The sequence below is a fragment of the Solanum dulcamara genome, chromosome 8, assembly GCF_947179165.1.
Source record: "Solanum dulcamara chromosome 8, daSolDulc1.2, whole genome shotgun sequence".
Taxonomy (NCBI): Eukaryota; Viridiplantae; Streptophyta; class Magnoliopsida; order Solanales; family Solanaceae; genus Solanum; species Solanum dulcamara.
Window position 1 is genome coordinate 26812145 of NC_077244.1, and position 72089 is coordinate 26884233.

Consider the following 72089-nt stretch of genomic DNA (forward strand, 5'->3'; position numbering starts at 1 on the left):
TATTCATATTACTTTATATTGAATAGGTTCAGAAGACGACGAGGCGAGCAGGATAAAGGGTAACTCCCAAGAGGTATGTAAAGCTTTCTTGTGGCATGTTTTGGTATAAGCACGTACAATTATCTTTCTTTCCTTTTGGCAAGTTTTAGCCTTAAGTGAATTGTATGTGGAATGTGGGAATAGTTCCATTCCCGGAACTCCAGGTATGCCCCATAATCCCTAACTACAGTTAAGTGTTAACGCCCCTACAAGGATTGAGTATTACCTGTTAAGACTTCTACGTGCTAAAAGAATAGTGTATGGGAAACTATCTTTCCCTTCTCTTGATATGTATTTGGTACGAAAGTGAGATTTGAATGCCATAGTGGCTCACCGAGCCCTATAATGGGTCGGGTATGAAATATGTGTATGAAGGTTATCTGAAACAAAGTACAGACTACATAAAGCTTATTCTCTTTCTTCTTTTGGGCATGCCTTTGTCTTAGTTGTAAGTTAAATATGATCTGAGCTCTAGGGTAACTCTATTCTCAAACATCTCTTATTTACTTCTGAATATTGAACTCCTACAGTAGTCGAACTATTTCCCTGGAAACTGTTATATGCTATAGAGATAACAAATATACAAGCTCCAAGTCTTACAGACTATATGTTAACAAATGTTTCTGGTTCCATAAGCAATTTGGCTTTACTTTAGTACGTGTCTAAGGACCCCAAAACACTAGCTAATATAGCCCCTAATGGCATTTAAAGGGCATTTAAGGTGATTACATTACAATCCTGATTCTCAGACAATAGCTTAATTTTCTTCTACGGTTGAGTCTTCGATAATGGTTTAAATTGCATATAGTTGCTCATTACTCTACTCGTGTATACTGTGACCCATCTTTCCCTGAGTCCCGGGCCAGGATATTTTCTCGTGCACAGATCACTGCATTATTCACTGAGTCCCTCAATAGAGGGCCAGGATACGTGTATAAATATATGATGATGTGTTGTAATAAGGTGGTGATGGCACTGGGGCCATGATGGTTTTACAGAGATGATTTACAGAGATGATTCACCGGACCCCCGAAAGGGACGGCTATATCATATGACTCGAACATGCATGTTTTTGTAATTCATAAAGTACAGGTACAGGTTTCTGAATTGATATCTTATCCCCTGATTCTCTATCTCAGATATGTTTCCAGTTGTATTATATTATGTTTTACATACTCAGTACACATATCGTACTGACCCCCTTTCTCGGGGGGCTGCGTTCATGCCCACAGGTACAGATACAAATTTTGGGAGTCCGTCAGCTTAGGATTCCATGCAGCTCAGCTGGAAGAGGCTCCATTGTATCGGAGCCTAGTTTTTGATACTGTCCACGGATGTATAGAAATTGTTTTATCCATTCAGGGGTACGGCGGGGGCCCTGTCCCGCCATATGTTGTCATTTATATGTTTAGAGGTCTGCAGACATGTATATGTGGGTTGTGTATGTCAGTTTGATTAAGCTGGGTCTACATGATATATGATATATGCTATTATGTTATGGCAGCCTTGTCGGCTTGCGTGCCCTGTCATGTTGTGATACAAACGAAAAGGGCTACAGTTTATGATAATGTTATCGCCTAGTGGGGCTCTGTTACATGATATTGTCTTATTCACGATTCAATGTGACCTCAGCTAATAGATATGTGTACGGGGGGTCCAGGTCGGACCCCAGTCGCGGCCTACGGGGTTGGGTCGTGACACCAAATTTCCAATTTGATCCCTAAAAACTACAGCCAACCAACAACAACAACCTTTGGCATATGTTTAAGCAATTCACACCAACAATACACAATATAAACTCCAAACGACTTGCTCAAAAATATGATATCCAAAATAGGGTGTCTAGCCTTTATTTTGTAACACCTTTAATTATACGAAATGAGGGGTCATGTGGTTTCCACTAGAAGCACCTTAACCCTCTTTAGAACATATTTAGGCCCAACAACACACCACACCCCTGCAGAAACAACTCACAAAAACAACACTTTACTTCGACGACAATTCAACTATAACGACTACAATATGGGATGTCTCCAACGCCAAGCATTACTATACAATTTTCACGTTTCCAACCACACAAAAGGTGTATAATACACTTCATAAAAACACCGGAAAGTTCCATTTGAAAGGATAAACCTTACCTTACCCGAATTTGGCCAAAATTGTCAAATCGCAACTCGGAAGTTCTTCAAATGCTCGGAAATTGAGCGGGCTGTTTGTGTTACTTCTCCGCTGCCCCAAATTGGAATTTTATGCCATTAAAAACTATTATGTAGCCTTGGTATACCCTGAATAATTAATTCACAAAAATAAATTGGGCCTTACCTCTTTCATGGAGCAAACCCGTAGCTCCCTCCCTTGCCCCTCTACGTTTTTCTCCTCCTTTCTTCCAAGTTTCCAATTGTAAAGCTGAAGTTTTGGTTCCCTAAACATCGTAAAATACATATATACATATCCACGTGCTTAGGGAACACCTTAGATAATTAATTTACGGAGGAAAATTGGAAAACTTATCTTAAACTTTTCAAACCATGGCTGCCTCTTCCTCGCACGTTTTCTCTCTTATTCTTGGCTGAATTTTGGATGAAAAATGAAGTAATTAGTCACATATTATACATATATATGGTGGATTTGGAGGTGACACATGTCATCCCCCTAGGGTGACACGTGTCCAGCCCCTATTGGGCCACGGATCCACACCTAGCCTCCAAGGCTGCCACATGCCCTTGGTGGGGCCCACCCCCAAGTAGGTGGGTCACCTACTTGACCCCAAGCTGGTGGGTCACCTTCTTCCACGTGGCAATTCCCTAGTCTGCCATGTGGCACCTCCTTTTGCTGCCACGTGTCATCTTCTCCTCTCCCCCGTGGATTCGTAATCTCATCTTATCTTAAGAGCCGATGTAACCCGTACTACATAAGCTTGATATATCCTTAAGTAGATCAAGTGTATAATACTTTAAACTTAGTAGATTACGTAGGTAAATCGAGTCCTACGATTCATTTCTTGACCTCCAATTCATTCCGGATTATCCCAACCCTATTTCCAACCTTCCCTTTCATCGGGTATCGCATTCTTCTTTCCTTAGAGTTGTTTGATATATGTGGATCATAGGGACATGTTTCAAGGTCCAAAAGTGTGGTGTATAACATCCTTCCCCCCTTTAGAACATTCGTCCCCGAATGTTAAACAAAACTTCCATTAGAACTTTATACAGATTGTAGGGAGATTCTCTGCTATTGCCGTAACACGTACTCCCATTTAAGTACTTAATATACAAGTTTCAGGGGTTGGGGTTACCTGTAGATTTTGGGAATAGGTGCAAATACGTATGCTTCATAAGTCTAAGTATACTATGGCAGAGTATAAAATAGGTTCATAATGACATTAATCGGAGTCATATGGCCCCTCTCGACTCTTTTCAGAACTTTAACTGGCACTTTATATTTTGGGGCTTTTGCTTTTGAACCTTAGAGTTGGTTTTCATAGTCTTTCTTTGACCCGTCTATCATTACCTGACATAATTTCGAAGGAACCTGACATAAAAGTTTGCTATCCAGTGATAACTAATTACTTCCATCCCTCCTAGTTAAACCATTTAACGATTTCCTTATCCATTGGCCCGCATGGACATTCCGTGGTTTGCCTATCAGTAACTGGTGTTACGTTAAAGAATTATAGCATATCAGTATGTCATCAATTAGTGATCAGCCAATCTTGCTCATTTTTCTCAAGCTCATTTTATCACTTCCTTAATGTAACTTATAATACTCTAGGTATATAGTCTCATGTCGCTCTTCTGCCGCCAGTTTGGATTCTGGTATCTTGTGCGCTTATAATAACACTAACACTAATTTAGCATGATAAGAGGGTGTCCCTTATCGATGATATGAAGAGTATCTCTTACAACTTTAATTTAGCATCCTATGGGTACTTGATATCAATTTCCAAGATATGCTATAAACTATGTTTTAGTCCCTCTTTCTTGTTTTAGGAGAATTTCGGCAGAGTTTCCTCTATACTCGTTACTTATCCCTAAACCTGTACGCAGAAAATACCAACAGGGCCTCACAGTGCCAACATATATACATATATTCCTGTCATATTGTATCATCGCCATAATGTCTCATAAGGACATATACACATATGTTTATCACCTTTCATGTTACAGCCGCACAGGGCTTCTTACATTATAACAAAACAAAACCGGGAAAATTACCCCATATAGTCAACAAAACTTTACCTATCACTTCCTTGTACCTATAGCCACTTAGTCCTTTGTCCGTCCCAGCGACCTAGGAGGTGAAGTATGCTCTTCCTCCTCATCTGTGTGCTACCTACTTGTCTGTCCCTCATTATCTTTCTCACTTGAGTCTAAAAGTCATGAATAACCAGGCGACCCCTAGTTTACCAACGTCCAAGAGAAGGGGCTCGAGTGCGCAGTAACACTTACCGTATAGCCATCCTGACATAGTGCTCCATCATCAGAGCAACTGCCGTGGCTTTCGGAATCGCTTCCTGGGTCATCAGACATTCTGGGGCTATTGCCGTTGGGCCTTCCAAGGAATCAACCTTACTAGCATACTGGAGTTCTTTTGAAAGATCTGTCTCAATCGAATAAGTGAGGTCCTCTGAAGGATCAATCTCAATAGAATAGCTCGGACTCCTCCTGCTTGGCCTCGGAGCCTGAGATCCTGGTCCCAATGGCACCCTGGGGGCCTTGCCCATACCCCCTCCACTGTCTAGAGCTGGTTTTTTCATCCTTCACCCCGATCTGTACCTATCTACAAGAAAAGAGGTCAAAAACAATTTCCTCGTTAGAAACATCACCATAAACATAATAGTTTATTAAGGAGGGATTGTCCTAATAATACAGCTCTATCGCACGATCTTAGATATGAAAGAAAAGTAACATCTTAAATTCCCTGTACCTTCCTGTTTATGGATGTGGCACGTAACAAATTGATACACAAGATTCTACTAGACACAGTCTGCAGACAATCCAAGGACGAACCGCTCTGATACCACTTATGTCATGACCTAACCCCGTAGACCGCGACTGGGGTCCGACTTAGACCCTCCGTACACCCAACTATCAGCTGTGGTCAAACTGAACCGCAAATAAATCAATATCATGCAACAAATCCCCATTGGGCCATAACATTTTCATAAACTTGTAGCCATTTTCGTTTGTATCACAACATGAAAGGGCATGCGAACCGACAAGGCTTCCATAACTAATAACATGTACCGTACATTAAGTAGACCCAGCTAAATCAAACTGATATACACAACCCACACATACATGTCTATAGACCTCTAAAAATATTAACGACAACATATAGTGGGATAGGGCCCCCGCCATAACTTCAAATGGACAAAGCAATTTTATACATTAGTGGACAGTATCAAAAACTAAGCCTCGATACAATGGAGCCTCTTCCAGATGAGCAGCATGGAATCCTTAGCTAATGGACTCCCAAATCCTATATTTAAACCTGCCGGCATGAACGCAGCCCCTCGAGAAAAGGCGTTCAGCACGACATATGTACCGAGTATGTAAAACATAACATAACACAACTGGAAGTATATCCAAAATAAAGAAGTAGGGGAACAAACCTCTAAGAGTAATAACTGTATCATATGGTGGGACAAGGCCCCCGCCGTACCCCTGAAAAAATAAATATGTATATTAAATGACCGGTATCAAAAATTAGGCTCCAGGACAGTGAAGCACTTTTGACATAGCTGAGAGGAACTCCTAAGCTGACTGATGTCCAAAGTGAACATCTGTACCTGCGAGCATGAAACGCAGCCCTCTTGGAGAACGGGGGGTCAGTATAACATATGTACTGAGTATATAAAGCATAACATTTCATAACTGAAACAACAACTGAAATGGAGATACAGAAAACATGTATAATAGTTAACAGATTCCTGTACCTGTAGCTTAGGACATGCAGTCATATACCTTATCATACCTTGTACCCGACCCTCTAGTGAACTCGGTATCATAATCGTTTCATCATAATCATGTGTCATCATATCATCATGTATATCATTTTATCATGTCGTCATATATGACGTCATATCATTATATAGGGCATCATCTCATATGTCATCACAGTATATCTGGTCCACTCTGGCTCGGGGTCACAAATGTATCCCTATATTTTTATATGCATGCCTACATAAAGTATCCAGCCCTTTAGTGAGGGACTCGGTGAAAGAGTAGTGTACGTCTATAGCGTACCATCATCACACAGTAAAATACGCTGAGGAACGGTCGGCCCAATCTGTGATTTAAAACAATGCCGAAGAACATACGGCTTAATCCACATTTTCCATTATATTATCATATATATATATATTCGGCCCGGGATACAGTGACGAGCATCATCACATAGGGCGTCATCGTATTCTTCACTTCATCATATACGACACCTCATCCTCATATACTTCTACATATATATAGCCGGCCCGGGACTCGGTGAACGAATAGTAAAACTAGGCATGACCACGTTCCTGGCCCTCTTATGGGACTAGGAGGAAGATGGGTTACAGGGTGCTCGAGTAGAGTAGTGAGAAACTATATGCAACTAAGTCATCATTTGAGACTCAATGAAACAGTCAAGTGAATCGTCACCTAAAGATCAGAGTAGTAATCGTCTTAAGTATCTTCTAAACATCATTGCGCAGCATATCAACTGGAGTTTCAGGAATCGTAGACGTGTATCGAGACAAGGTTAAACAGCTTATAGAAGTAGAGACATTTGTCGTCGCAGAGACTTTAGGAATAGGAGTTGACACATTCAAGTATTATTCAGCAGATAGGAGACTCGAGGGTAGTTCAACTATTTTAAGAATTCTAATACCAGGTAGTAAATAAAAGTCACAAGTTATACCTGGAGCTTATAACTGGAACTACCTCCACCTCATATCATATGCTATTACATTTATACCTAATATATTCCAAAAGGAAGAACAAACAGGCTTTACATATACTACTGTTCATGATCTAGTAACCTGGAAAGGCAATAACTCAACTATTACCGAAGTCTTAACATTACAAAGTGAATACAGTTTATGAATTACACTTGGAGTTTCACGAGTGGAATTATCCCCATATTTCGTATACAAACCATTCATAACTTATACCCAAGACATGCCAAAAGAAAAGAAGAATAGCTCTACATACCTGTTATGGGTTAGTCTTTGTCCCGGTCGTCTTGTCGTCCCGTGAACCTAGGTAACATGAAATCAATACGAAAATCAACCTCTTTATACCTTTCAGCATCTTACATTACTTAAGAGTATTCATAAACCCCATTCCCTCGCTCGCCTTCTCGACTAGTTCCTTAATTATTTAAGGCGTTAACCAAAATCGGACAGCACCTCCCCTATAATGTGCCCTATCCAAATTCCCAATCTCGTCCCTAATATATACATCCAACCAAAAACATAACCAGCAGCATATATATATAGAAATCTTTTCAACATTATACATTACAACCTCTGAACGACTCGCTCGAAATTACGATATCCAAAATAGGGTTTCTAGTATCTATTGTGCAAAACCTTTAATCGTACGAAGAATGGAATAATGTGGATGCAACCAGAAACTTCCACACCTATTTTAGAACACATTTAGACCCTGCAAAACACACCACACAACCAGCAGCAGCCTCCAAACACACCACGCCTCACTTCGACTACAATTTAACTACGGCGACTTCAATTTAGATTGTTTCTTTTGCTGAGCATCCCCACGATTTTTCCGTACTTCCAGCTGTATAAAAGGTACATAATACACTACATAACAACCCCATAAAGTCCAAATTTAAAGGAGAAACCTTACCTTATCCGAAATTGGCCAAACTAGCCAAAATCGCGCCTCGGAACCCTTCTTAGCGCGCTGAAACTGTGTGGACTGGTTTCTGTCCATTTTGGATGCACCAAGCCGTGATTTTATACTTCTAATACCTCCATACCATCATGATATATGCTGGATTAGTAATTTACGGAGCGAAATCGGGACTTACCTATTTTTTTCTCCAAGCCGTCGCTACTTTCTCTCTAAGCTAGGGTTTGCTTTCTTTTCATTGATTGCTGCAGATTTTTTGGATAGGGAATGAAATCATGAGTCATTTAACATGTATATAAGGGCTTCCTTGGAGGTGACACGTGTCAGCCCCTTAGGGTGACATGTGTCAAGCTATGATTGGCCACCATATCATGCTACGAACTAGGGGCTTCCACGTGGCAGTGGGGTCCACCCCCCCAAGCAGGTGCATCACCTACTTGACCCTAAGTAGGTGCATCACCTGCTTGCTTGAGGTGCTGCCACGTGTCGCTCCTCCATTGGCTGCCATGTGTTGTCTTTTCTCCTTCTTCGTGGGTTCATAATCTCGTCTTATTTTAGGAGCCTATGTAATCCATGCTACGTAAGCTTTGTATGTCCTTAAGCAACTCAAGTGTATAAGACTTCTAAATTAGTAGCTTACGTCGGTAAATCGAGTCCTACGACTCATTACTTGGCCTCCAATTCCTTTTGGATTCTTATGACTCTATTTCCAACCTTCTCTACTATAGGGTATCACATTCTCCTTCCCTTTGAGTCATTTGATAGTGTCGTAGCTTATCCGGCTCACATGATACTGTCTAAAGAACTTAAGAGACATTCTGAGCTCGAGAGTGTGGGGTGTAATATGGACACTCTACTAAGTTCATCGACAACCACATTGGTTTTACCTGGATGATAATGCACGCTCATGCAGTACTCCTTGAGGAGTTTGATCCACCTACTTTATCTTAGATTGAGGTCCTTTTGAGTGAACACATTTTGGAAACTCTTGTCAACTGTAAATACATCTACATGCACCCCATAGAGGTAATGCTGCCAAATCTTTAAAGAAAAAACAAGGCCCGCTAGCTCAAGTTCATAGGTATGGTAGTTACGTTCATGCACCTTCAATTGCCTTGAAGCATAGGCTTTGACCTTACCATTTTGCAACAATACAAAATCCAAACCAATATTTGAAGCATCACAATAAACGACAAACCCTTTTAATCCTTACGGTAGAGTAAATGGGAGCAGAAATAAGTAGATGTTTTAAAGTTTTGAAACTCTTTTCACACTCATCTGTCCATATGAATTTTGCCAACCTTTGCATCAATTTCGTCATAGGAGATGAGATGGAAGATAACCCTTCATAGAACCTTTTATAATACCTGACTAATCCCAAAAACTTCCTAATGTCCGAAGGAGACAATGGTCTAGGCAAATTCCTCACCACCTCTATTTTCTTAGGATCAACCTTGATCCCACCATCGGACACTATGTGATCAAAGAAAGCCACCTCTTTCAACCAAAATTCAAAATTAATAAGTTTGGCTGAAAGACCTCGGAATTTGGAAAGTCAGAAAAAGAGAATCAAACCATGAATTTTTTTTAAAATTCAATTTTAGCATGATGTGATGACCATGGAGGCCATCACGAGCCTTGCAATGCACCACGCCTCATGGTGAGCCACTATGGTTGTGACGCTAAAGTTTACTATTGTAAGTTGAGATCCATCATAGGGCACCACAAACCATGGTGAGCGCCAAGGGCTATGAAGCCCTCCGTGGTAACCCTTCCCCTGAGACCTTAAAATATGATCCCTAGTCTAGGACCACGGCTGGCCACCACGGGTCGTGCAACTCTTCATGGATAGTAGTGGGCTCTGTGGTGGTCACTTCTGCAATAGTTCCTATGTGGTGAGTCCCAATTATAGTTTAATTAGGGGTAATCCAGTATATTTCCTATTGTTTTATTAATGTATGTGAACTTTTTGGGACTTTATTCATTATAAAAATATCCTAAACATTCCTAAACCTATTCTTTCCTCTCATTAATTCCCAATCAAATCTACGACTTCTGTCTCTAGGTTCATTTAAGGATTCATCTTCGTCATCAAGATTGGCTAGGTTTTCTTCAAGAACAAGTCTTGTTTTTCAATTCTAAGGTCAAATTCAATCAAGCTATGTAGGGATTTATCCATGGGTCCCTTTCACCGATGGAGTCCCAATGTTTCTACTCAAACTTCATTAATTTCAATTGTCTTTGTAACCCTAGTTTTATGAATCTTATTAGACTGGTTAAATTATGTTTTGAATCATTATAGTTAATCCTTATAAGTATGTTCCTACATAAATTTGATGATTTTAAGTTGAATTACGATTGCCCATGAATGAACCTATTTTCAAAGATGATATTATGAAGTATAATTATGAGTTCAATGGTTTCAAGGTATTATCATGGTTTTCATCTAAAGTTGATTATGTATATGTGTTTTACTCTAAATTCAAGTCTGAATTATGATCTTGAATTACAAGTATGTTCAAGATATGAATTTCATGCAAGTTATGAACTGTTACACCCCGTACTTTTGTACCTTGAAAGGTTCTTAAGCTTCTTAAGTATCATGAAAGGTTCTTAAGTTTTTGGAAGGATTCTTAAGTTTCTTAAAGCTTCTAAAGCTTCTTAAAGCTTCTCAAGATTCATAGAAGTTACCATGGGAGTCGGATAACCCATAACGCTATCAAACAACTCTAATGAAGGGATAATGTGAGACCTTATGATAGGGAAGATTGGAAATAGCGTTGTAAGAATCTGGAAGAAGTTGGACACCAAATAATGAGTCGTAGGCTCGACTTACTTACGTAAGCTACAACCTTGGAAATCATACATACTTAATCTACTTGAGTAGGTACCAAAATTACGTAGAAAGAATTATATAGGTTCGTAAAGTAAGACGAGATTATGAACCCACGAGGAGGAAAAGAGAGTGACACATGGAAGCTGAGAGACTGCCATGTGGCAACAAAAGAGCGTGCCATATGGTAGCAGCTAGAGCAAGGGGGTGGACCCCCCACTTTCCATGTGCCATCCTATGTTAGGAGGAAGGGATGTGTTGGCCCAATGAGGGCTTGACATGTGTCACCACTTAGGGCTTGACACGTGTCACCCCTTGGGGGTTGACACGTGTCACCCCTCTAAAGTAGCCTATACATATATATATAAAAATATATATATTTTATGACTCATTTTTATCTACAATAAAGTCATTTATCTTCCATGTTCAAGAGGCTTCTAGAGAAGGAAAGAAGAGAAGAGAAATCTAGAACTAGAGAGAGAGTAGGTTCGGCCAAGGAGAAAAAAAAGGTGAGTCTCCAATTTCGTTATGTGAATTAATTATATAGGGTGAAACACGATGTTATGAATGTGTTAGTAATGAAAATTTATGATTTGGAGCATCCCAAAATGTTATCAAATAGTCACGAAGTTTTAGGCGCGCTAAGGGAACTTCCGAGGCAAGTTTTGATGAGTTTGACGAGTTTCGAGAAAAGTAAGGGTTTCCCTTTTAAATTTGAGTTTATGATGAGGTTATAAGGTATATTACGTGTCTTACATAAGGTTGTAAGTGGAAAATTGCATAAGGATAATTGACGTTAGAAACCAAACTAAATTGAAGTTGTCATAGTTAAATCAAAGTTGTGTAGGGTGTTGTGATTGTGGGCCGCGGTTGTAGATGGTGTGGTTGTTTATTTAAGGGATGTAAAGGGTTCTAAAAAGTGTGTGGTTTCTTCTTGTTTCATCCACATGACCCCCCATTTAGTATGGTTAATGGTTTTATGAAATAAAGGTTAAAAACTCTATTTTGATATCGTAGTTTTGAGCTAATTGTTTGGAGTTGTATTGGGTAATGTTGAAGTGATTTATTTATATATATATGCTTCTGGTTATTGTTGTAGGTATGGTTTTTGACATTTTTTCCAAGTAAAATCTTGGGGATGTTGAAGTTATAGGGGAGATGCTGCCCGATTTTTGGTAATTTTGGAATTAGTAATAAACTAGTAGGGGGTTTTGGATAAAGAAATGATTCCTATGGGTACTTTGTTGTAGAGTTGGAAATCGGAAAGTGAAAGTTCATTAACCTCAGTATTACTCTCATATTATTAGGTCAAGGAGGTAACTAGGCAATCTAGAATACATTTAATCCACAAAATGTATGTCAAGCTTTCCCTTTATTTTCTCTTGGCATGTCTTAGCCTTAAGTGATTGATATACGAAATGTGGGGATAATTCCATTCATATAACCCGAAGTATGACTCATAAGTCTTATTCCCTTCTCGATGGTAGAATTCCTATACTAGTTGAGTTATTGCCTCTCAAGGCTTATATATGATGGAGAATAGTAAGTATGTGAAGTTATCTCCTTTCTCTTGGCATGTTTTGGCATAAGTACGTAGAGCTACCCTTCTTTCCTCTTGATATGTCTTTGACATAAGTGTGGTGCTATGATGGTAAGGTAATGCAATAATAAGGTTATGATACCGAGTCGATGACGGGTCGGGTACGATATATGTAATGATGACTCCTTGAAAAAAAGTAGAGACTAGGTAAAGCTTATTCTTTCTCTTCCTTTGGCATGTCCTAATTGTAAGTAAAATGTGATACAAGCTCTGGTGTAACTCCACTTTTAAATCCTAAATGTAATTCGTATCTCTTATTCACTTCTGAATGTCAAACTCTTGTAGTAAGTTGAACTACTTTCCTTGAACACCATATGTTGAGAAGTACTGGATGCATAAGCTCCTAGTCCTAAGGAATAGGTGACGATGGGTATCCCTGATTCTATGAACTGTTAGTATTACTTTAGTACATGTCTGGGGTTCCTGAGATCCTAAGTGATATAGTCCTCAGTCACATTTAGAAGGCACTCGAGATGGCTACACTACTATTCTGGTCCTCGGATGATAGCTTGATCTTCTTACATTGTCGAGTCTCTGATAATCATTTAGATAGTATATGGTTACTCATTGGTTGATTCGTGTATACTGTAATAATCTTTTTCTGAGTCCCAGGACGGCTATAGTATAATTATTATTATATGATATGTGGATCGGACCAAACATTCCTTGACATTATTATAAGATATGTAGATCATACTGAATGTTCCTCGGCATTACTATATGATATATGGATTGGACCGAATGTTCCTCGGCATTACTGTACAATATGCGGATTGGGTCGTACGTTTCTCAGCATGTACCTACTATATACATAGATTGGGTTGTACGTTCCACAATGCTAAGAATATATATGTGCATATGATGAAAGAATAATGTAGATGGTACACCGAGTCCCCAAAATAGGCCAAGCACATTACGTGATGGTAATATGTATGACTTTCTTTTATATGATGCGAGTACAGTAAATGGTTAAATGTTATACTTGCCCCCTGCATCTCTATGCCAACTATAATTTCCTTAGGATGTCTATGCTTTACATACTCAGTATATATGTCGTACTGACCCTCCTTTCTCAGAGGGGCTACGTTCATGCCCGCAAGTACAAATAAACATTTTGGGGATCCATCAGCATAGAAGTTCCACTCAGCAGTTCAGAAGCGCTCTATTGTGCTGGAGCCTAGTTTTGGTATTAAACCTCAATGTATATATTTATTTGTTTACGATTACGGCGGGGTCTCTGACCCGCCTTATGTTACTGTTCTTACTCTTAAAGGTCTGTGGACATGTATGTCGGTTATGTATGGGTTTTATATGAATGTATGTACAGTGGTGCCTATGATAAGCCTCGCTGGCTTATATGTTATCCTGCCTATTAATTTACTATAACTTAAACAAGGGACAAATTTACTTACAGATAGTAGGGATATACACTAGTGCCCAATTCGAGCACCCATCACGGCCTACGAGGTTGGGTCGTGACAAAAGTAGTATCAGAGCAGTCCTTCCTCGGAATATCTATAGACTATGTCTAGTAGAGTCTTGTTTATTTGTGTGTTGCACGCCATATCTATAAACAGGAGGCTATAGGGCATTTAGTATGTCACCTTTCCTTCATATCGAACATCATGCGATACATCCTAGCCATAGTACATGAAAATTCCTTTTTCTAACCTTTGGTTTCAGCTGAAGAACGACATCGACAGAAGAAAATGATGGATGACATTAGAAGCTACCAATTATACAGGTAAGTAATCGTGTGAAGGAGGCATGCTGGATAAGGTAAGAAGATTGCAATATGATTGAAATGTAAAGTCGAAGATTGAAAGGAAAAGTAGATAGGAAAGTGTAACGGGTGTAGTTCGAGTTTGACATACGAGGTAAGTCCATTATTTTATACTGTTATTGATATTGGGCGCCCTGTGTGGCGGTGATATGAATATATATATGTTGGACCTATGAGGCATTGATGGTATTTCTTGAGTGTAGGTTTGGAATAGTAAGGAATATAGAGGAAACTCTGCCAAAAATTTTTAAATAAAAAGAGAATGAGATATAAGGTTGTAGTATATCTTGAGAGATTGTATCCACGGTAATGATAAGATTTGACTAAACTAGGAGTGCAAATGGCTTTGAGAAATAAGGAAATTGCAGTATGGGTGGTAATTAGAAGGTTGATACTGATATGGTGAGAAGAATGGTGATGGATATGAACGTCTTAAGACTGTCTGCGAGGTACTAAGGATGAGAATAACGAGGAAGGATAAGGGGGTTAAGTACGCTTGCTCCACCAGGTGGAATTAGTCCATAGTAAGGATCGTGAATAAAGATTAAGAAATATTACCCTCCGAGATTGACCATGAGCAGAATTTTATGTGAATATAATCGGGATCATCATGGAAATACGTAGGGCCTAGTAACGAAGTAACTAAAGAATGTGATTATGAGTAAGATTAGGAGTCAGCATTGAGTATACGATAAAGATGAAAGCGCATGAAGCAGAAAAGGGTATTTTGTATATGTACCTCCACTGTGGAAAATAGTAAGACCCCTCAAGGATGAGGGAGGTATCTCTACAAGACCATTGATGCATTGCGAGTCCATTAAGAGGAACAAGGGGTATTCACTAGGATGACAAGATAGTGTTATAACAAAGCTAGAAACACGTGTCATCAGAGTATAAGTTCCCCCAAATGGAGAATCGGACACGATTATAAGCACTAGTGACGTAGTGAGTAGGATGAAGGAAATGCGGCTTCGACTAAGCTACTACATTAGTTATATGACTCGAGTACCAATACTTGGACTAGATTGTGTACTATTTATCAAGAATTCTAAGCACCCCATGGTTGTATTAAGGTTTCTTATAGGGGCAACCTAAAGAATAGATGAGTTAACAGCAGGTGTAGACATGGTGCAGTATGTCAAATGTGTTGGAATAGAATCATATGTATATGAACAGTTGAAAATAAATAGAGGATGACATGGGTACGCCCTAAAGAGGGGAAGTGGACGAGAGAAATACACGCGTTAGATGAAATCAACTAACACTATCACATGTTGATAGAAATGCTTAAATTTCAAGTAAGATCCCATACTGGCACAAGTTTAGTAGGACCTCGAGGCCAACATTAAACAGATAGGAGTTGCGGTATCTGAGACCATTCAAGAATCATTGGTAGAACCCTAAGGGATGGGTTTCTACCATAAGGGGTGAATACGATAAGAGAGTAGGACCGAGCAAACTAAGGACTGTGTAAAGGGTAGTAGGGCTGTGTTTGAGTAAAGATTAAGATATGGCAACAGTATCATTGGTTGCTGATATCGGGACGTACAAATAGCAAGGAGAATAGAAAATCTCCTACGGTAGGAAATGAGAAGACCAAGGAGTATGTAAAGGAAGAAAAGAAAGAACTAGGACAAAAAAAAGTTAGCACGAGCAAGTCCTAGTGTGAAGTCGATATGTAAAGCAAAATGGGTCGGGAGATGAAAAGATTGTGTTTACCTCATATCAGTGGTATAAGAGTAATTGTGCAACCTACGAATAGTTATATACAGCATAAGACCAAGTGGAGGAGTACATGATGAAAATGAGTTATGATATTTTGGAGATGTTACAGAGGAATATGAACAGAAGTTAAATCAAATGGCCAAAAAGGACACAGTCATGGTTGAATTAAATATCTACTCCGACACCGGTTGTAAGAGAGAAGAAGAGAGGGCAAGACGAAACATCAATACTAGCGAGAAGACGCTAAGGTAAATCTTGGGCTAAGATGACTACCTTCACACATTATTGCAAGAATGGCAATGGAACGTGACATGAGGACTTTCCGAGAGGGGCACCCATCCTAGTACTACTCTCACCCAAGCACGTTTAACTATGGAATTTTGATGGGATTCGATGTGTTAGTGCTGCTATGATTGCACGAGATGGGAGAATCTGAACTAGCGGTGAAACAATGACACGAGATTATGTACCTAGAGTGTTATAAGTTACGATAAGGGAATTGTAAAAGAGCTTAAGCAAAACAAGCAGGATTAGCCAATTACTAAGAGATGGCGCATTTGTACCGTAGTTTTTAGTCACAATACCAGTTAATGATAAGGCAAACCACGGAACAGCTATACAAGTCATTGTGTGAGGGGACTTTAGCATAACTTGGTAGCCAACTCTGATAGGCAAAAAGCAAAACCCAAAAGGCGAGGGTACCAGTTGATGTCATCTAAAGAAGGCAAGAAGTAATATACGAGGTCAAAGATTCCACAATACAACCTTGGCTACAATACTTACTTTACACTCCCTAGACAGATAATTCTATATGGAATGCTATCTGTAGATTAACAATATCAGTCCATGTTCCTTCAATCAAGGACTACCTATCCAGTAAAAATTGTGTAAAATTATAGGTCAAGAGGGTGGTGAGACTTTATAGATTCCCATAGCTATTTTCTCAGATGAAGGAGCCCAAGTTACAATTAACTACTAAAGAATAGTCTAAGAAGAGATTGGGAAGACAGATAGGTCTTCGTACACCATTGTACCCTCAGACCGAAGGACAGACTAAGCTTACTAGCTAAACACTAGAAGAGGTGTTGCGAGCCTATACGGTTGACTCCAAAGGTAGCTTGGATAATTGCCTACTACCTGTCAAGAGTATTTACTACATCAACTATTATTCTAGTCTCCAGATAGCCCCAGAAGAGAATTGATATATCAAAAAGAGTAGGTCATCAATTGGTGGGTTGATGTTGGTAAAAAATGACTAATGGGCCTAGGCGTAGTTCAATAAGCCGTCGAGAAGGTGAAGCTTATTCAGGAGAGAATGTTAGCAGCTCAGAGTCGACAGAAGTCATATGTAGGTAATCGACGTTGACTTCTAGAGTTTCAAGTTAATGATTGGGCATTTTTAAAGGTACACCCCACAGAGAAAGTAATGAGATCTAGCAAGAAAGGGGACTTTAGTCCCAGATACATTGACCAACTTATCAGATCCTCTGCCGAATAGGCAATGTTTCCTACGAGCTGGACTTACCAGCGAATCCAGAAGCAGTACATCCAGTCTTCCAAGTATTAATGCTTCACAAGTGTATTGGTGATCCATCCCGAGTATATTCTGCAGAGGATATCCAGGTCACAGAGGAGTGATCCTATGAGAATCAACCAGTCGCCATCCTAGATCGGCGGAGTAGGGGGTGGTGAATTAAGGACGTAGCTTCCGTCAAGGTGTTATGGCAAAACGAGAGTCGCGAATAAATAAATTGGGGAGCTTAAAGGGAAATAAAGCACAATTATCCGTACCTATTCTCTACTCTACAGGTAATCCCAACCTTTGGAACTCTGATATTAATTGGTCGGTAAAACTATGTTTTATTACGATGGAATAGAGAAACTCTTTATATAGTCGGTATAGGATATTGAGGAGGGTTTTGGTTCACATTCGAGGACGAATGTTCTATAGGGGGGAAGGATGTTACACCCTGTACTTTTGTACCTTGGAAGGTTCTTATGCTTTTTAAGGATCTTGAAATTTTCTTAAGTTTTTGAAAGGACTTTTAAGTTTCTTAAAGCTTCTTAAAGCTTCTCAAGCTTCTTAGAAGTTACCATGAGAGCCAGATAGACCATAACTCTATCAAAAAACTCTAAGGAAGGGAGAGTGTGACACCTCATGATAGGGAAGATTGGAAATAGCATTGTAAGAATCTAGAAGAAGTTGGAGACCAAATAATGAGTCATAGGACTAGACTTACTTATGTAATCTACCAACTTGGAAATCTTACATACTTAATCTACTTGAGTACATACCAAGCTTACGTAGCAAGGATTACATAGGTTCGTAAAGTAAGACGAGATCACGAACCTACGAGGAGGAAAAGAGAGTGACAGGTGGAAGCATGAGAGAGTGCCATGTGGCAGAAAGGAAGAGTGCCACATGGCAGCAGCTGGAGCAAGGGGGTGACCCCCAACCTGCCATGTGGCAGTCTATGGTATAAGGAAGGGATTTGTTGGTACAATGAGGGCTTGACACGTGTCACCACTTAGGGCTTGACATGTGTCACCACTTGGGGGTTGACACCTGTCACCCCCCTAAAATAACCTTTATATATATATATATACTATGACTAATTATTATGTACAATAAAGTTATTTATTTTCCAAGTTCAAGAGGCTTCTAGAGAAGGAAAGAAGCGAAGAGAAATCTAGAACTAGAGATAGAGTAGTTGTGACCAAGGAGAAAAAAAAGGTAAGTACCCGATTTCGTTCGGTGAATTAATTATATAGGGTGAAACACGATATTATGAAGGTTTTAGTAATGATAATTTATGATTTGTAGCATCCCAAAATGTTATCAAACAGCCACGAAGTTTTAGGCGCGTTAAGGGAACTTCTGAGGTAAGTTTTGACGTGTTTGATGAGTTTCGACCAAGGTAAGGGTTTTCCTTTTAAATTTGAGTTTATTATGATGTTATAAGGTATATTAAGTGTCTTAAATAAGGTTGGAAGTGGAAAATTCCATAAGGATGCTTGATGTTAGAAACAAACTAAATTGAAGTCGACATAGCTAAATCAAAGTTGCGTAGGGTGTTGTGATTGTGGGACGCAGTTGTAGCTGGTGTGGTTGTGTGTTTAAAGGCTGTAAAGGGTTCTAAAAATGGTATGGTTTCTTCTTGTTTCAGCCATACGACCTCCCATTTAGTATGGTTAACGGTTTTATGAAATAAAGGTTAAAAACTCTATTTTGATATCGTAGTTTTGAGCTAGTTGTTTGGAGTTGTTTTGGGTAATGTTGAAGTGATTTATTTATATATTCTTTTGGTTGTTGTTGTAGGTATGGTTGTTGATATTTTTTCCAAGTGAAATTTTGGGGATGTTGAAGTTATAGGGGAGATGCTGCCCGATTTTCGGTAACTTTGGAACTAGTAACAAACTAGTAGAGGGTATTGGATAAAGAAATGATTCCTATGGGTACTTGGTTGTAGAGTTGGAAATTGGAAAGTGAAAGGTCATTAACCTCAGTATTACTCTCATATTATTAGGTCAAGGAGGTAACAAGGTGACCTAGATTACAGTTAATCCACAAAATATATGTCAAGCTTACCCTTTCTTTTCTCTTGGGATGTCTTAGCCTTAAGTGATTGGTATACGAAATATGGGGATAATTCCATTCATATAACCCCAAGTATGACTCATAAGTCTTATTCCCTTCTCGATGGTAGAATTCCTACACTAGTTGAGTTATTTCTCTCAAGGCTTCTATATGATACAGAATAGTAAGTATGTGAAGTTATCTCCTTTCTCTTGGCATGTTTTGGCGTAAGTATGTAGAACTACCTTTGTTTCCTCTTAATATATCTTTGACATAAGTGTGGTTCAATGATGGTAAGTTAATGCAATAATAAGGTTATGATACTGAGCCCATGATGGGCCGGAAACAATATATGTAATGATGACTCTTTGAGAAAAAGTAGAAACTAGGTGGAGCTTATTCTTTCTCTTCTTTTGGCATGTCTTAATTGTAAGTAAAATATGATAAGAGATTTGGGGTATCTCCACTTTTAAGTCCTAAATGTAATCCGTATCTCTTATTCACTTCTGTATGTCAAACTGTTGTTGTAAGTTGAACTACTTTCCTTGAACTCCATAGGTTGAGAAGTACTGGATGCATAAACTCCTAGTCTAAAGAACTAGGTGACGATGGGTATCCCAGATTCTATGAACTGTTCATATTACTTTAGTACATATATAGGGTCCTAGAGATCCTAAGTGATATAGGCCTTAATGGCATTTAAAAGGCACTTGAAATGGCTACACTACTATTCTAGTCCTCGGACGATAGGTTAATCTTCTTACATTGTCGAGTCTCTGATAATGATTTAGATTGTATATGATTACTCACTACTTGATTCATGTATACTATTCGCTCACCGAGTCCTAGGCTGGTTATATATATAAGTAGAAGTATACAATGATGAAATGCCATACATGATTAAGTGAAGCATACGATGACGCCGTATGTGATGATGCTCGTCACTGCATCCTGGGCCGAGTATGTATATGATGATATGATGAAAAATATGGATTGGGCCATACGTTCCTCCGCATTGTTTTAAAATATGGATTGGGCCATACGTTCCTCACTATTATTTTAAAATATGGATCAGGTCGCACGTTCCTTGACACTATTTTAAAGTATGGATCAGGCCGAACATTCCTCAATATATTTTACTATATGATAATGGCACCGAATCCTATTGTGGGTCGGGTGCGGTATGAAATATACAACACTTTTTCACCGAGACCCTCACTAAAGGGCTGGGTATGGTAGGTAGGCATGCATATGGAAACATAGTGATGTACTTGTAATGCATGAAATGATGTCGTATACGATGGTATGATATTGTATACGATGATATAGTAACACCGAGTCCCACAGCGGGCCGGGAGTAATACATGAGGATGATATACATGCCCCCTTTTCATAAGATGCAGATATAATGAATTGTTAACTGTCATACTTGTTCCTACATCCCTATTTCAGTTGTGGTTTCAGTTATGATATGTTATGCTTTATATACTCAGTACATATATCGTACTGACCCCCTATTCTCTGGGGGGCTGCATTTTATGCCCGCAGGTACAGAGGTTCATTTTGGAGATCCGCCAGCTTAGGGTTTTCACTCAGCTATGTTGGGAGTTCTCCACAGTTCCGGAGCCTAACTTCTGATGCTGGTCATGTGATGTATATATTGGTTTATTTCAGAGTACGGCGGGGGCCCTGTCCCATCATATGACACAGTTAATACTTTTAAAGGTCTGTAGACATATGTATATGGGTTATTTGTGATTAGGTCATGTTATACATGTTATTATGTTATGGAAGCCTTGTGGTCTTGCGTGCCCTTTCATGTCTAGATACAGGTGAAAGAGGCGATAGGTATATGAAAAGGTTTTTGACCCATTGAGGTTGTGTATAGTATCACCTCACACACAGTTCAACTTGAGTATAGATGATAGATACGCATAAGGGGGTCCAGGTCGAACCCTAGTTGCGGCCTACAAGGTTGGGTCTTGACAAAATGGGACTCATCTGGAACATACCAGCATAGCATCGACAATGGCCGAGGAAAAAACTAACTCATATTCAACCTCACCAATTGTTCTCAATATCTCAAAAAGGCCAATATACTTGGGTATAAGCTTGTCGTTCCTCCCAAATCTCATCACGCACTTCATAGGCAACACACGGAGGAATACTCTATCACCTATTGTTATACCCCACACTCTCGAGCTTAGAATATCTCTTAAGTTTCTTAGATATTATCATGTGAGCCGGATAAGCTACGATACTATCAAACAACACTAAGGAAAGAAGAATGAGATACCCCATAGTAGAAAAGGTTGGAAATAGAGTCATAAGAATCCGGAAGGAATTAGAGGCCAAGAAATGAGTCGTAGGACTCAATTTACCTATGTAAGCTACCATCTTAGAGGTCTTACATACTTGAGCTACTTGAGTACATACTAAGCTTATATAGCATGGATTACATAGGCTCCTAAAATAAGACGATATTACGAACCCACGAGGCAGGGGAAAAGACGACATGTGGGAGCCAATGGAGGAGTGACACATGGCAGCACCTCAAGCAAGCAGGTGACCCACCTGCTTGGGGGATGACACGTGTCACCTCTAAGTCAGCCCATACATACATGTTTCATGACTCTTATTTCAGTTCCCTTAGACATAACTTCAGCCAAAGAAAGGAAACAAAACGTAGAGAAAAAAAGGGAACTAGTTACGGCAACAAGGAAACAAAAGGAAAGTTTTCAATTTCCCTTCATGAATTAATTATCTACGGCATTCGTCAACAACATGGAGGTGTATATATGTATAGTATATGGCTCATAGTCTGATTCTCATCCAAATTTCAGCCAAGAACAAGAGAGAAAATGCTAGAGAACAGACCCATTTTTGAATTGAACTGCTGTTAGTAATACGAGTATAACTCCTTGTGTAAGGCTTTATTTCATGTAATTAAAGATGTTATGGAAAACTATTTCATAGGGCTATAACTTTAATTTAGCCTATAAAATCCAATTTTGCTTTTATCTGCTCGGAAAAGGGTGATGAAGTATGGGGGAGGTGCTGCCTCAATTTTAGTTTGGGAAATCCTACACGGACTGCTGTTGGTATTTTGGGCATATCGTTTTGTGAAACTTGCTCTAGGGGTGATTCAAAATTTTATGCGACCCTGAGACACATATCTACAACTTTCATTGAGGCCAAAAATCCTATTTCTCTCAATTACCCCTTCAAAACTAAGCGATAATACAAGACAGTAGGCTATCCAGAATTCACATTTTGATAGTGTTGGCAAGTTTTGGCCAATTTTGGGTAAGGTAAGGTCTTTTGTTTCAATTAGGAGGTTATGCTGTTGGTATTAGGTGTATTATATGTTGTGTAAGTAGATGGAAATGTGAAAATATCATAGAAATGCTTGACATTGGAAACAATTAAAAATGGGGTGTTGTGTGTGGGGGGTTCTGCTGCAGGTGTATGGTGGTGTATTGTAGGGCCTAAATGTATTCTAAAAGAGGTGTGGTAGCTGCTGGTTTCAGCCACATGATTCCACGCTTCGTACAGTTAAAGGTTTCGCAAAATAGAAATTAGAAACCCTATCTTGGATATCGAAATTTCGAGCGAGTCGTTCAGAGGTTGTAATGTATAATGTTGCCAAGTTTTATATATATATGAGCTAGTGGTTATGTTTTTAGTTGGCTGTAGGTATTAGAGACATCATTGGGAATTCGAGTAGGGCACATTATAGGGGAGGTGCTGTTCGATTTTCGTTAATGCCCTAACTAGTTAAAGAACTAGTCGAGAAGGCGAGCGAGGAAATGGGGTTTATGAATACTCGTAAGTAATGTAAGACGCTGAAAGATCTAAATATGTTGATGTTCATATTGATTTCATGTTACCTAGGTTCACGGGACGACAACGCGATTAGGACAAAGATTAACCCATAACAGGTATGTGAAGGTTTCTTTTGGTGTGGTTTTTGAATAAGTATGTAGAGCTATCTTTCTTTTCTTTTGGCATGTCTTAGATGTAAGTTATGAATGATATGTATGTGATATTTGGTATTCAATCCATTCATAAAGACCTGGATATAATTAGAAACTCTCGTTTACTTTTTGATGTTAGAACTCCTGCAATAGCTGGGTTGTTGCCTTTAAGTCTTCTATGTGATGAAAAGTAGTACATGTAAAGCCTATCTCTTCTTTCCTTTAGAATGACTTAATTTTCAGTAAAATGATATATGATATGGGTTTAGAGGTAATTCCATTTATGAGCTCTGAGTGTAACTCGTGACTTGTAGTCACTTCTGAACATTAAGAGTCTGAAAGAAGTCAAACTACTATTCTCGAGCCTGCTATATAATGAATAGTAAGTGGAGGTACCAGCTTCTCTTCCTAAAGGATCTAAAATGATAAATGCCTCGGATTGCATAAGTTGAGTCTCTAGCTACATAAATTGTGTTTCTGATTGCATAAACTATATTTCTGATTGCATAAATTGTGTGACATTATCTTGGTGCATGTTTGTAATCCCTAACGCCCCAACTGATATAAGCCCTAATGACATCTAAAGGGGTACCTCGGATAATTACTCCCCTGGTCTTGAGGTGATGGTTCACTTGACTGTTTTATCGAGTCTCAAATAATGACTTAGTTGCATATGGTTTCTCACTACTCTACTCATTTACACTGTAACCCATCTTTTATTGAGTCCCACAATGGGCCGGGAACATTATCGTGCATAATTTTACTACTTCTTTCACCGCATCCCGGACCGGATGTGTACAGTTCCACGCATGAGAAGATGATTCCATATGTGAGGTGTGATATATGTTATATGTTATAACAATACAATTATTCACTGAGTCCCGGGCCGGCTGTACTATGATGGTATATATGGCGAAATAAGGAAGTAACACCAAGTCCCTCCTTAGAGGGCCGGATACAGTATGTATATTATAATGGTACCCTATAGACGTACACCACTCCATTCACTGAGTCCCTCACTAAAGGGCCGGATACTTTATGTAGGCATGCATATGAGATTAGAGTGATATATTTGTGACCCCAAGCCCCGTAGTGAACTGGATGTAATACGATAACATACACAATAAGATTATACCATATATGATGATATGATGTCGTATACGATGATATAATGATACGATGGTATGTGAATATGATGAAATTATTATGACACCGAGTTCACTAGAGGGCTGGGCACAACATATGATGATGTATATGATTACGTGTCCTAAGGTGCAGGTACAGTAAATCATTAAATTATTATACTTGTCCCCTACATCCCTATTTCAGTTATGGTCTCAGTTATGATGTGTTATGCTTTACATACTCAATACATGTATCGTACTGACCCCCCTTTTCTTGGGGGGGCTGCATTGCATGCCCGCAGGTACAGATGTTCATTTTGGAGATCCATCAGCTTAGGAGTTCCACTCAGCTATATTAGAAATGCTCCACTGTTCTGGAGCATAATTTTTGATACTGGTCATTTGATTTACATATTTATATATTCTGGGGTACGGTGGGGGCCCTGTTCTGCCATATATTGTTGTTACTATTTATAGAGGTCTGTAGACATATGCACGTGGGTTGTTTGTGAGTTCGTTTTGATTGTTCCTATACGGCATGTTGTAAATATTTTTATGTTACAGCAGCCTCATCGGCTCGCATGCCCTTTCATGATATGATACGAATGAAAAAGGCTACATATATACGAAAAAGTTTTAAACCATTGAGGTTTTTGTGTATAGTATCATATCACACATGGTTTAACTTAAGTGTAACTGATAGGTATGTATACGGGGGTCCAGCTCGGATCCCAGTCGCAGCCTACGGGGTTGGGTCATGACAGAAGTGGTATCAGAGCAATTCGTCCTAGGAGTGTTTACAAACCGTGTCTAGTAGAATCTTGTTTATCGGTGTGTTGTACACCACATCTATAAATAGGAGACTACAGGACAAGTAGGATGTTAATTTCTTTCATATCTAAGATCGTGCAATAGAGCCGAGTAATAGGAAATAAAATTCCTCATACTAACTTGTGATTTCTGCAGAAGGACAATATTGATAGAAGAAAGTAACTAACAATATTCAAAGTTACAAAGCACGCAGGTAAGAAAAGGCATGAAGGACCTATGTCAGGTAAGGTGTTGCAACACGATTGATATATAAAGTTGAAACATGAAAGGAAAAGTATACAGGAAAGTGCAACAGGTTCAGTTCAAGTGGACATACGAGGTAAGTCCATTTTCATACCTCTAATCATGGAAAGCCTTGTGTGGTTGCGATATGAGATGATATGACTATATATGTGTGCCTTGTGAGGCATTGTTGGTATTTTCTGTATGTAGGTGTTGAGATAGTAAGAAATACAGAGGAAACTCTATCCAAATATTTTTTTAGAAATAAGAAGAGAATGAGATACAGGGCTATAGTATGTCTTGAAAGGTTGGGCTCACAACAATGATGAGATTTGACTAAACGAGTATGGCTGACCTCAAGAAATAAGTTAATTGCTGAATTAATGGCAATAGAGACTAGAAGGTCGATACTGGTATAGTAGAACGAAGTTGGAAAGGACCTATAGGCCAAAAAGGTTGATTCAGAGAAGACTAATAGATCAGAATAAAACAATATAGTAAGGCATCGCCTGAATTGATACATAGGGATAAACTATAACAAGTTATACTTGAAAGAAGTAATAGTATGACTACTACAAGAGTGCAAGGGAAAAAGGATTATGACGAAAGTAAAGTGTTAATAAGACAGCTTGTGAAACTTTAAGGATAAGATTAACTAAGAAGGGTAAGTAGCCCATAGTAAAAATCGTAAAGGAGGTCAAACGGTGTTATACCATGAGACTGAATGCGAACAGGGTACCAAGTGAATATAATTGTTATACGTCGTACCTTTACGCTTTGGAACGTCTTCTTAAGCTTCTTGAAAGATGTCCCATGACCCAAATTATCTATAACATGATTAAATAACTCTAAGGAAGGGAGGATGTGACGCCCCTTAAGAGTGAAGGTTGGAAATAGGTCTATAAGGATTTGAAACGAGTTGGAGGCCAAAATAACAAGTCATAGGACTCGACTTACTTATGTAAGCTACCAACTTGGACGACTAATATAAATAAGCCACTGGAGTACATGTTGAGCTTACGTAGCAAGGATTACATGGGCTCCTAAAGTAAGACGAGATTACGAACCTACGAGAGAGGCGGAAGAAGGCGTAGCACCTACTCGGAAGCAAGCAGGTGATGCACCTACTTTGACTAAGTAGGTGATGCACCTACTTGGACCAAGTAGGTAACACACCTACTTGAGGTGGGTCCCACACCGCCATATGGCAGCCTTGGAGGCTAGGTATGGATTTGTGGCCCAATAAGGGCTTGACACGTGTCACCCTTAGGGGCTGACACGTGGCACTTCCTAAAGAACCATATATATGTATTATAATGACTCTTAAGTCATTATTTATCCAAAATCATCCCAAAACATGTAGAGAAAAACGTGGAGAAGAAGAAGGGAAGGAGGCAGCCATGGTTTAGAAGAATTAAAGGTGAGTTCTTCACTTTTCCTCCGTCAATTAATTATCTACGGTGTTTCTCAATTACGTAGAGGTGTATATATGTATATTACGATGCCTACGGAAATATATTTTCAGTTCTTCACTTGGAAAACTAAGAGAAACTTAAAGAGAAAACGCTAGGGAATAGACCCGTTTTTGGAGGGGACAGTTGTTAGTAATATTTGTATAACTTCTTGTGTATAGCTTAGTTTTGGGTGATTCAATATGCTTTAGAAAGGTATATCATAGGTATATAACTTTTATTTAGACTTTCAAATCCATTTATTCTTTTAGATTCGCTAAAAAGGGTGATGAAGTTTAGAAGAGGTACTGCCCAGATTTAGTTTTGGAAATCCTGCACGGACAACTGTGAGTATTTTGGTCATATATTTTCGTACAAAATTGTTGTAGGGGTAATTCAAAATTTTTTGCGACCTTGATACACATGTCTATAACTTTCATTGAGGCCACAAATCTTGTTGCCTTCAGTTACCCCTTCGAAACTAAGCAACAATACAAGACAGTAGGTTGTACAGAATTCACATTTTGAAAGGTTTGGCGAGTTTTGGCCAATTTTGGGAAAGGTAAGGTTTTTACTTTCAATTTGAAGTTTATGGTGTTTTTATATGGTGTATTACACCCCTTGTATTCTGATGGAAGTTTAAGAATGTCGTAGAAATGCTCGACGTTCGAAATAAACTAAATTGGAATTGCTATAGTAAAATTGTCGTCGAAGGATAGTGTTGTTTGTATGAGGTACTGCTGCAGGGGTGTGATGTGTTGTTGCATGGACTAAATATTTTCTAATGTGGGTTAGGGTTCTGCTTGTTTAATCCACACGACCCCTCATTGCGTATAATGAAAGGCGTTACTAAATAAAGGCTAGACGCCCTATTGTGCTACCGTATTTTTGAATAAGTCGTTTGGAGTTTATGTTGTCTATTGTTGGTGTTAATTGCTGCAGGTTGTTGTTGTTGTTTGGGTGTAGGTCTTAGGGACCAAATTGGAAATTTGTATAGGGCACATTATAGGGGAGGTGTTGCCCAATTTTCATCGACGCCTTAGCGAATAACAGAACTAGTCGGGGAAACGAATAAGGAAATAGATTCCATTAATACTAAGATGTAATCTAGGGTGCTGGAAAGTAAAAGGGGTTGATATTCATACTACTTTTATGTTGAATAGGTTCAAAGGACGGCGAGGCAAGTAGGATAAGGAATAATTCAGACAAGGTATGTGAAGCTTTCTTCTGGAATGTTTTCGGCATAAGTATGTAAAGCTTATCTTCTTTTCTTTTGGCATGTCTTAGTCTTAAGTGAATTGTGTATGTAATGTGAGAATAATTCCATTCATAGAACCCCGAGTATGGTTCATCAATCTTATTCACTTCTAGATATTAGAACTCCTGCGATAGTTGAGTTATGGACTTGTAAGTCTTCTATATGCTGAAAAGTAGTGTATATAAAGCTATTCCTCCTTCTTTTGGCATGTATTACATATAAGTTATGAATGGTTTATACATATGAAACATGGGAATAACTCCATTCGTGAAGTTCTGAGTACAATTTATAATTCTTATCCACTTCATGATGGTAGAACTCCTGTAATAGTTGAGTTATTGCAGTTTAAGGCTTCTATATGATAAAACGTAATATATGTAGAGCCTATCGCTTCTTTCTTATGGGACGTCTGAATGTAAATGAAATAAGATATGATTTGAGTGTAGAGGTAATTCCAGTTGTAAGTTCCGAGTATAACTCGTGACTCGAGTTCACTCCTAAATGCTAAGGGCCTTAAAGTAGTTAAACTACGACCCTCGAGCCTTCTATAGACTGAATAGTGATTGGATGTGTAAGCTCCTAAACCTGGGGGTTCTTGGGCATACTTTACGATAATGGTTGAGGGATATTTGATATATTATAGAGTTTTGCGTGCACGTATATGCATTATGATATATATATGGATCGGGACGGACGTACCTCGACACATTTTGCTATGTAAGGATTGGGTCGTACGTTCCACGACAGATTATACATTATACAGATCGGGCCATCATACCTCGGCATTATTATGCATTATACGGATCGGGCCGTCGTACCTCGACATTTTTATGCATTATACATATCTGTCCATCGTACCTCGACATTATTATGCATTATACGGATCGGGCCATCGTACCTCGGCATTATTATGCATTATACGGATCGGGCCGTCGTACCTTGGCATTGTTATACGATATACGGATTGGGCCATCGTTCCTCGTCATTATTATATGATACATGGATTGGGCCGTCGTTCCTCAACATGTACTTTCTATATACAAGGATTGGGCTGTACATCCCACAGCTTTAATGGCATATATATACCTAGCCTGATAGATGATGTGTTTGTAACACCGAGTCCCCGAGCGGGCCAGATACGGTATGTGATAGTGGTATACATGACTTTATTTTGTGAGGTGCAGGTACAGTACCCTATTAAATGTTATACTTGGTTTCCTGCATCCCTGGTTCAGTTGTTATCTCAGTTATGTTGTGCTTATATACTCAGTACTGTTACACCCCGCACTCTTGAGCTCGGAACGTCTTCTTGAGTTCCTTAGACACTATCATGTGAGCCGGATAAGCTACGACACTATCAAACAACTCTAAGGAAAGAAAATTGTGATACCTCGCGAGAAGGGAGGTTGGAGATAGAGTCATAAGAATCCGGAAAGAGTTGGAGGCTAAGAAATGAGTCGTAGGACTCGATTTACCTACGTAAGACACTAAGTTAAGAGTCTTATACACTTAAGTTGCTTAAGGATATACCAAGCCTACATAGCACGGATTACATAGGCTCTTAAAATAAAGTGAGATGACAAACCTACGAAAGGGAGCAAAAACTAGTTTCCGAACTTATGAAAGCAAAGCAAGCAGGTGACAAGCAGGTAGGTGACACACCTAGGTGGGACCCACACTGCCACATGGCAGCATGTGACTGGCCGAATAAGTTGAGGTGGCACCCTAGGAGGCTGCCACGTGGCACCCTAGGGGGCTGCCACGTGGCACCTTCTAAAAAGGTGTATATATATGCATTATGTGACTCTTAACTTGTTCATTATCCAAAAATCAGCCAAGGAAGTTGAGAGAAAACGTGAGAGAAAGAGAGAAAGCTAGGCAGCCACGGATTGAAGAACCCGTTTTTAAAGAGGACTGCTGTTACTAATACTATCATAACTCCTTCTGTATAGTTCCGTTTCAAGTGATTCAAGATGTTTTGGAAAGATATTTCATAGGTCTATAACTTTCGTTTAGCCTCTGAAACCCAATTTTTCTTTTATCATCTCGATAAAGGGTGATGAAGTATGGGGTAGGTGCTGCCCAGATTTCGTTTTGGAAATCCTACACAGACTTCTGTTGGTATTTTGGGCATATCTCTTTGTACAAAATTGCTGTAGGGATGATTCTAAATGTTATGCGACCTTGAGACACATGTCTATAACTTTCATTGAGAACACAAATCCTGTTACCATCAATTAGCTCTTCGAAACTAAGGGACAATACGAGACAGTAACCTGCCCAGAATTCACGTTTTGACAACTTTGGTGAATTTTGACCAATTTCGGGTGAGGTAAGGTCTTACCTTCTAATTTGAAGTTTATGGTGTTTTTATAAGGTGTATTAAACACCTTTTAGGCTGCTGGAAGTGTAAAAATGTCATAGCAATGTTTAACGTTCGAAGCAATCCAAATTGTAGTCGTTATAGTCGAATTGTTGTCGAAGTGAAGTGTTGTTAGTGTGAGTGGTTGCTGCAGGGGTGTGAGGTGTGGTTGCAGGGCCTAAATGTGTTTTAAAGTGGTTTATGGTGCTGCTGGTTGAAGCCACATGACCCCTCGTTGTGTATAATTAAAGGCATTACAAAATAAAGGCTAGACGCCCTATTGTGATATCGTATTTTTGAATAAGTCGTTTGAAGTTTATGTTGTATATTGTTGTTGCGAATTGCTTAAACATATGCTGCAGGTTGTTGTTGTTGGTTGGCTGTAGGTCTTAGGGACCTAATTGGAAATCCGGATAGGGCACATTGTAGGGGAGGTGCTGCCCAATTTTCGTTAACGCCTTAACTAGTTGAGGAACTAGTCGAGAAGGCGAGCGAAGGGATGAATGTGATGAATACTCGTGGGTACTCTAAGTTTCTGAAAAGTCCAAGGTTGTTAATACTTGCATTACTTCCATGTTAAATAGGTTTCGAGGACAACGAGGTGGACGTGATTAAAAGAAGTCCATACAAGGTATGTGAAGCTTTCTTTTGGCATGTTTTTGGAATTAGTATGTAGAACTATCTTTCTTTTCTTTTGGCATGTCTTAGATGTAAGTTATAAATGATATATATATGATATGTGGGATTCAATCCATTCATAAAGCCCTGAATATAAGTCGAAACTCTTATTTACTTCTTGATGTTAGAACTCCTGCAATAGCTGAGTGGTTGCCCCTAAGTCTTTTATGTAATGAAAACTAGTACATGTAAAGCCTATTTCTTTTTTTCCTTTGGAATGGCTTAATTTTAAGTTAAATGGTATATGATATAGGTTTAGAGGTAATTCCATTTATGAGCTCTGATTGTAACTCGTGACTTGTAGTCACTCCTGAACATTAAGAGTCTGAAAGTAGTCAAACTACTATTCTCGAGCCTGCTATATAATGAATAGAAAGTAGAGGTACCAGCTCCTCTTTTTAGAGGCTCTGAAATGATAAATGTCATTGATTGCATGAGTTGAGTCTTTAACTAGATAAATTGTGTTTCTGATTGCATAGACTATATTTCTGATTGCATGAATTATGTGGCATTATTTTGATGCATGTTTGTGATCCCTGAAGCCCCAACTGATGTAAGCCCTAATGACATCTAAAGGGATACCTCGGATAATTACTCCCCCAGTCTTCAGGTGACGGTTCACTTGACTGTTTCATCGAGTCTTAGATAATGACTTAGTTGCATATGGTTTCTCACTACTCTACTCGTACATACTGTAACCCATCCTTCCTCGAGTCCCACAATGGGCCGGGATATGTTATCGTGCACAGTGTTACTACTTCTTTCACCGCGTCCCGGGCCGGATGTGTATAATTCCACGCACGAGGAGACGATGCCGTACGTGAGGTGTGATATATGTTATATGTTATGACGATACGATTATTCACCGAGTCCCGGGCCGGCTGTAATATGATTGTATGTGTGGTGAAATAAGGAAGGAACACCGAGTCCCTCCTTAGAGGACCGGGTATATATGTATATTATGATGGTACGCTATAGACGTACACCACTCCATTCACCGAGTCCCTCACTAAAGGGCCGGATACTTTATGTAGGCATGCATATGAGATTAAAGCAATACATTGTGACCCTGAGCCCCGTAGTGAACCGGGTGTGATACGATGATATACATAATAAGATGATACCGTATACGATGGTATGATACCGTATACGATGATATGATGAAATGAAATGCATTATGATATGATGATATGTGATTATGAAGAAGTGATTATAACACCGAGTTCACTAGAGGGTCGGGCACAGCATATGATGATGTGTATGATTTATGTGTCCTAAAGTGCAGGTACAGTAATTTATTTAGTTATTATACTTGTCCCCTGCATCCCTATTTCAGTTATGATCTTAGTTACGATGTGTTATGCTTTACATACTCAGTACATATATCGTACTGACCCCCCTTTTCTCGGGGGGCTGCATTTCATGCCCGCAGGTACAGATGTTTATTCTGGGGATCCATCAGCATAGGAGTTCCTCTCAGCTGTGTCGGAAGTGCTTCACTGTTCTGGAGCCTAAATTTTGATGCTGGTCACTTAATGTATATATTTGTACATTCAGGGGTACAGCGGGGGTCTTGTCCCGCCATATGTTGCTGTTACTATTCTTAGAGGTCTGTAGACATATGTATATGTGGGTTGTTTGTGAGTTAGTTTTGATGTTTCCTATTCGATATGTTGTGAATGTTTTTGTCATAGCAGCCTTGTCGGCTCGCATGCCCTTTCATGATATGATACAAATGAAAGAGGCTACATGTACATGAAAAAGTTTTAAACTATTGGGGTTTTTGTATATAGTATCACATCACACACGGTTCAACTTAAGTGTAGTTGATAAATACGCATAAGAGGGTCCAGGTCGGACCCCAGTTGCGGCCTACGGGGTTGGGTCGTGACAAGTACATATATCGTACTGACCCCCTTACTTCGGGGGGCTGTGTTTCATGCCTGCAGGTACAGATGTTTATTTTGGAGATCCGCCAGCTTAGGATTTCCTCTCAGCTATGTTGGAAGTGCTTCACTATTTCAGAGCCTAGCTTTTGAGTACTACTCCTGCGATATTTATATTTGTTTATGCAGGGGTACGGCGGGGGCCCTATCCCACCATATGTTGTCGTTCCTATTCTTAGAGGTCTGTAGACATATGTGTGTGGGTTGTTTAGGAGTTTATTTTGGTTATGCCTATGTGATATGTTGTAAAAGCTATTATGTTGTGGTAGCCTTATCGGCTGGCTTTCCCTTTCATGACATAATGCAAATGAAAGAGGCCACACGTGTATGAATATTTTATCACCCACTGGGTTCATGTGTTTTGTTCCTATATCTAGGAGGCTATATGAACATGAAAAGGTTTTAACCTATTGAGGTTTTTGTGAGCAGTATCACGTTATACATAGTCCAATTTGACTGTAGTCGACAATTATGCAAATAGGGGTCCAAGTCGGACCCCAGTCGCGGCCCACGGGGTTGGGTCGTGACAGAAGTGGTATCAAAGCGGTTCGTCCTTGGAGTGTCTATAGAACATGTCTAGTAGAGTCTTGTTTATCAGTGTTATGTACACCACATCTATAGACAAGAGGCTACAGGACATTTAGGATGTTACCTTTCTTTCATATCTACGATCGTGCGATATAGACGAGTCATAGGAAATGAAATTCCTTATACTAACTTATGATTTCAGCAGAAGGACAACATCGATAGAAGAAGGTTACTGACGATATTGGAAGTTTCATAACACGCAGGTAAGCAAGGCACGAATGATAGGTGCCAGGTAAGGTATTGAATTACGGTTGATATGTAAAGTTGAAAATTAAAAGGAAAAGTAGACGGAAAGTCTAAACAGGTGCAGTTCGAGTTGGACATATGAGGTAAGTCCATCATTTAATACTATTGTTGATATTGGGCGCCCCGTGAGGCTGCGATATGACATGATATGATACATATATATGTATCTTTATGCGTATTGCCCCTGTGAGGCATTGTCGGAATTTTCTGCGTGCAGGTGTTGAGATAGTAAGAAATACAAAGGAAACTCTGCCCAAATCTTTCTTGAAATAAAAGGAAAATGATTTAGGAAAGACTGATAGTTCTGGATAGAACGGTATATTAAGGATAAGATTAACTAAAAAGGGTAAGTAACCCATAGATGTAAGTTATGAATGATATGTATGTGATATTTAGGATTCAATCCATTCATAAAGACCTGGATATAATTCAAAACTGTCGTTTACTTTTTGATGTTAGAACTCCTGCAATAGCTGGGTTGTTGCCTTTAAGTCTTCTATGTGATGAAAAGTAGTACATGTAAAGCCTATCTCTTCTTTCCTTTAGAATGACTTAATTTTTAGTAAATTGATATATGATATGGGTTTAGAGGTAATTCCATTTATGAGCTCTGAGTGTAACTCGTGACTTGTAGTTACTTCTGAACATTAAAAGTCTGAAAGTAGTCAAACTACTATTCTCAAGCCTACTATATAATGAATAGTAAGTGGAGGTACCAGTTTCTCTTCCTAAAGACTCTAAAATGATAAATGCCTCTGATTGCATAAGTTGAGTCTCTGGCTACATAAATTGTGTTTCTGATTGCATAAACTATATTTCTGATTGCATAAATTGTGTGGCATTATCTTGATGCATGGTTGTGATCCCTGAAGCCCCAACTGATGTAAGCCCTAATGACATCTAAAGGGGTACCTCAGATAATTACTCTCCTGGCCTTCAGGTGATAGTTCACTTGACTATTTCATCGAGTCTCAAATAATGACTTAGTTGCATATGGTTTCTGGCTACTCTACTCGTGCATACTGTAACCTATCCTTTCTCGAGTCCCACGATGGGCCGGGAACATTATCATGCACAGTTTTACTACTTCTTTCACTGCTTCCTGGGCTGGATGTGTACAGTTTCACGCATGAGGAGATGATTGCATACGTGAGGTGTGATATATGTTATATGTTATGACAATACGATTATTTATTGAGTCCTGGGCCGGCTGTACTATAATGGTATGTATGGCGAAATAAGGAATGAACACCGAGTCCCTCACTAAAGGGCCAGATACTTTATGTAGGTATGCATATGATATTAGAGTTATACATTTGTGACCCCAAGCCCCATAGTGAACCAGATGTAATACGATAACATACACGATAAGATTATACCATATATGATGATATGATGCCATATACGACGATATAATGATACGATGGCATGTGAATATGATGAAATGATTATGACACCGAGTTTACTAGAGGGCTGGGCACAACATATGATGATGAATATGATTACGTGTCCTAAGGTGTAGGCACAGTAAATCATTAAATTATTATACTTGTCCCTTGCATCCCTATTTCAGTTATGGTCTCAGTTATGATGTGTTATGCTTTACATACTCAGTATATATATCGTACTGACCCCCCTTTTCTTGAGGGGCTGCATTTCATGCGCGCAGGTACAGATGTTCATTTTGGAGATCTGTCAGCTTAGGAGTTCCTCTCAGCTATGTTGGAAGTGCTCCACTGTTTTAGAGCCTAATTTTTTATACTAGTCATTTAATGTACATATTTGTATATTCTGGGGTACGGCGGGTCCCCTATCCCGCTATATATTGTTGTTACTATTCCTAGAGGTCTATAGACATATGGATGAGGGTTGTTTGTGAGTTCGTTTTAATTATGCCTATACGGCATATTGTAAATATTTTTATGTTACAGCAGCCTCATCGGCTCGCCTTCCCTTTCATGATATGATACGAATGAAAGAGGCTACATTTATACAAAAAACATTTAAACCATTGAATACCTTACCTGGCACCTATCATTCGTACCTTGCTTACCTGCGTGCTGTGTAACTTCCAATATCGTCAGTAACCTTCTTATATTGACGTTGTCCTTCTGCTGAAATCACAAGTTAGTATGAGGAATTTCATTCCCTATGACTCGGCTCTATCGCATGATCATAAATATGAAAGAAAGGTAACATCCTAAATGTCCTGTAGCCTCTTATGTGTAGATGTGTGTACAACACACCGATAAACAAAACTCTACTAGACACGGTCTGTAGACACTCCAAGGACGAACTGCTCTGATACCACTTCTATCATGACCCAACCTCGTGGGCCACAATTGGGGTCCGACCTGGACCCCCGTATACATATTTGTCAACTGTAGTTAAATTGAACTATGAGCAAAGCGATACTACTCACAAAAACCCCAATAAGTTAAAAATTTTCGTGTACGTGTGGCCTCTTTCATTCATATTGTATTATGAAAGAGAATGCAAGCCGACAAGACTGCCATAACGTAAAAACATTTACAACGTGCCATATAGGCACAACCGAAATAAACTCATGAACAACCCACACATATATGTCTACAGACCTCTAAGAATAGGAATGACAACATATGGCGGGACAGGTCCCCCGTCGTACCCCTGTGCAACCAAATATATACATTGGTAGTTTGGTACCAAAACTTGTCTCCGAATTAATGGAGCTTCTTCTAAACTTATTGAGTGGAATCCTGAGCTGGTGGACTCTCAAAATCTGTATTGTACCTGCGAGCATGAAACACAGCCTCCCCAAGGAAAAGGGGTTCAGTACGATACATGTACTGAGTATATAAGCATAACATAACTTGAGATAAAAACTAAAACAGGGATGCAGGAAACCAAGTATAGCATTTAAAAGGGTATTGTACCTGCATCTCATAAAATAAAGTCATGTATACCATTATCACGTACCGTATACGGTCCACTCAGAGACCCGATGTTACAAACACATCATTTATCATGATAGGTATACATATGCCATTAATGCTGTGGGACGTACAGTCCGATCCTTATATATAGAAAGTATATGCCGAGGAACGATGGCCTGATCCATGTATCATATAATAATGCCGAGGAACAACGGCCTGATCCGTATATCGTATAACAATGCCGAGGTACGATGGCCCGATCCATATAATGCATAATAATGCCGAGGTACGACGGCCCGATCCGTATAATACATAATAATGCCGAGGTACGACGGCCTGATCCGTATAATACATAATCTATCGTAGAACGTACGACCCGATCCTTACATAGCAAAATGTGTCGTGGTACGTCCCGCTCGATCCATATATATATATATCATAATGCATATACGTACATGTAGGACTCAGTAGCATATCAAATATCCCTCAACCATTATCGTAAAGTATGCCCAAGAACCCCTAGGTTTAGGAGCTTACACATCCAATCACTATTCAGCCTATAGAAGGCTCGAGGGTCGTAGTTTAACTAATTTAAGACCCTTAGCATTTAGGAGTGAACTCGAGTCACGAGTTATACTCGAAACTTACAACTGGAGCTACCTCTACACTCAAATCATATCTTATTTCATTTACATTAAGATGTCCCATAAGAAAAAAGCGATAGGCTCTACATATATTACCTTTTATCATATAGAAGCCTTAAAAGGCGATAACTCACCTACTACAGGAGTTCTACCATCACGAAGTGGATAAGAATTATACATTGTACTCAGAACTTCACGAATGGAGTTATTCCCATGTTTCATATGTATAAACCATTCATATATTATATGTAATACATGCCAAAAGAAAGAGGAATAGCTTAACATACACTACTTTTCAGCATATAGAAGACTTACAAGTCCATAACTCAACTATCGCAGGAGTTCTAATATCTAGAAGTGAATAAGATTGATGAACCATACTCGGGGTTCTATGAATGGAATTATTCTCACCTTACATACACAATTCACGTAAGACTAAGACATGCCAAAAGAAAAGAAGATAAGCTTTACATACTTATGCCGAAAACATGCCAAAAGAAAGCTTCACATACCTTGTCTGAATTATTCCTTATCCTGCTTGCCTCGCCATCCTTTGAACCTATTCAACATGAAAGTAGTATGAATATCAACCCCTTTTACTTTCCAGCACTCTAGGTTACATCTTAGTATTAATGGAATCTATTTCCTTAGTCGTTTTCCCGACTAGTTCTATTACTCGCTAAGGCATCGACAAAAATTAGGCAGCACCTGCCCTATAATGTGCCCTATCCAAATTTCCAATTAGGTCCCTAAGACCTACAACCAACCAACAAAAACAACCTGCAGCAATTCACACCAACAATATACAACATAAACTCCAAATGACTTATTCAAAAATGCGGTAGCACAATAGGGCGTCTAGCCTTTATTTTGTAACGCCTTTCATTATACGCAAAGAGGAGTCGTGTGGCTGAAACCAGCAGCATCCACACCCCTTTTAGAATGCGTTTAGTCCCTGCAACAATGCATTACACCCCTGCAGCAACAACTTACAAGAACGATACTTTATTTCGACGACAATTCACTTTTAGCGACTTCAATTTAGCTTATTTCAGGCGTCAAACATATTTATAATATTTTCACATTTCCAGAAACTTACACAATGTATAATACCCTCTATACCAACACCATAAACTCTAATTTAAAAGGAAAGTCCTTACCTTACATTAAACTTGTCAAACTCGCCAAAACTATCAAAATGCAAAATCTGGACAGCCTACTGTCTTATATTGTCGCTTAGTTTTGGAGGGGTAATTGAGGGAAACAGGATTTTTGGCCTCAATGAAATTTATAAACATGTGTATCAAGGTCGCAAAAAATGTTGAATTACCCCTACAGCAATTTTGTACGAAAATACATGCCCAAAACACTCACAGCTGTCCGTGTAGGATTTCCAAAACAAAATCTGGGCAGCAGCTCCCCCATGCTTCACCACCATTTTTCGAGTAGAGAAAAGCAAAGCTGGGTTGTATAGTCTAAATTAAAGTTGTATCCCTATGAAATATCTTTCCAAAACATCTTGAATCACTCAAAAAGAAGCCTTACACAAGGAGGTATACTCGTATTACCAACAGCAGTTTAATTCAAAAACGGGTCTGTTCCCTGCATTTTCTCTTTACGTTTCTCTTAGTTTTTCAAGTGAAGAACTGAAAATATGGTTCCGTAGGCATCGTAATATACATAAATACACCTCCACGTAATTGAGGAACACCGTAGATAATTAATTGACGGAGGAAAAGTGAAGAACTCACCTTTAATTCTTCTAAACCATGGCTGCCTCCTTTCCTTCTTCTCCACGTTTTTCTCTCCATGTTTTGGGCTGATTTTGGATAAATAATGACTTAAGAGTCATTAGCATACATATATATGGTTCCATAGGAAGTGCCACGTGTCAGCCCCTAAGGGTGACACGTGTCAAGCCCTTATTGGGCCACGAATCCATACCTAGCCTCCAAGGCTTCCATGTGGCGGTGTGGGACCCACCTCAAGTAGGTGTGTCACTTACTTGGTCCAATTAGGTACATCACCTACTTAGTCAAATTAGGTGCATCACCGTCTTGCTTCCGAGTAGGTGCTACGCCTCCTTCCACCGTGCCCGTGGGTTCGTAATCTCGTCTTACTTTAGGAGACCATGTAATCCTTGCTACCTAAGCTCAACATGTACTCCAGTGGCTTAGTTATGTAAGTCATCCAAGTTGGTAGCTTATGTAAGTAAGTCGAGTCCTACGACTTGTTATTTTGGCCTCCAATTCATTTCAAATCCTTATAGACCTATTTCCAACCTTCACTCTTAAGGGGCGTCACGTCCTCCCTTCCTTAGAGTTATTTGATAGTATTATAAACTTTTCGACTCACATAACGATTTTTGAGAAACTTAAGAGCCTTCCCAGAAACTTGAGAAGCTTATGAAGCATTCTAAGGTACCAAAGTACGGACTGTAACAAAAACCTTGAGCATGGAAAAATTCAAGGAGTATTCCGAAACTATCCTAAAGGTTTATTATGAGGCTACAACCCTTGAAAGTCCCATACTCAGTGACATAAAACCTGAGCATAATAGAAAAGATTCTATCATAATTGTTACTTCAAATAAGGAATTATCAGTGACAAAAAGAAGTTACATAAATGGTGGAAACTTCCACAACATAAATGAAAGGTCGATTGGTATAAATCCACTTATTCTTTAGAGCAAACAACTGCTTTTAGAAATAAATGGTTTAAAGATATGGAAAGATTCAAAACTGAAATTGAATTTTTCAAATGGTTTGAATATTCTAGACAAATAGATGACCCCAAATCACTCCTTCAAGTCCTAGTTAATAAATGGTACATCAGAGAACAGGTAGTTGAAAGTGTCACACCCCTTTTAGAAGGCCTTAGCATTCCTTATAGAAAAGAAATTCTCAAAGCTTTACCTTTTAAAAAGCCTCTTGAGAAAGATATATCTTTGATTACTTCCGCAGATGTCAACAAAATCTTTGAGTAGAATAACTACACCAACCAGGTTTTTTATGTAGTTTCTCAACAAATAGAAGAAGCTAAGGGTAGTTATAAAGTTATAAGCCAGATTGGAAACAAACCGAGTACTTTCAAATCTAGCCCCCTAATTGACACTAACCCTATCTTCAAAATCCCTGAGTTCTTTAAAGAAGAATTCCCTAAACTAGATGAGTAGTTTAGTTAGTCTAATGATCTTCTAGAAAGAATCAATGACCAGCTCTCTAAGCTCAACACCACTAAAGGAGATAAGCTTAAAATCTTGACATGAGAAACAATGATCGGAGGCCTCTATCCCAATAAAAGAAACCATAATCCCAGATCCTCTTTTCCTAATATCCAATTACAAGAAGATACTCTTCACCTTGTAGCCACTAATGATGGGACAGGAATACAAGAATGGAACATTGATGGAATGGCTGAAGGTCAGATCAACGGTAAACTCCAAGAAATGGGAATGAATATCCTTACATACAAGATGAGAGGCACCAGTGATAAATAAGCAGCAAATAGGCTTATTGCAGGTTTTACAGGAACTTTGAAAAATTGGTGTGATAATTATCTCACGAGCCTAAATAAGGTTGAAATCCAGAATGTTGTTACTACCAAAATGTTGGTGAAAATAGAAAATGGAGTAGAAATTGCCTCTAAGGTAGTTGTAGATGATGTGACTGCTGCTTTGTATATTGCATAGACAAACATTTTGTGGGTGAACCCCGACTTTTCCAAGATAGAAGCCTTGAAATTCTAAATAATTTGTACTGTAAAAAGTTAACCGACTTTAGGTGGTACAAAGATATGTTCATAACCAAAGACTTGATCAGATCTGATTGTAATGATGACTATTGGAAGGAATGCCTTCTTAGTGGTTTACCTCCTCAGTTTGCTAAAAAGGTTAGATCCAAAATAAAATATAGGTGTGATCGAAAAATCCCATATCTCTAGCTCTCTTATGAAAATATTATCAGCATTACTAATGTTGTTTCTATGGAGCTTTGCACTGACCTTAAGCTAAAAGAACAGCTTCAGAAGGAGCAAAAGACTTATTCAACAAAACTTGGCAGCTTCTGTCAAGATTTTGGGTTTCCTTTATTTAAACCTCCTTTTACGAGAAAAGCAGGAAAGAAGAAATGAACCATGGGAAACCACTATCGTAAAATACGGTCCTCTAAAATAAGAGAATCTAAATACAAGCACAAAAGAAAGTTTAAAAGAAAAACTTCAAAAGATTCTTCTGAAAAAATTTGCTGGACATGTGGCAAAAAGGATCATAGATAGATCCAATGAATGTCCTACAAATAAGAAGAAAACAAAAAAAGTTAATCTTCTTGAAGTTGATGAGGACACCAAACAAAAACTCTTCTCTATTATAAAAGAAGAAGAATATGAACCAGAATACTCTTCTAAAGATGAAAAAAGTGAAGGCGAGTTTCTTAACGTCGCTCGTATTACTGAATCTGAGGATGGAGATTCGGAATGCAATTGCAATGGAGCCTTTTGCATATGCGATAGGATGGATTGAATGAAAATTCCATTTCTATAAAAGGTAGGCCCATTCAGATGAACCATGAATTAATAGAAATCTATAAAAAAAATTAATACTCGTCTGACTAATAAAATTATTAAACCTTCTGAATCCGCATGGAGCTACTCAGTCTTTCATGTTAACAATGTAGCGGAGAAAGAAAGAGACTCTCCCAGACTTGTTATCAATTATAAACCTTTGAATACTGCTTTAAAGTGAATTCGATATCCAATTCCTAACCAAAGAGATCTTTTAAAAAAGAGCTTTTAAAGCTAATGTTTATACTAAATTTGATATGAAATCAGGTTTTTGGTAAATTTAGATTTCTGAAAAGGATAAATATAAAACTTTTTTCAATGTCCCATTTGGACAATATGAATGGAATGTTATGCTTTTTGGGTTAAAAAATGCCACTTCAAAATTTCAAAACGTTATGAATTCTATCTTCAATCATATTATTCATATCTCAATTATATATATTGATGATGTATTAATATTCTCTGAGAACATTTATTCTCATTTTAAATATTTAAATATTTTCTATAATATTGTTAAGAAAAATGGTCTTGTTGTTAGTACCAAAAAGATCAAACTATTTCAAACTAAGATCAGATTTCTTGGTCATGATCTATACCAAGATATATACAAACCAATCTGTAGAGCCATTGAGTTTTCTGATGAATTTCCAGATGTTATTTTTGATAAAACCCAATTACAAAGGTTCCTAGGAAGCCTTAATTATGTTGTAGATTTTATCCCTAAGGTCAGACAAATTTGTAAACCTCTTTATGATAGGCTAAAAAAGACCCCTACTCTTTAGGGGTAAAGATCAAACCGCTTCCATCATAAAGATCAAAAAAATGGTTAAAAGCCTTCCTTGTCTAGGTATCTCTAACCCTGACTACTTTATGATTGTTGAAACTGATGCTTCTGATATTAGTTATGGAGGAATTCTCAAACAGAGAAAATCCCCATAATCAAAAGAGCAATTAGTCCTCTTTACCTCAGGAATCTGAAATTCCACTCAGAAAAACTATAGTACGGTTAAAAAGAAAGTTCTTGTTATAGTTTTGTGTGTTACTAAATTTCAAGATCATTTGATTCATAAAGAATTCTTGCTTTGAGTCGACTATAAGTCTGCTAAAGATATCCTTCAGAAAGATGTCAAAACTCTGGTGTCTAACCAAATATATGCTAGGTAGCAAGCCTTATTATCCATTTTTGATTTTCAAATTGAATATTTCAACGGAGAAGACAATTCTCTCCCAGACTTTCTAACAAAGAAATTTTTGCAGGGCAAATTATGAGACCTGGAATGCAAGTCCGAGGACCCTTCAAGGGGAAAGAAGTAGCAAAAACTTCTTCGGCAAAACCATTTAGCATCAGGCCAGAATTAATTGGACCACCACCAAACAGATATTCAGCCTTAGCACAGCTACCACGAATAAATCCTACTACTTATCCTGCACTACCTTCGAGCACCTCATCAAACATATTAACAATGAAAAAACCTTTTGCTCAGACTCAAGAGCCTAGTTCCTACTCCATATCTAAAAAACAAAGATTTTCCTAAACACAAACCAAGGACAGTAATGCCAAGAAAGCTCTAAAAAACTTTGCAGAATCTATTGCACCTACAGTAGCAACCCAAATTTCTAGCCCAAAACTCAAAGAAAGAGAAAAGTTCAACATTGTTTCTGTGCAGGTTGCTGCGAAGGAACTACTTCAAAAGTCATCCTTACTGGTGAATCAAATAGTGATGACACCGATTCTATGTCTCATAGGTATGAATTTGAAGAAGGAATAAAAACCATTACTAAAATTAGACCTCAGAGTTTGCATATTTTAGTTAAACTAATTATTAATAATAATTTTGTATGTAATAAAATTTCTTTGTTAAACAGTGGCACAGATAGAAATTGCATCATTTAAGGCTTGATCCTAGAAAATACCTTACTAAGGGAACTACTAAATTATACAACGCTACTGGAGAGTGTATTTTGATAGATTATAAGTTATCCAATGCTCATATGTGCAATAATGGTACATGTCTTTCTAAACAAATCTAACACTTTGTGTCTCTGCTTGAAAGACAAGTTATTCCGAGTTTTAATACTCTCAACTAAGATTATTTAATGAAGTGAAAGTAGATATGACTGTGCTAAAGCTTTTAGCTTTAGCATATCACCATTATTATCAATTTGAGATGAAGCTTCTTCTAGGAGTTGAAGAATTTCATCTTCATCGAGATTATTTTACATTTTCAGATAGTGCCTTTTGTATTCGATTCTTTAAATCACTTTTTGGTGACTTCTTGGTTAAAGGTTATGAACCTTTTTAGAAAAGGTGTTTGAGTTTCCTTCGGAGATGGTGACCATCTTTTTATAAGGATCTCTTTATACAAGTATTTAATCTTTTCAAATTCTGCAATTACAAAAGTACAACTGATAATGTAGGAAATTCTTTTGTGAATAAAATATTTACACATTTGGATGTGTTCAGGCAAGGTTGAAATTCCTTAAACAATTTGAAACTGACCAAAAGTTTCAAATAAGCTTATTGCAGGTTTTACAGGGAGCTTAAAAAATTGGTGGGACAATTATCTCACCGACAAAAATAAAGCTGAAATCCAGAACGCTGTTACTACCAAAATGTTGGTGAAAATAAAAAGTAAAGTGGAAACTACCTCTGAGGTAGTGGTAGAAGATGTGACTGCTACCTTGGTATATTGCGTAGCCAAACATTTTGTGGGTGAACACCGACTTTTCTAAGATAGAAGCCTTGAGATTTTAAATAAATTGTACTGTAAAAAGTTAACCGACTTTAGGTGGTACAAACATATGTTCATAACCAAAGTCATGATCAGATCTGATTGTAATAATGACTACCAGAAGGAACGCTTTCTTAGTGATTTACCTCCTCATTTTGCTGAAAAGGTTAGATACAAAATGATAGATAGGTATGATGGGAAAATACCATATCTCCATCTCTTATGGAGACATTATCAGCATTACCAATGTTGTTGCTATGGAGCTTTGCACTGACCTTCAGCTAAAGGAATAGCTTAGAAGGAGAAAAAGACTTATTCAACAGAACTTGGCAGCTTCTGTCAAGATTTTGGGTTTCCTTTATTGAAACCTCCTTCTACGAGCAAAGCAGGAAAGAAGAAAAGAACCACGGGAAACCACTTTCGTAAAAGAAGGTCCTCTAAAATAAGAGAATCCAAAGATATGCCGAAAAGAAAGTTTAAAAGAAAAACTTCAAAGATTCTTCTGAAGAAACTTGCCAGATTTGTGGCAAAAAGGGTCACAGATCCAATTAATGTCCCAAAAATAATTGAAAAAGAAAAAAGTTAATATTCTTGAAGTTGATGAGGAAACCAAATAAAAACTCTTCTTTATTATAAAAGAAGAAGAATCTGAATCAGAATACTCTTCTGAAGAAGAACAAAGTGAAGACGAGTTTCTTAACGTCGCTCATATTACTAAATTTGAGGATGGAGATTCAGAATGTAATTACAATAGAGCCTTTTGCATGTGCCATAGTAAAACTATCAATGTTATTTTAGAAAAGTCAATTGAAATCTTATTCTCCACTATTGAACATATTCAAGATGAAGTTGCTAGGAGAAAAGACCTCATTGAATAATAAAAATTAGTTACTCGGCAAAAAGAAGAAAAACATTAATTATAAGAGAACAAGAAGAACAAGAACTTACTAGTAAGAGTGCTGAATTATATTGATTGCGGAAGCATAAGCTTGAACATGATTACAATAAATGAAAGATTAAGAGATAATTGTAAGAATGGTTTCTCTGACGCTTTCAAATGAAATTATGCAAGACTTTTATAGACTGAAAAGAGATAAAGAAAATCCAAGCACCTTCTTCTGATTGGTTACTTTGGATATCCTTTTCTTTGAGAGGATCCACTTATCTTTTGAGGTATCTCTTACGTTTGTTAAAGTCTTTTGCTTTTAAAAGTTGTCGGCCATCTATCTTCTTTTGATAAAGTTGATGTCATCTTTTTCTGAATAAGACAAAGTTCTTATGGTGGAGAGGGTCCCATTTTTATTTTTTAATCAAAAGAAATTCCGTCTCTTTGAGATTCTTCTTTTTCTTTCCAAACAATTCCAACACTTTGTGTCACTATTCGAAAGACTAGTTATTTCGAGTTTTAATACTCTCAACTAGGATTAATTAATAAAATGGAAGTAAATATGACTGTGCTAAAGCTTTTGGCTTTAGCATATCATCATTATCATCACTTTGAGATAAAGCTTCTTCTAGGAGTTGAAGAATTTCATCTTCATCGGGATCATTATCCAGTTCAAATAGTGCTCTTTGTAGTCGCTTCTTTGAATCACTTTTTGGTGACTTCTTGGTTAAAGGTGATGAGCCTTTATGAGAAGGTTGTTGAGTTTCCTTCGTAGCTGGTGACCATCCTTTTATAAGGATCTCTTTAGACAAGTATTTAATCTTGTCAAATTATGAAATTACAAAAGTTCAACTGATAATGTAGGAAATTCTTTTGTGAATAAAATATTTACACATTTGAATGAGTTCAGGCAAGTTTGAAATTCCTTGATCAATTTAAAATTAACCAAATTTTTTCAGAAAATAAGTTTTGCATAGATTGATGATTTCCCCCAAAGTAATGCCACCACTCATAAAACCATCTTAGGATGATTGATTTGGATAATTCAGGACTGTATTTTATAAACCAGTACGGGTAGATGGTCGTAAATACATAAAATTAAACCATGCATTTTTATAATCAAACCAATTATAAGTTTGAAGTCGGTGCTCTCTAAAAAATTTATAGGAGTGTGCAAATGATCAACCTACCACTCAAAAGGGGTGAAAATCTCTTTTATTGTAAATTTTGAATATGCAATGCTATTCGAATCTATCTTATCAGTTAGTTCGTGCTCTATATCAATAGAGTCAGTATCAATCAGAATGAATTTTTAGAACTTTCTGGTTTTGAGTAGTTTTTTAGTATCCACGTAATCCCTATTGGTGTAAACTATTTTAAGGAGTGTTTAACCTCGTATCATTCATACTCCTTGTATAATGGAAGGATGGGAGCAACTTGCAAAGAAACAAAGTCAAACTTTTCTCTTTCTTTGGATTTTGAGCTGGAAGTTTGGGTTGCTACTGTAGGTGCAACGACTTCTGCAAAGCTTTCTAGAGCTTTCATGGCATAACTATCTTTGGTTTGTGTTTGAAAAAATCTATGTTTTCTGGATGGGGACTAGGAACTAGGCTCTTGAGTCTGAGAAAAAGGTTTTTTCATTATTAATATGTTTGACGAAGTGCTTGGAGGCAGTGGAGGGTAAGTAGTAGGATTTATTAGCAATAGCTGTGCTAAGGCTAAATATTTGTTTGGTGGTGGTCCAATTAATTTTGGCCTGATGCTAAATGGTTTTTCCGAAGAAGTTTTTGCTACTTTTTTCCCCTTGAAGGGTCCTCTGACTTGCGATCCACTCCTCATTATTTTTCCTCAAAATTTCCTTGTTAAAAAGTCTGGAGAGAGAATTGTCTTCTACCTTCAAATATTCAATTTGAAAATTAAAACTGGATAACAAAGCTTGCCACCTAGCAAATATTTATTTAGACACCAGATTTCTGACATCTTTCTGAAGGATATCTTAAGCATACTTATAGTCTACTCAAACAAAAAATTCTTTATTAATCAAATTATCTTGAAATTTAGTAACACAGAAAACTATAGCAAGAACTTCCTTTTTAACCATACTATAGTTTTTCTGGGCAGAATTCCAGATTCATGAGGTAAAGCGGACTAATTTATCTTTTGATTCTGGGGATTTTCTCTGTTTGAGAATTCCTTCTAACCAATATCAGAAGCATCAATTTCAACAATCATAAAGTAGTCGGGGTTAGGGATATTTCTTTGATCTTTATGATGGCAGCGGTTTGATCTTTATCCCAAGGAATAGGGGTCTTCTTTAGCATGTCATAAAGAGGTTTATAGATTTGTCTAACCTTGGGGATAAAATCTCAATGGCTCTGCAGATTGGTTTGTATAGACCTTGGTATAGATCATGACCAAGAAATCTGATCTTAGTTTCAAACTGTTTGATCTTTTTGGCATTAACCACAAGGCCATTTTTCTTTGCAATGTTATAGAAAATATTTAAATATTTAAAATAACGATCAATGTCCTCAGAGAATATTAATACATCATTAATATAAACAATTGAGATATGACTAATATGATTGAAGATAGAATTCATAACATTTTAAAATTCTCAAGGGGCATTTTTTAATCAGAAAGGCATAACATTCCATTCATATTTTCCAAATGGGACATTGAAAGAAGTTTTATATTTATCCTTTTCAGAAATTTGAATATGCCAAAACTCTGATTTCATATCAAATTTACTATAAATATTAGCTTTAAAACTTCTTTTAAAAGATCTCTTTTGTTAGGAATTGGATATCTAATCCACTTTAAAGCAGTATTCAAAGGTTCATAATTGATAACAAGTCTGGGAGAGCCTCTTTTTTTCTCCGCTATATTGTTAACATAAAAGGCTGAACATCTCAATGGAGATTTAGAAGGTCTAAAAATTTTATTAGCTAGAAGAGTATTAATTTCCTTTTTACAGATTTTCATTAATTCATGGTTCATCTAAATGGGCCTTACTTTTGTAGAAATGGCCATTTCATTGAATCCATCGATGTTTGGAAGATCAATAGTATGGGCTTTCCCAAAAAGCATTAGGAAAATGGGAGCAAATTTCTTTTTCAAAAGTGTTTTGAAGATTGTCAATCTTGGTTACCATTCCCGAGGTTTTTCAAATATGCTCAATCTTTTTGATTTTAATATCATCTTTTCGAAAATAAATCTACTGAGAAATAAGCTTTATTTTGAAAGCAGTTTGTTTATGTAAAAATTTACTTTTTTCACGAGAAGAGTTTTTATAAAAGGAAATGAAATTTTATTTCCCAAAATTTTTGTGCGTATGACATCAAAATCTGAAATATAAAGTTTTATTTGAGTAATAAAAGGTATTCCCAAAATGATTTCTTCATAAATGTTCTTTGAAATAACAAGTTCATTAGAAAGATATATACGATTATTGTTGATATGAGCATTGGATAACTTGTATTCTATCAAAATACGCTCTTCAGTAGCGCTGTATAATTTAATAGTTCCCTTAGTAAGGTATTTTGTAGGAATCAAGTATTCAATGTTGCAATTTCTATCTGTGCCACTGTCTAACAAAGCAATTTTGTTAAGTACAAAATTGTTATTGATAATTAGTTTAACTAAAATATGTGAACTCTGAGGTCTAATTTTATTAATGGTTTTTATTCCTGCTTCAGATTCATACCTGGGAGACTCAAAATCAGTGTCATCATTTTCTGATTCACTAGTAAGGATGATTTTGAAGTAATTCCTTCTTGACTGTTGGCTTTCTTTAGACCCTGGTCTTTGAGAGCTTCAATCTCAATTTTGTGAAGTCTTGCCTTTACGTCTCTGATTTCATTTTAAAAAAAATTGACCACTCCTCTTAATTCCTCAATAGAAGGTACTTCCTTCTTTGATTCAAATCTATTCTTGATTTATTTCATGGTAAAATCGGTTATTTTAGGCTGTTCTTCCTTTTGCCGAGTAACTAATTTTTGTAATTTAATGAGGTATTTTATCCTAACATCTTCATCTTGAATATGTTCAATAGTGGAGAATAAGGTTTCAATCGAGTTTTCTAAAATAACATTGTTAGTTTTACCATCGCACATACAAGAGGATCCATTGCAATTGCATTCTGAATCTCCATCCTCAGATTCAGTAATATGATCGATGTTAAGAAACTCGTCTTCACTTTGTTTTTCTTCAGAAGAGTATTCTGATTCAAATTCTTCGTCTTCTTTAATAGAGAAAAGTTTTTATTTGGTGTCCTCATTAACTTCAAAAAGATTAACTTTTTTCTTTTTCTTCTTATTTCTAGGACATTCATTGGATCTGTGACCCATTCCGACACATGTCCAGCAAGTTTCTTCAGAATATTCTTTTGAAGTTTTTCATTTAAACTTCCTTTTGGGCTTATCTTTAGATTCTCTTCTTTTAGAGGACCTTCTTTTATGGAAGTGGTTTCCCATGGTTCTTTCCTTCTTTCCTTCTTTTCTTGCAAAAGGAGGTTTCAATAAAGGAAACCAAAAATCTTGACACAAGCTACCAAGTTCTGTTGAGTAAGTTTTTGCTCCTTCTGAAGTTGTTCCTTTATCTTAAGATCAGTGCAAAGCTCCATAGCAACAACATTAATAATACTGATAATGTCTCCATAAGAGAGCTGGGGATATGTGATTTTTCCATCACACCTATCTCTTATTTTGGATCTTACCTTCTCAGCAAAATGAGGAGGTAAACCACGAAGAAAGCATTCCTTCCTGTAGTCATTGTTAGAATCATTTTTGATAATAAATTTAGTTATGAACATATCTTTGTATCATCTAAAGATGGTTAACTTTTTGCAGTACAAATTATATAGAATCTCAAGGCTTCTATCTTGGAAAAGTCGAGGTTCACCCACAAAATGTTTGGCTATGCCATTTACCAAGGTAGCAGTCACATCTTCTAAAACTACCTCAAAGGAAGTTTCTACTCCATTTTCTATTTTCACCAATATTTTGGTAGTAACAACATTCTAGATTTCAACCTTATTTCTATCGGTGAGATAATTGTCCCACTAATCTTTTAAGGTTCATGTAAAACCAGCAATAAGCCTATTTGTAGCTTGTTTATCACTAGCGCCTCTCATCTTGTATGCCGTGATATTTTGTAAAACCCCTCAAAAATGTCCATAAAATACCTTAAGAATGCCTTGAAAATAGGCCGCTCATGTAACGCATTATTCTTAATCTTTTTTGAAAAATTCGAGTACGAAATATCGATCAGGGGGTCAAAACCTGTAGAAAAATGGTCTTGGTGGATTTTTAGGACCCGTACATCGGAAGAAATATTTTCGAAGAAACCACAAAACAGTGTGCTCTGCGACAGGACCACATCGCGGACCTTGAAAGTTTATCAGCCAAGTAAACCGCGATAGGTTCGCATTGCGGACCAAGGAAGGTTTCCTGGCCGAATTTAATTTCTTTTTTTAAGGGCATTTTAGACTTTTCTCAAATTATTAGTTAATGAACCTAGACGTTTTTAGGACCTAATTCAACTTAATAAATTAACTCAAACCTCTAATTCTATTCATTTTTCTACAATTCATCTATCAAATATTTTTCTCTCTAAAAAAAAGCTCTCAAAGGTTTCCATTGAAGACTTCAAGCAAATTCACTCAATTTCTTCATCAAAATTCTCAAGTTCTTCCAAATTAATTGTTGTTCTCACTCAAGGTATGTGGTTATTGATTTATGGTTCCTTTCATCCATGAAGCCCAATCAATTTCTCAAAGTTTTCTATCAAATTAAAGTATGGTGTTTTATGGGTTTTGTGATCTCTATTCCAATTGCATTAATTTTGATTTAAAGTATGATCATGAGTCTATTTTGATATAAATTGATGGTTATTAAATTAAATTAAAAATCTTTTTCATAAAATCTTCTATTTTGATTTTTAGGGTTCATGATGTAAATTATGAGTATTTTAATTTATACTTCTAAAGGATATTATCTATATGAATTATGTATGGGATAATATAAAGTTTATGATCATGCATGTTTTCAAGTAAATTTCATGATTTTCAAGGAAATTGATCATGCATTCATGCCATACCCTAATTTCAAGTATAAGCTATGATCATGAATTTTTAAGTTATATTCTATGAGAAGTTTTATTTAATGATTTCAAAGGTATTATTATGAATATCATTCAAATTGATTATGCATTCAAGTTTTTACCCTAATTTCCAAGTATGAATTATGTCTATGTTTGTATGATTTGTGATGTGGAAGGACAATACCCGCATTTCACTTATGTTATGAAAATGAGCTACTCTATGAATTTAAGCCTATGATCATGACTATGATATATGAAATTATGATCTTACATTATGTATGTATTCCATGGAATTTGACTTAGCACCGAATGTGGACTTGAGGTGGGGGCTCGAAGCAAGGGGTCCTTATATAAAGTCTTTTGTCTCATAACTACGTGCCACCATAGTATTGCCTTTATGGCCTAGCTATTGGATCTAGTAATATCACATGTTCATGATTAGGAGTCTACCTTGGCAAATTAACCTCCTCCTTCTCGATGTGAGGATCATCGCATTCTATGTTATAGCTCACATGGTTTTATTATCCGTTATGGTTCCTATCCCAAATATATATGATATTTTAAGTATGTTATGATTTTGAATTATTCTTTTAAATACTTTGGTCAATATGATTTTCTCATGACTTTATGTATTCCATCTTATCATATCTTTTACTTGACCTTTGCAATCCATGATTTACATTGCATGTCACGCCCTCATACTTAGTATATTCCAATGTACTAATGCATATTTTTTGCCTACAATGTCTAATAATGTAGGGGTTGAGGTTGAAGATCCTAATCATCTACGTAACTAATAGGCGTTCTTATCTGAAGGTGTGTGGTGAATATTCATTGACTGGGGACTAGTTTTAAGTTGGTTATTGTTTTCTTTTCAAAAGACTTTTGGTTGTATTGTATGTTGAGGGTGAGCTAAGGACATGTCTTAGCCCCCTCCCATACTCATGTTTAGAGGCATTTAGTTGGACATATCTTTGAGTCTACATTGTTATTTGTTATAATACATTTTTAGATTTCTATTCATGATTTAGACTTTCTCTTATGATGTTTCCGCTTTTATATTTCACCTTATGTATACTTATGATATGTACAAAAGGCTTGGTTGGAGCCCTTCGGGGTTTCGATCACCATATTATGACTAGGCTCTAAGTTGGGTCGTGACAAAATTAGTATCAGAGCACAAGGTTTTCTAAGTATCCTAAGGTGTCCAATATGCCACGTCAAGTAGAGTCTTATTTATGGGTGTGAAGTCCGCCACACTTATGAGTAGGAGGCTATGAGGCATTTTAGGAATTTTTACTTTTTTCATGATCCATATTATGCGATAAAGTGGTACTCTAAGACCTTCCTTTCTTGTGATTGTTCCTTGTGATTTTTAGAACATGCCTCCAAGAAGACAAATCCCTCAAGCTAATGGTCCTCTTCCCGATCAAGAAACTAATGAGGAGTTTTGGACTTCTATCACTATGCTAACTCATATAGTGGCCAACCAAGGAGTAATGGCTTCTCCAAATATGATTACACAGGCTTCAAGAGTTAGAAACTTCACAAGGATGAACCCTCCTGAGTTCCATTGTTCGAAAGGCAATGAGGATCCCCAAAACTTTATGAGGTATATAAGATCACAGATATTATGGAGATGTCTGCTGAGGAGAAGGCGTAGATGGCAGCCTACCAACTTAGGTATGTCGGTCGAGTGTGGTTTGACCAATGATTGGCCAAAAGGGTTGAAAGAGTCCCTATAGGTTGGAAAGATTTCAAAGTTTCATTTCTTGATCATTTTTTTCCCTTAGAGTTGGAGGAGGCGAAAGTGATGGAATTTATCAACTTGAAGCAAGGGAGTATAAGTGTGAGGGAGTATTCCCTCAACTTCATGAAGTTGTCCAAGTATGCTCCAACTTTGGTGTCCGACCCTCGTGCTCGAATAAGTAAGTTCATTTCGGGGGTGTCCGACTTAGTGGCTAAAGAGTGCCGAGCCTCTATGCTTGTGAAATAAATGGACATATCTCGGCTCATGACCTATTCTGAACAAATAGAAGGGGAGAAGCTATAAGAGACAAGGATGAGGGAGTCCGAGAGGGCTCGGTTTGAAGAAGGATCTTCTAATGCTAAGACCGGTGAGGATAGTGGCCATTTTCAACAAGGCCAAAGATTCCAATGTCAAGGTTCCCCTCGAACTTCCGGCCAAAGGTTTGATAAGGATAGAGTACCATACCCTAAGGTCCAAGGTGGAGATATGAATATTAGTGGTACTACTCATCTTACCTTTGCCAAGTGTAAAAGGAATCATGGCGGTAGGTGTTTTATGGGAACGGGTGCTTTTTTTGGATATGGTAAAATGGGGCACAATGTCTCCAAATGTCCTAACAAGGGGAGAGAAAGACGTCCTCAAGGTCAAGCTACTCAAGGTGGATAAGCTCAATGAGGTGGCGGCCCATGCCATAATGGGTTCTATGCACTTCAAGCTAGGCAAGACGTTGAGGAGTCTCCCGATATAGTTACGGGTAAGTTGCGGGTGTTTGACATTGATGTTTATGTTTTAATTGATCCGATGCCACATTATCTTTTTCTATTCCTTACCTTTCTATAAGATTTGATGTATGTCCCGAAATCTTGATAGAGACCTTTTTAAAAATAGCCTTGTGTGACTTAGTATTTAGGGGTAGGTTTGCGTTATGCTAATGAGGGTGGTTTTCTTGTTTAAGATGGTTAGGAATAATGATGGGTAGTGATTGAAAAATTTATGATTGATGAGAAGATAGAGGTTCTCTCAGAAGGTGGAGATTGAGTATCATTACCAAGATCGGGTGTGTGTCCCATTATTGATAGCCTAAGAGAATTATATTGAGTAAAGTTCATAGCTCTCGATGGATAAGTTAGGGAATATTAGAGGAAGAGTGGGTGTTCCGTATTATGATAATTGTTGTATGCTCGGTCCATTTGAGGTGATAGATATGGAGGAAGAGCTAGATCAGACTTTGTTATTGTCACGACCCAACCCTGTAGGTCGCGACTAGGGTCCGACCTGGACCCTCCGTATACATATCTATCAGTTGTGGTCACATTGAACTGTAAATAAAACAATATCATGTAATAGATCCTCACTGGGCAATAACATTTTCATAAACCTGTAGCACTTTTCATTTGTACCACAACATGATAGGGCACGCAAGCCAATAACATACTAATATATATCATATATCATGTAGACCCAGTTGAATCAAACTGACATACACAACCCACCTATACATATCTGCAGACCTCTAAAAATATAAATGACAATATATGGCGGGACAGGGCCCCCACCGTACGTCCGAATGGACAAAAAAATTTTATACATCAGTGGACAGTATCAAAAACTAGGCCCCGATACAATGGAGCCTCTTCCAGCTGAGCTGCATGGAATCCTAAGCTGACGGACTTCCAAAACCTGTTTTTGTACCTACGGGCATGAATGCAGCCCCCCGAGAAAGGGGGTCAGTACGACATATATACTGAGTATGTAAAATGTAACATAATACACTGGAGGTATATTCGAAATAGAGAAGTAGGGGAACAAATTATCAAATCGAATTCACCTCATACTTTTGGAAGTTATTTCTAAAGGATCTTGGTATAAAGGTTAGGTGAAATACCACTTTCCATCTTCAAACCGATGGTCAAGCCGAAGGAATGATAAAAAATATAGAGGATATGTTGATGGAAAGTGTCATTGATTTTAAAAGGAGTTGGGATGAGAAATTTTCATTGATTGAGTTTGCCTACAATAATAATTATCACTCCAACATCCTACTGGCTCCTTTTGAAGCATTGTATGGGAGGAGATGTTGGTCCCTAGTAGGGTAGTTTGAAGTAGGTGAGATGGCCTTGAATGGTCCATATTGGCAATAGATGCTATAGTAAAGGTGAGAATCATAAAGGAGAAGTTGAAGATGGACCAAAGTTTTCAAAAGTCCTATTAGGATGTTAGGAAAAGAGAGTTTGAATTTGAGGTGGATCATCAGGTCTATTTGAAGGTTTCACCCATTAAGGGTGTAATGTGATTTCACAAAAGAGGAAAACTAAGTCCTAGATACGTTTGACCTTAAAAGATATTGTGAGGTGTTATTAAGGTGGCTTATGTGTTACACCCTAGAAAATTTTGTGTTACTAAGGCTATAGATGGCTTAATGTGTGCTCGAGGAGGAGAAAATATTACAAGTATAAAGAATCAAATTCTACTTTAAAATAGCATGGGTATAATATTTGGAGTTCGTACAATAGATTGAAATGATATATTAAAAGATATATAGCCCTCGTAACCGTTAGCTGAGGTGGGGCCCACATGATGAGTTTTTTATAAAAAGGACATATGATAAGTTATATGGATAATATATGTGAATTAAACACAACTCAAAAAGGAACCTTGATCTAAATCCAAGTGTAATTCCTCCAAAAAGATGTTTTTGAGTTATGTTTTCGGGTAATTTGATTTTGGGGAGACCATAACCCCATCATTGTTTGGGAATCTGGGAAAACTTCTAAAATAAAAGTTGTAGATAATTGAATTATATTTTCAACCATAAGTCATGGAAATTTATTTTATATCAGCATTAGGAGATATGACTGTTTTACTGAACAAAGACACTGGCCACAAATAGAGAGCTTGACACGTGGTGGACACACAGCGGGACCACTCTACAACCCTTTATCACTATAATTAGGCTTAAAATAGGTCATAAACAACATTATAATTGTTATATTCCATAATTTTATGCATTGGACTATTCATGATCTAATAGACTGTTATATTTTGTATTTTCATACATCGAGTCATTCGCAAGATAATCAACTCAAGTTAAAGACGAGATAGTTTTTGTACACAAAGTAGAAATATTTAATTTCTAATTATAATTAGGAAATATTAGTTGAGATTAGAAATTAATTAAGCATGATTGGATTATTAAGTGGAGATTTGGGATTAATTAAGATGAATTAAGCAAATAGTGGGATAAACAATGGCCCCCACTACCACATGGGAAATTCCTATTGGTCCACATTTTAGTAGGGGACAACTAGGCATATGGGGAAGCACATACGTCTTCTTGTTGACCAATTTTTCAGCCCAAAAATATTTTTAAGGTCTAGAACATTCAAGAGAAGACTTCTTCTCCAAATAGAGAAGAGAGAAGCTCTCATCTTTTCCAAATAGAGAAAGAGAGAGGCTCGGCCATGGTTGATGGAGAAGCTCCAAAGCTTGGTGATTAAAAGTAGTTTTATTCAAGTATTTCAACCCTTTAGAAGGTCCCTAGAAACGTGACTTTGACAAAAAAAAATTGCACTAAAATGTTTTCCAACTCTAAAAATTCTATGAAGAAAGAAGTGAGAAATGTAGAGAGGAAGAGAAATCGGTCAAGCCTTGGCTTTAGGAACAAATTAAGGGGTAAAGTGTGGTGATTCTTAAGGGTTATGGCAGAAAGGAGGGAGTCTTTAGGGAAATAAAAAAATTGATGAGCCAAGTCTCAAGTTCCAAGAAAGTTGTGTCACTATAACCTAAGGTAAGATTTCATCTCTTTTTCCTCATCTTGGAGGCAATTTAACTTTTATAAGTTGATGAATGTATGAAACTATGGGGGTTGATGTTGAGGTGTTGTTGAGCCGTGTTGGGGGCTATTTTGGTATGAAAATGATGAATTAATTTTAAGTAGTATTTTTATTGTTATTATCATAAATTATGTGATGAGAATGAAAGAATTAAATGGTTAAAGTTGAGGTTGAATTTGTGTTGTGGGTTATTGTAGAACTTGTGGTGATATTAACATGGTTTCTTTCATATGAATGAATGATGTTTTGGTCTTGTGTGGCTATTTCTATGCCCCACAAAAATTGATGAAAAGATATGTACGAAGTAAGGTGTAAAATCGTATGTAGTTTCCTTGGTGTGTTCACAAATAATCGCAAGGTTTTGAGCCTCTTTATATTGTTAGTTAGGGGTTGTTTTGATAGGTTGTTGTTGCTCTAGTTGAGCTTGAAAGATTAATGATAATTAAGGTTATATGTTGCATTATATGTTTGTTGGGCTGTTTTAGGATCGTTTTGATAAAATGTTAAAACTATGGATCACTAAAGATAACATGAAGATGTAGTAGTTGCATGTAGATTTGGAATTATTGTTGAACGTTATGAATGTGGGTTTACTTAACTTACCAATAATATTATAATGAAGAGATTAACTTGTATTAAATTGAATTGGAATTAAGAAAACTCCACAATTAGTGTTGGTATTAAAATGGACAGATTTGGAGTTGCTTGAATTAGATTGGGTTGATTATCGTCGTTGCTATTATTATCATGAATTATGTATTGAAAGTGAAGGAATTATATATGTTAATGTTAAATCTCCATTTGAGCCGTATTGGGACTGTTCTAAACTATAAAAGATGGATAAATATCAATTAATATGGTGGTTGTTATTGTGGCATATTACAAAATAAAAATGAAAGCATTCGACATGTCAAGTTGGGGTTGTATTTGATTTAAGGAATGCTTATAGTGTGGGCTGCTTGTGTTAAATTGAATTTATGATTATGCATTGTATGGTTGATTGTTGGACTGTTAAAATCATTTCGATAAGGTGTAATGGATGTAACCTATTAGAAGTAATTTGATAGCATCGTAGTCGTCATGTTGATAATCAATGCAAGTTAAATGTTATTAGGGTTATTTGGAGTATTTTTGAATATCGTCTTGGATTGTCTTGACATGGAATTTGAATATGTGATTGTTGTTGTTTCTTGGTGATTGGATGACTGATTTGGAAGTGGAGAAAGTGAGTAGTATAAGAAAGGTGTTGTCCAATTTTTTAGAAATAACCTAATAACGATAAAGTTCGTTTTATGGCTTTCCATAGATTAACCGTAGTGTTTAACATTTTAATATAGGTTGAGATAATATTGGCCAACATATACGTAGTGAATGCAAGTAAACGCTAGAGGTATGTAAGGCTAATCTTTCTTTTTTTTTGGCATGATCTTATGAAACAAACGGACGACGAATGTATAAAATTCGAAAGAAGCTCTTATTCATAGATATAATAGGAGGGCTAATATTCTTGATTTATAGAATTTATATCATTATGTATTAACTCATATATATGAATCTATCCATCCTAGTTGGTAAAATTCATATTTTAGTACATTCATACTTCGGTATAGTTCATATTTGACATCAATTATAATGAAAATTGAAGGTTACTTGAAATGACTATTGTCTTGATTTTCAAATGGTGGTTCATTTTAATTATTCTATTGAGTCTCTAATGCTAATTTAAATGCATATGGTTAATCACTACTCTACTCGTGCATGCCTTAATGTATCTTTCATAGAGTCCCGGGCTGGGTATGTATTCGTGCACAATTTTACTATATAGTTCACCGAGTCCCTCACTAAAGGGCCAGGTACAGTATATATATATATATATATATATATGATGATATGATATGATGATATGATGATGGTGTCAAGCCCTATGATGGGCTGAATATGATACATGTATATGACAGATTCACCGAGTCCATAATGGGCCGGAAATGATATACGATATAATCATTCATGATTTTTATTTCATGCACAGGTATAGTGATTTCTAGATTATTATACTAGTCTCCTGAATCTCTCTTTTTGATATGATCTCTATTATGGAATTTATGGTTTATATACTACATATGTCGTACTGATCCCCCTTTCTTTGGGGGGATGCATTTCATGCCCCGCAGGTACATATATTCATTTCAGGGATCCGCCAGCTTAGGATTTCTACTTAGCTATTTTGGAGTGCTCCATTCTCCTGGAGCCTAGACTTTTGATATCGACCCTTTTATGCATATATTTGGTTTTCCAGGGGTACGGCGGGGCATTGTCCCATCATATGTTATGGTTGATATTCTTAGAGGTCTGTAGACATATATGTGGGTTGTATATAGATGTTATCTAGTTGTAGTAGTATGACTTATGTTTTGGAATATTTCCATTCATTGTGGCAGCCTTGCCGGCTTGCGTATATACATGTATATTTTGGAATGTGATGTGTAGTGGAAGCCTTTTCAGGTTGCGTATTTGTATATGATACATAGAGAGACATTTCTACATGTAATAACAGCCTTGTCGGCTTAAGTACTACGTCTGACAGTTTTTAGGTGATGCTCTACCCTTATAAGCCCTCTATCATATTTAGTTGTTAATTGTTTATAGAAAATAGGTGTATATATGGGTGTCTAGTTCGGGTACTAGTCATGGCCCATGGGGTTGGGTCATGACAGAAGTGGTATCAGAGTAGTTCATCCTGGGAATGTCTACAAACTGTGTCTACTAGAGTCTTGTTTATCGATGTATTATGCACCACATCTATAAATAGGAGGCTACAGAACATTTAAGATGTTACCTTTATTTCACATCTAAGATCATGCGATAGAGCCCAGCCATAGGACATGAAATTCCTTTTTCTAACCTTTGATTTCAGCTGAAGGACGACATCGATAGAAGAAAACGATTGATGATATTGGAAGCTACACAGTATACAGGTAAGTAATGGTGTGAAAGAGGCATGCTAGATAAGGTAAGAATATTGAAATATGATTGAAATATAAACTTGAAAATTGAAAGGAAAAATAGACAGAAAAGCGTAACAGGTGCAGTTCGAGTTGGACATACGAGGTAAGTCCATTATTTTCATACTATTGTTGATATTTGGTGCCCTGTATGGCTGTGACATGAATATATATATGTCGGCCCTATCAGGGATTGTTGGTTTTTCCTGCGTGTAGGTTTTTAGATGGTAAGAAATACAGAGAAAACTCTGCCAAAACTTTTCTAAAAATAAAGAGAAAATACGACATAAATTCATAATATGTTTTGAAGGTTGATACTAACAAGGTAAATTTATTATGTTGGATTAAATAGTTAAGAGATACCCTCCATGTCATCCGTAAAGGGAACCATTCTTATATGGAAAATTTTATTTTGAAAAAGCCTATATGAGCACCAAAGTTTAAAATTTATTTGAACGGACCAAGATACTTTCCAGCCACAATTTTGTCTTAAAAGAAACTTATTTTGAAGGGAAAAAATATCCGGTAATTAAGATTCACTTATGAAAAGTAAAAATCATGCATCAAGTAATTTATAAATTAAATAATTCATTCACTATTCAAGAATAAGCCTGGAGGTAAACGAGGTGCATCAAGCACTAAGAAGTCATGTGGTTATTAGCAGATTCTAGTTTTCTTCTGGTGCAAAAACTAAAAGATGGACATAGAGTGGAGAAATCAAAGGAATACTAAAGGAAGAACTCAAGATAGACGTAATTAATTGGGTATTAGTATGGGACAAAAAGGGAAATAGATAGCTACGAACTGAAGGTGTAGTATGACAAATAGGTTATAAGACAAGATCATTATTAAAATGAATTTGATATGATTTTGGGTAAGATTACAAGTTAGCGTTGGGTATACAACAAGGGTGAAAATGCATGAGGCATAAAGGAGTATTGTGTATAAATGACTTCACCTCGAAAAATAGTGAGATCCTTAAATGACAAAGATTGTAGATTTGCGAAATAACTGATGCATTGTGAGTTTATTAAAGAAACAAGTTATATATATTGGGATAAAGCTAATGTTATAACAAAGCTTGGAACACTTATCACTAGAATATAAGTTCTACCGAATGGAAAATTTGAATGAATTATAAGCACTAGCTAATTACTGATGGGAATGAATGGAATGTGGCTTTGGATAAGTTTCTACATTAATTATATTATGCGAGCACCAGTAAGCAGACTAGATTTTATACTATCTATCGGGAGTTCTCATTACCTCGTGACTGTGTTAAAGTTTTATACATGGATAATTTAAATCATAGATGATATAAAGAAAGATATGGATTTGGTGCGGTATACCAAATGTATTAGAAAAAAATCATATGAATTTAAAATTTTGAAATGGGGCATAGAGTAGAATATAAATAGATATTGGTATGAGTACACCCTAAAATGGGGAAGTGGATGAGAGAAATACAAGTGTAAGATGAAATCAACTGACGCTTCAACAAGTTAAGGTGAATACTTAAACTTCATGTGAGATCCCATGCTGGAATAAGTTGGTAAAATCTGAAAGTCATCAATAAACGGATAGAAGCCAAGATGATATCTGAGACAGTGCTGAGAATTATTGGTAAAGAACTTGGATAGTATGACATCAAAAGATGGATGCTTATAAAAGGGATGAATTAGACAAGAGAATAGTAATGAGTAACTTAAAGATATTGTAAAGGATATCAAGGTTATACTAGATTAGAGGTTAAGATATTGGCAATAGAGTTAATGGATATTGATATTATGGCATACAAGTAGCAAAGGAGAAAGCATAGGAAATCTCTCCTATGGTAGAAAATGAGAAAAAAAATGAATGGTAAGTAAAGGAAGCGAAATAAGTATGACAAAATAGACAACAAGTGAGTGTTACTATAATAAGATATGTAGAGAAGAAAAGCCAGGAAAAGGAAAGACTATGATTAGAATTGAACGCACTTTGTACAAATTGTACAAGAATAGTTATGCAAGCTACGAATAATGGTAAGTTAAGGTTTAGATCAAATGATTACTTGATAAAAAGAATCAGAATTCAGTAAAAACAATGTGATTGTAATATTTCTAATACATTAAAGAAAAGTTTAAGATGTATTAAGGCAAAGCTACTGAGATATAATTAGTAATGAGGGAAAAAGTCATAGGTGAGCCCTGATATCAACTGAAAGACATAAGACAATATATAGGGTCTGCATAAAGACTAACGTGGTGATGTTAAGATATTTTCTTGGCTGATTTAAGCACCTACACATATTCATGTAAAGATTGCAATAGTATGTGTGGTAGGATTTTGAGTAAAGGAGCAATAGCAAAATTTGAGTCAAAAATAGAGAAATGACTTAAGATAATATGCCCAAAATATGGCCATTTAGGGTAAAGGAAATCACGAAACAACTTAACCGAGACAATCAGAGCAAGAGGGTTACTGGTTATTAGATAACGGTGAAGTCATAATATGAGGAAACCCTAAGACTAATTGATAACCAACCCAAAAGATCAAGATCAAGAGATAAAAGCAAATGATAGTTAAAGACTTTTAGGTGAAAGTCAGAAAGTTACACATAATGCCGAGGATTCCAGAATATGGACTGCCACAGTAGAATAAAGCAAGAATATTAAAGTACAAAAATGTTACCCCCTATGAAATTTCATTGTACTCATAGAACCTGGAATGCATTATAATGAACTAAAGCGAATCGATAAATGGAGAAGGTATATGAAGGGAATAATTAACTAAGAGAACACTTGAGAAACTATTGGGAATTCAGAATCAATTCAACATTCCAGAACAAATGTTCCAAAGGGGGAAAGGATGTTACACCCCAGAAAATTTTGTGTTACTAAGCCTATAGATGGCTTAATGTGAGCTTGAGGAGGAGAAAATATTACAAGTAGAATGAAATTCTACTCTAGTATTATGAGGATAGAATGAGTATAATATTAGGAGTTCGTATAATATGATTGAAATGATATGTTAAAAGATATATAACCCTCATAACCGTGAGCTGAGGTAGGGCCCACATGATGGGATTTTTATAGAAAAGATATATGATAAGTTATATAGATAATATATGTAAAGTTAAACACAACTCAAGAAGAGCCTTAAGCTAAATCCAAGTGGGATTTCCCAAGGATCTAAAACCGCAATCCCTTTTGGGGGTAAGCCCTCTAAAAAGATGTTTTTAAGTTACGTTTTTGGGCTATCTGACTTGGGGAGACCATAACCCCATCATTGTTTAGGAATTTGGGAAACCTTCTAAAATAAAAGTTGTAGATAATTGGATTATATTTCCAACCATAGGTCATGGGAATTTATTTGATACTGAACAAAGATGCTGGCCACAAATAAAGAGCCTGACACATGGTGCACACATGGCTGGACCACTCCACCGCCCTTTATCATTATAAGTAGGCTCAAAATAGGTCATAAACAATATTATAATTGTTGTATTCCATAAATTTATGCATTGAACTATTCGTGAGCTAATGGACTATTATATTCTGTATTTTCATACGTCGAGTCATTCGTAAGAGAATCGACTAAAGTTAAAGACGGGAAAGTTTTCATACACAAAGTAGAAATATTTTATTCCTAATTCTAATTAGGAAATATTAGTTGATATTAGAAATTAATTAAATATTATTAGATTATTAAGTGGGAATTTGAGATTAATTAAGATGAATTAAGCTAATAGTGGGATAAAGAAATGGTCCCCCTACTGCCACATGGTCAATTCCTATTGGTCCACATTTTAGTAGGGGACAATTAGGCATATGGGGAAACACATACTTGTTGGCCAATGTTTCATCCCAAAAATATTTTCAAGGTCTAGAACATTCAAGAGAAGACTTCTTCTCCAATTAGAGAAGAGAAAAGCTCTCATCTTTTCCAAATAGAGAAAGAGATAGGCTCGGCCATGGTTGATGGTGATGCTCTAAAGCTTGGCGATTAAAAGTAGTTTTCATCAAGTTTTTCAACCCTTTAGAAGGTCCCTCGCAATGTGAATTTGACCAAAAAATCTGCACCAAAATATTTTCCAACTCTAGAAATTCTATGAAGAAAGAAGTGAGAAATATAGAGAGGAAGAGAAATCAGTCAACCCTTGGCTTGAGGAAGAAATTAAGGGGTCAAGTGTGGTGATTGTTCAAGTTTATGGCAACAAGGAGGGATTATTTAGGTCAACAAAAACATTGATGAACCAAGTCTCAAGTTCCACGCAAGTTGTGTCACTATAACCTAAGGTAAGATTTCATCTCTTTTTCCTCATCTTGGAGGCAATTTTACTTTTATAAGTTGATGAATGTATGAAACTGTCACGACCCAACCCCGTAGGCCGCGACTGGGGTCCGACCTGGACCCCCCGTACATATATCTATTAGCTGAGGTCACATTGAATCATAAATAAGACAATATCATGTAACAGAGCTCCACTGGCGATAACATTTTCATAAACTGTAGCCCTTTTCGTTTGTATCACAACATGACAGGGCACGCAAGCCGACAAGGCTGCCATAACATAATAATATATATCATATATCATGTAGACTCAGCTTAATCAAACTGACATACACAACCCACATATACATGTCTGCAGACCTCTAAACATATAAATGACAACATATGGCGGGACAGGGCCCCCGCCGTACCCCTGAATGGATAAAACAATTTATATACATCCGTGGACAGTATCAAAAACTAGGCTCCGATACAATGAAGCCTCTTCCAGCTGAGCTGCATGGAATCCTAAGCTGACGGACTCCCAAAATCTGTATCTGTACCTGTGGGCATGAACGCAGCCCCCCGAGAAAGGGGGTCAGTACGATATGTGTACTGAGTATGTAAAACATAATATAAAACAACTGGAAACATATATGAGATAGAGAATTAGGGGACAAGATATCAATTTAGAAATCTGTACCTGTACTTTATGAATTACAAAAACATGCATGTTCGAGTCATATCATATAACCGGCCCTTTCGGGGGTCCGGTGAATCATCTCTGTAAAATCATCTCTGTAAAACCATCATGGCCCCAGTGCCATCACCACCTTATTACAACTCATCATCATATATTTATACACGTATCCTGGCCCTCTATTGAGGGACTCAGTGAATAATGTAGTGAACTGTGCACGAGAACATATCCTGGCCCGGGACTCAGGGAAAGAAGTGTTACAATATACACGAATAGAGTAGTGAGTAACTATATGCAATTTAAATCATTATCAGAGACTCGACAGAATAAGAAAGTTAAGCTTTTATTTTAGGACCCGAGTAACGGTGTAGTCATCTCGAGTGTCCTCTAAATGCCATTATGGGCTGTCTCAATTATAATCTCGGGGCTCCTAGACATGTACTAAAGTAAAGCCAAATCGCTTATGGAACCAGAAACATTTGTTAACATATAGTCTGTAAGACTTGGAGCCTGTACATTTGTTACCTTTTTAACATATAAAAGTTTCCAGGGAAATAGTTCGATTATTATAAAAGTTCGATATTCAGACGTAAATAAGAGATGCTAAGAATGGAGTTACGCCGGAACTCATATCATGTTTAACCTACAACTAAGACATGCCAGAAGAAGAAAGAGAATAAACTATATATGGTCTGTACTTTTCTTTATGGGATCTGCATACACATATTTCATACCCGGCCCATCATGGGGCTCGGTGAATCATTATGGCATCATAATCTCACTTTCGTACCAAACACGTATCAAAGGAAATGAGAGATAGCTTTCCAAATACTAGTGTTTAATACATAGAAGCCTTACTAGGCAATACTCAATTCTTGCAGAAATTCCAATACTAAGCAGTGGATATGGGTTATGAGGCATACTTGGAGTTTTGGGAATGGAATTATCCCCACATTCCACACACACTTCACTTAAGGCTAAAACTTGCCAAAAGGAAAGAAAGATAATTGTACGTGCTTATACCAAAACATGCCATAAGAAAGCTTTACATACCTTTTGGGAGTTACCCTTTATCCTGCTCGTCTCGTCGTCTTCCGAACCTATTCAATATGAAAGTAATACGAATATCAACTACTCTTAACTTTCCTGCATCTTGGATTACGCCTTAATGTTAATGGAATCTATTGCCTTAGTTGTTTCCTCGACTAGTCCTTTAGTTTGTTAAGGCGTTAACGAAAATTGGGCAGCACCTCCCCTATAATGTGCCCTATCCAAATTTCCAATCATGTCCCTAAGACCTACAGCTAACCAACAACAACAACCTGCAGCAATTCATACCAACAATATACAACATACACTCCAAACAACTTATTCCAAAAATACGATATCTCAATAGGGCGTCTAGCCTTTATTTTGTGACGCCTTTAATTATACATAACAAGGGGTCATGTGGCTTCTACCAGCAGCACCCTAACCCACATTAGGACATATTTAGGCCCTGCAACAACAAGCCACACCCCTGCAGAGCAACTCACAAGAACAACACTTTGTTTCGACAACAATTCAACTATAACGACTACAAATTAGTTTATTCCGAACGCCAAGTATTTCTAAGCCATTTTCATATTTCCAGCCACCAATAGGGAGTGTAACATGCTCCATCAGAACACATAAAGCTCAAATTTAAAGAAGAAACCTTACCTTACGTTAAACTTGTCAAACTCGCCAAAACTATCCAAAATGTGAAATCTGGACAGCTTACTGTTTTACCTTGTCGCTTCGTTTCGAAGGGGTAATGGAAGGAAAAAGGATTTTCGTCCTTCATGAAAGTTATAGACATGTGTATTAGGGTCGCAAACAATTTCGAATAATCCCTACATCAATTTTGTACAAAAAGATATGACCAAAATACTCACAGCTGTCCGTGTAGGATTTCCAAAACCAAATTTGAGCAGTACCTCCTCTACACTTCATCACCACTTTTCAAGCTGATACAAGTGGAACTGGATTTTGGAGTCTGAATGAAAGTTATAGAACCACGAAATACCTTTCCAAAACATATTAAATCACTTGAAACTAATCTGTACACAAGAAGTTATACGATTATTACTAACCACTGTCCCTTCCAAAAACGGGTTTATTAATTAACGTTTTCTCTTATTTTCTCTTCCAAATTCCAATTGCAAAGCTGGAGTTTTACTTCCATGAAGGTCTTAAAATACATATATACATATCCACGTACTTAAGGTACACCGTATATAATTAATTCACGGAAGAAAATTGGAAAACAAACCTTTAAACTTCAAGAACCATGGCTGCCTCTCTATTTCTCTCCCTCATGTTTTTTTCTCTCTAAGTTGGCTGATGTTTTGATGGATAAATGAAGTATATGATATATATCAACATATATATGTGGCTTTAGGGTGTAACACGTGTCAACCCCAAGAGGTGAAACGTGTCCAGCCCCTATTGGGCCACCGTATCATGCTGCCAACTATGGGCTGCCACGTGGCAGTGGGGTCCACCACCCCCCAAGCAGGTGGATCACCTGCTTGCTTGAGGTGCTGCCATGTGTCGCTTCTTCATTGGCTACCACGTGTCGTCTCTTCTTTTTTTTTTCCCCTTCCTCGTGGGCTCGTAATCTCGTCTTATTTTATGTACCTATGTAATCCGTGCTACGTAAGTTTGATATATGCTTAAGTAGCTCAAGTGCATATGACTTTTAACTTAGTAGCTTACATAGGTAAATCGAGTCCTATGACTCATTACTTGACCTCCAATTCCTTTCGGACTCTTATGATTTCATCTCCAACCTTCTCTAGTATGGGGTATCACATTCTCCCTTCCTTAGAGCCGTTTGATAGTGTCGTAACTTAAGTGGCTCACATGCTAACTTCTAAGTAACTTAAGGGACATTCCGAGTTTAAAAAGGGTGGGGTGTAACAGAAACTATGGGTGTTGATGTTGAGGTGTTGTTGAGACGTGTTGGGGGCTAATTTGGTGTGAAAATGATGAATTAATTTTAAGTAGTATTTTGGTTATTATCATTAATTATGTGATGAAAATGAAAGAATTAAATAGTTAAAGCTTAGGTTAAATTTGTGTTGTGGGTTGTTGTAGAACATGTGGTGATATTAACATGATTTTCTTGCATATGAATGAATGATATTTTGGTCTTGTGTGTTTGTTGCTATGTCCCATGAAAATTGATGAAAAGATATGTACGAAATAAGGTATAAAATAGTATGTAGTTTCCTTGGTGTGTTCACTTGTAATCGCAAGGTTTTGAGCCTGAGTGGGGCTGTTTTGATAGGTTGTTTTTATTCTTGTTGATGTTGAATGATTAATGATAATTAAGGTTATATGTTGCATTATATATTGGTTGGTCTGTTTTAGGATTATTTAGATAAAATGTTAATACTATGTATCATTGAAGATAACATGAAAATGTAGTAGTTGCATATAGATTAGGAATTATTGTTGAACGTTATAAATGCGAGATGCCTTAACTTACCAATAATGTTATAATGAAGAGATTAACTTGTATTAAATGAAATTGGAATCTAGAAAACCCCACGACTAGTGTTGGTATTAAAATGGACAGATTTGGAATTTCTTGAATTAAATTTGGTTGATTGTCATCATTGTTATTATTGTGATGAATTATGTGTTTAAAGTGAAGGAATCATATATGTTAATATTAAATCTGCATTTGGGCCTTATTGGGACTGTTCAAAATTAAAAATGATGGATGAATATTGATTAATGTGGTGGTTGTTATTGTGGCTTATTAGAAAATAAAAATGAAAGCATTCGACATGTCAAGTTGGGGTTGTAATCGATTTAAGGGTTGCTTATAATGTGGGCTTGTTTTGTTAAATTGAAGTTATGATTATGCATTGTATGATTGATTGTTAGGCTGTTATAAATTATTTCAGTAAGGTGTGATGACTGGAACCTATTAGAAGTAATTTGATAGCATCGTAGTCATCATGTTGATATTCAATGGAAGTTAAATATTATGTGGGTTGTGTGGAGTATTTTTTAATATCGTCTTAGATTTTCTTGACATAGCATTTGAATATGTGATTGTTGATATTTCTTGGTGATTGGATGGCTGATTTTGAAGTGGGAAAAGTGAGTAGTATAGGGGAGGTGCTGTCTAATTTTTTAGAAATAACCTACTAATGATAAAGTATATTTTATGTCTTTCCATAGATTAACCGTAGTGTTTAATGTTTTAATATAGGTTTAGACAAAATTGGGCAGCATATACGTAGTGAATACAAGTAAATGCTAGAGGTATGTAAGGCTAACCTTTATTTCTTTTGGCATGATCTTATGAACCAAACGGACGATGAATGTATAAAATTCCAAAGAAGCTCTTATTCATAGATATACTAGGAGGGCTAATATTCTTGATTTTCAAAATTTATATCATTATGTCTTGACTCATATGTATGACTCCAGTCATCCTAGTTGGTAAGATTCATATTTTAGTACATTCATACTTTGGTAAAGTTCATATTTGACATAATATATAATGGAAATCAAAGGTCACTTTAAATAACTATTGTCTTGATTTTTAAATGATGGTTCATTTGAATTATTCTATTGAGTCTCAAATGATGTTTTAAATGTATATGGTTACTCGCTACTCTAGAAGTGCATGCCTTAATGTATCTTTCACCGAGTCCCAGGCTGGGTATGTATTCATGCAGAGTTTCACTACATAGTACATCGAGTCCCTCACTAGAAGGCCAGGTACGGTATATATATTTATATGATGATATGATATGATGACATGATAATGTGATGATGGCTCCGAGCCCCATGATGGACTGAATATGATACATGTATATGATAGATTCACCGAGTCCATAATGAGCCAAATATGATACATGATATAATCATGCATGATTTTTATTTCACAAGACACAGGTACAGTGATTTGTTGATTATTATACTAGTATCCTGAATCTCTTTTTCTGATATAATCTCTGTTATGGCATTTATGCTTTATATACTAAGTACATATGTCGTACTGACCCCCTTTCTTTGGGGGGCTGCGTTTCATGCCCGCAGGTACTGATATTCATTTTAGGGATCCGCCAGCTTAGGATATCTACTCAGCTATTTTGGAGTGCTCTATTGTCCTGGAGCCTAGACTTTTGACATCGACCCTTTAATGTATATATTTGGTTATCTAGGGGTACAGCGGGGCCCTGTTCCATCGTGTATTATGGTTGATATTCTTAGAGGTCTGTAGACATATATGTGGGTTATATATAGATGTTATCCAACTGTACTAGTATGACTTATGTTTTGGAACATTCCTATTCATTGTGGAAGCCTTGCCGGCTTGCGTATATATATGTATATTTTGGAATGTGATATGTAGTAGAAGCCTTGTCGACTTGCGTATATGTATATAATATATAGTGGGACATTCCTACATGTAATGACAGCCTTATCAGCTTACGTACTATATTATCTTTTGATAATTATGACTCTCCATTAGACAAGTGGTTTCGATATATATATATATATATATATGTCTGACAGTTTTGAGGCGATGTTCTACCCGTATAAGTCCCCTATCATGTTTAGTTGCCGATTGATTATAGAAAATAGGTATATATATAAGTGTCTAGTTTAAGCACTAGTCACGACCATGAGGTTGGGTCGTGATATTATGAGTTAGTGTAGCCATTTGAATTAGCTATAGTTCACCCGATATTTCATTTATCTATGTTGAGAAAGTTTGTGGGTGACCCGAATTATATTGTACCATTGGAATATGTAAGAGTGGAAGAGAATTTGTCTTATGCGGAGGTCCGATGGAATTCTTAGACAGACAAGTTAAGAAATTAAGAAACAAAGAAGTTGGTCCGTCAAAGTATTAAGGAGGAATCAACAAGTAGAAAGTGCTACTTTGGAAGCGAAGGTGGAAATAATGAAACGATACCCGTACCTCTTTCCCTCTACTCAAGCATAAAGTGTTAAGTTGTTCTTATTCGAGTTAATTAAGCTCTTATGTATTCAATTCTTCCTATATTATTCTTATGCATGCATTTTCATGAAATTCCATTTTAATGCCATGATATATGTTAAGTTTGAAGTTTTCTTGTTCTCTGCATTTTAATCTGTTATTATACTCATGTTGGGTTGCTAGTCCTCTTTCTATGTCCTTCCTATTCTAAGTTAATCTCATTCGAGGATAAATATTCCCAAGAGAGAGATATTGTAAGACCCCAGAAGTCAGAAAGTTATAACGAAGGAGAAATCTCATGAGAAGGAATAAATTTTAGGTCTATGGCCTACTTTATGATTCGTAGAGGTTCTGATGACTCATCGAAATGAGTCGTAGAGGAATTCCTTGGACTTTTTCATGACAAGTGTCTGAAGAAATTCCTACGACTCAATAAAAGGAGTTGTCGTACTATTGATGAGTCTAAGGATGACCCATTTCAAAACACCAGACACTTAAAAACTTCCAAGTTTTCAGACTTGCAAGATGAGCCTAGATATGGAATTGCAAGCATAACAACAAGTCATAATAATGACTTGTAGGAGCACTTTAGAAGCTCCTAATATTTCATAAATCAGG